The sequence below is a fragment of the Macaca nemestrina genome, chromosome 10, assembly GCF_043159975.1.
Source record: "Macaca nemestrina isolate mMacNem1 chromosome 10, mMacNem.hap1, whole genome shotgun sequence".
Classification (NCBI taxonomy): Eukaryota; Metazoa; Chordata; class Mammalia; order Primates; family Cercopithecidae; genus Macaca; species Macaca nemestrina.
Window position 1 is genome coordinate 81,309,600 of NC_092134.1, and position 69,197 is coordinate 81,378,796.

Sequence of the window (69,197 nt, forward strand, 5' to 3'; positions counted from 1 at the left end):
GCCCAGTTCACATGAATGTGAACTGTCTTATGATCCTCTTCTCTGATTGGAATAGAAAAGAATGCGTCTGCCAAGTCCATGCTTGTATATTAAGTGTCTGAGGCTGTGTTGATCTTCTCTAGCAAAGACACCACATCCAGCATGGCAGTTGCAACTGGGGCTTCTGCTTGGTCAAGTATGTGGTAGTCTACTTCCACCCTCCAGATTCTGCTAAGACCACGTGGGGGAATTAAACGGAGATGTGAAGGGGACCACCACCTCTGCATTTTTTCAATGATTAAGGATAGCACTAATGGCCATTCCCCCAGGATGAAATATTGTTTTGACTTTCACTCTTGGCTGAGGGGTGGTGGGGAGGGGCAGTTTCAGAGGTTTCCACTTGGCCTTTCCCACTCTGATAGCCCTACCCCACAGGCCAAGGACCTAAGGTGGGGGTTGCACTCCCTCTTAATCCCAATTATACATCTCAGGATCAAAGAAATGGCCACTGGGTGTATGTGATTAACTTTAAGCCATTTTAAGTTCAGACCTTGGCTAGGACACCTTATTACCCAGCCCTTACTTGTCCCCTGATATGTCATCTATTGCTGTGTAACAAATAACTCCAAAACTTAGCAGCCTAGAACCAAAAACATTTATCCTCTCATAATTTCTGTGGGTCTGAAATTTAGGCATGGTTTAGCAGCTGGTTCTAGCTCTGGGTCTTTTATGAGGTTGCAGTTAAGCTGCTGGTGAGGCTTGACAGAGGATCCATTTCTGAGATGGCTCATGCACGTGGCTGCAAGCAAAAGGCCTCAGGTCCTGCACCTACCCACGTGAACCTCTCCTCGGACTACTCACTTGACCTCATGATATGGCAGCTGGCTTCCTCCAAAGAGACTGATATAAGAGAGGACAGAAAAGAAGTCAGGATGCCTTTTATGAACCAGTCCAGGAGTTGGCAAACTCCAGCCTGCTGGCCAAATCTGGTCACACCCATTCCTTTACATATTGTTTACAGCTGCTTTCACACTACAATGGCACGGTTGAGTAATCAATTGCAACAGAACCCATATCGCCTACAAAGCCAAGAATATTTACTCTCTGGCCCTTTTCAGCAAAAGTGTGCCAACCCCTCATCTAGCGTTGGAGGTGACAGGCCTTCCCTTCTGCCATAATCTATTCTTGAGAAGTGAGTCACTAGGTCCAACCCACCCTCAAGGGAAGGGTAAGTAAGCTCATCTCTTGAAGGGAGACGCTTCGAAACCCCCACACATCACTCTAACGGTGATGCTTCGTGTTCCTGGGTGTCAAGCTCAACTCAGGCTCCATGTCTAAAAGCCCTTGAATGTTTGGCTACTACCATTTCCCCCATCTACAGTTTCTCCAAGCAAGTGGCCACAGGTCCCTTTGGGAAAGGGCTGGGGAAATCAATCCTGTTAATGCTGTTGTGGTGTGGCAGGTTCCTTCCTCACAGAGACCCAACCTCCTCTTCATTCTCTTCCTCTGCTTCCATGTCCAGAAACCAGACACAGGGTCATAACTGCCCAGTCTTATGGTCATCCATCCTTGGTTTCTCCTGATGGCACGAGTTGGGCAGTTTCTGGATTGGTTCTTCATCTAATTTGCCCCTAGGAACACTGTATTCTCTTAACCATCTCCTAGCTCTGTAGGTTAGGTTTCCTTGGCTGCAGCCCTGTGCTCATTACAATCATCACGAGAGATGATGGACAGTGTCTATGGACAGGGTCCTATCCTCCTTCAGCCCACCCCACCCCTCCCTGTGCAATCACTGAGCCTGGTCTCTAAAAGCCCCTCCTACCACCAGCCTGGCATGAGGAGAGCCTCCCCACATGTTTAGGGGGTTCTGTGCCCCTCTCTCCAGCCCATTTCTTTTGCTTCAGTTGTAAACGATGTGTGCTCTGGTCCTGCCCCAAGAACGTATCAGGATAATCTCCTGGCCATACACACCATATCCCCTCCAGCATGCCACACTCCCAGAGCCTTTTATTCCCCTCCTCTACTCTCTGCCACAGCAAGGCTGGCCTTGCAACTTCACTTCGTGCAGTCTGTCTGCAATCTGTCTCTTCTGGGCTTCTGGGTTCCATCCTAGTAGTAAGTTGACCTCATCTCCCAGAGTCCTTGCCAGGGGGTGAAACCCTGTCTCTCAGGAGTGTGCTGCCAAATCAGTAAGCTCCTCCCCAGCCAGCCTCACTGCACCATGGCTTTTTTTTTTTTTTTTTTTTTTTTTTTTTGCTCACCACCCTCACCTATCACCACCATGCATTCTCAGCACATGCTGTTCCCTGTGCCTAGAATGCTCTTCCATCCCCCACTGACTCTCCAGTTAACTCCTCGAGCCTCAGATCCACTAAGGCCACATATCACTTCCGCACAGACACATTTCCAGTTCCCTGTGCTGCGGACTAAGTCTCAGCCCCTCCCTTGTAGCCTTTGTTGCAGTTTTTCGTCATTTGAGGGATTGGCCGGCTAATGTCCGTAGGACCTTGCCAGACTGTAGGCCCTGTGCGGGCAGGAACTCTTCATCATTGTACTCTCAGTGCCTCACAAAGCATCTGGCACATAATATGTGCTCATAAAAGGTTTGTTAAAAAGAAGAAATGAGAGGCCGGGCGCAGTGGCTCACGCCTGTAATCCCAGCACTTTGGAAGGCCGATGCGGGTGGATCACCAGGTCAGGAGATCGAGACCATCCTGGCGAACATGGTGAAACCCTGTCTCTACTAAAAATACAAAAAAAAATTAGCTGGGCGTGGTGGTGGGCGCCTGTAGTCCCAGCTACTTGGAAGGCTGAGGCCGGAGAATGGCATGAACCCAGGAGGCGGAGCTTGCAGTGAGCCGAGATTGCTCCACTGCACTCCAACCTGGGCAACAGAGCGAGACTCTGTCTCAAAAAAAAAAGAAGAAGAAGAAATGAGGCCGGGTGGGGTGGCTCATGCCTGTAATCCCCCTACTTTGGGAGACCAAGGTGGGAGGTCAGGAGATCGAGACCATCTTGGCTAACATGGTGAAACTCCATCTCTACTAAAAATACAAAAAATTAGCCAGGCGAGGTGGCGGGCGCCTGTAGTCCCAGCTACTTGGGAGGCTGAGGCAGGAGAATGGCGTGAACCCAGGAGGCGGAGCTTGCAGTGAGCCAAGATCACCACTGCACTCCAGCCTGGGCAAGAGAGCAAGACTCCATCTCAATGAAAAAAGAGAAGAAGAAGAAGAGGAAGAGGAAGAAGAAGAAGAAGAAGAGGAAGAAGAAGAAGAAAGAAGAATAATAATCAATGAACCAATCAACAGCTGAATGGCTGTTCTGGCCAAAGCACAGAAGTCACAGCTGGAGGCAGACAGCAAAAGGGAAGCTGACAGGGAGGAGGCCTCGGACTGCCTGGAGTCCTGAGCTCTCTGGGAGAAAGTGGCCTTCTGGGGCTTGTTTGCAGAGAGGCTGGAAGAGACATCTGTGCAGGGCCACCTGAGACTCACAGTAGGGCCAGGGAGGTGATTGCCATGGTGTTGGAACTCGGCAGGTGTGTGAGGAGCACGCCAAGGACTGTGGACTGAGCCCAGCACTTGGATTCAGCTCCTTCCTTCCCAGGACCCCTAGTGGGATGCCAGATGGCGGAGACCCTCCTCCCCAGAAAGAAGTGAGCAACTCCTCTCAGCCTCTCTCTTTTGTGTGTGTGTGTGTGTATGATTTACGTTTAACTTTTTTATTAAGTATAACACACGTACAGAAAATATATACGCACATATATGTGCATTCACAAAAACTAAAAATGCTCAGTAAATCATAATAAAGCAAATACCTGTTTAATCCCCACCCAGGTGAAGAAAGAGAACTGTTACCACCCCACTAACCTCTCTCATGCCTACCCCTCTATCTCCACACTAGAAATTTCTTTTCTTTTCTTTTCTTTTTTTTTTTTTTTTTTTTGAGACAGGGTCTCACTCTGTCACCCAGGCTGGAGTGCAGTGGCAGGATCTCAGCTCACTGCAAACTCCATCCCCTGGGTTCAAGTGATTCTTGTGCCTCAGCCTCCTGAGTAGCTGGATTACAGAAGTGCATCATCACACCTGGCTAATTTTCGTATTTTTAGTAGAGATGGGGTTTTGCCATGTTGGTCAGGCTGGTCTCAAACTCCTGGCCTCAAGTGATCCACCCACCTCAGCCTCCCAAAGTGCTGGGATAACAGGCTTGAGCCACCATGCCTGGCCTTCTACACTGTAAATATCTAATGTTATAGTTTAGTTCTGCCTGATTTTGAACTTAATCTAACTAGAACCATACAGTATTTTTTTCTTTCATGTCTGATTTGTGTTATTCATCTTGTTAAATGTCTCCAAATCCTTATCAACACTGTATTAACGCTTATGGAGCTAGAGGTCTTCATAATACTTGCTCATCCTCCCCGTCCATAACAAGCATAATGCAAGCTCATATTTATTGAGCACTTACTAAGTACCATGCTCTATTCTCTATTCTCACGCTTTGCATGCATTTCTGGTAGTTCATAAATTCTCATTGCTGTGTAGAATTCCATTGTCTACATACACCATAATTTAGGTATACTTTTTTTTTTTTTTGAGACGGAGTCGTGCTCTGTCGCCCAGGCTGGAGGGCAGTGGTGTGATCTCGACTCACTGCAAGCTCCGCTTCCGGGTTCACACCATTCTCCTGCCTCAGCCTACCGAGTAGCTGGGACTACAGGCGTGCGCCACCACATCTGGCTAATTTTTTGTATTTTTAGTAGAGACAGGTTTTCACTGTGTTAGCCAGGATGTTCTCAATCTCCTGACCTCGTAATCCGCCCGCCTCAGCCTCCTAAAGTGCTGGGATTACAGGCGTGATACCGGGCCTGGCCTTATGAATACATTTTACTGTTGATGGGCACTTGGGTTGTTTCCATTCTGCATATTACAAATAAAGTTACTATGAACACCCTTGACCATATCTCTTGGTGCTCATATGCATGCATTGCTATTGGCCATAAGCCTAGGATATAGGATATGAGAATCTTCATATTTGATACTTAATGTCAAAATAGTTTCCAAAGTATCTCTACCAATTTGTGCAACCCTCAACAATGTATGAGAAATTCTGTTTCTCCAACAATTTAGTCTTTTTTTGTTCTAGCCATGCTGATGGAGATGTAGAGCTAGAGCTAGCTGTCTCATTGTGGGGATTTTGTTTGTTCGTTTGTTTGCTGCTTTTGTTTTGAGACAGTGTCGCTCTGTCACCCAAGCTGGAGTGCGGTGGCACAATCTCGGCTCACTGCAGCCTCTGCCTCCCGGGTTCAAGCAATTCTCTGCCTCAGCCTCCCAAGTAGCTGGAATTACAGGCGCCCACCACCATGCCCAGTTAATTTTTGTATTTTTAGTAGATACAGGGTTTCGCCATGTTGGCCAACTCCTGCCCTCAAGTGATTCACCCTCCTCAGCCTCCCAAAGTGCTGGGATTACAGGCATGAGCCACCGCTCCCGGCCTCATTGTGGTTTTATTTTGTATTTCCTTGGTAACTGGTGAGGGTGAACAACTTTTCATCCTTCTTGGTTATTTGGGTATTATCCTTTGTAATGTGCCTGTTCAAATCTCTCAGATTTTCATAGTGGGCTGTCTAACTTTGTCTTACTGATGTATAACAGTTCATTTTTATAGCTTTATTGAGAAATTGATACAGCAAAAAAACCTGCCCATGTTTAACGTATGCAATTTGATGAGTTTGGACATATACATACACTGTGATACCATCACCACAATCAAAATAAACATTCATCACTTCAAATGTTTCCTAGTGTTCCTTCCTCTCAGCTTCTCTTGATCGTCTCCCCACTCTCTTTCTCCCACCTTCCCCCTGTGATCTCAGAGGTCCCAACATCTCTGATCTTCAGAGCTCCTGCTTGCATCTCACGTCCAGATAATAATAGTCCAACAGTCACAGGTGGTTAAGAAGAGATCCGGCCTTTGCCAGGCCCTCCCTAAAATCCTCTGGGACCATTTCTGAAGAAACTGTCCCGTTGCCAGTCTGTCCTCACATAGAAGGGCCAGGCTACCTTCTTATGGGCCTGGGCCCACCCTCAATCAAGGTTGCCCCAGGCTCTCAAAACCAGATAGTCAGTGTATACTCAATTCAGACCTGCCTCAAAAGGAATCAAGAAGGTCCCCAGGCATGCCTCTCTGCCCACAGTGAGGATGACCTCAGACATACCCATGCCAAGCAGCTGAGCCCCCACCCTGAATTCCTCCATTCCAGTGAATCCCAATCTCCACCTTCAGTGAGATAAAACACAGCTGGCAGTTCTACATCAGGGCTTACTACCCCCACCCTCTGCCTTCTAGGTTTTGTTGGGTTTCCAAATCCTTATCAACACTTATGGAGCTAAAGGTCTCCATAATACTCACCCCCTCCCCCTAATCCTTCCTCCATCCATAACAAGCATAATGCAAGCTCACGTGTATTGAGCACTTACTAAGTGCCAACTTCTATTCTCACCCTTTGCATGCATTAATTTAAACATCCAACCGTTCCAACAACCCATCTAGCAGCAACTATTACTACGCTGATGCACAGAGAGGTTAAGTGACTTCTCCAGGGTCACACAGCTTCTGATGGTGGAGCTGCAATCAGTGCCCAGATTCCCGGTCTCCCTGCACCCGGAACTGCTGCAGGGGCCTCTACCGCAAGCTCAGAGCTTGCTGCCTGGCTTCTCTTACAACATCGCTCTGCTTCCTTCTTGCGGAGACAGTCTTGTAAACCCTCCCTTTCTGCCCCGGGTGCTGGGAAACTAGAGACAATGCCGATACTCAAGCACAGCAATGGTACCAGCCCTCATGGCCACCAGGTCTGCTTCTTCCCTCGTTTTCTATTTTATCAGTAATGATAGACTGAGAAGGTAGGAGGCGACATCCTTCAAAGATGTAAAATGCTAGGCTACAGAAAACAGAGATTGTAAAAGGCAGAACTGGGCGGCAACAGATGCCACGATTACAGATGTCTCGAGGCAGCCAAGGCGGAAGAAGAAATCTGATCCATTACTATCTGCAGGAAGCAGACTGTTTGCTCTGCAGGGACAAAGCTTTCCCCTTACAATACTTTCTCATAAAATTTGCTCGCTTGGGCCTTCCTGTAAAGAACGTTGAGTGATGCGATGGATTGGCTATGTCCTGAAAAATCACTTTTGCAGCAAAAGGAAAGCATACTTCATGTGACTGTTGACCAACACAGAGGACACCATGCCAACAACCCTCAGGGATGCAGAGTCCTCCAGAAGAGAGGCCAGCATGGTCCAAGGACACACTCTCCCAGGGCAGAGGGTCTGGTCAGGACCAGAACTCGGAGTACCCAGCAGCCGGCTGGACAGCTCAGCCCTTCAAAGCCCTGCTCTGAACACCCTCTACCCACTTTTGTTTGCCAAGGAACTGGTTGCCCCTTGAGTCCAGAGACTGGTTGTCCCTTGAGAGCAGGGACATATCTTTCTATCTCTGTAACTCAGCCCCTTCTCCACCCTCAACAGCTGAGATGACTGGAAAAGGTAGGTGGGTGGATGATTGAGGTGGGTCCCTCAATCAAAAGAAGTGGCAGACTCTTCTTTTGTCCCCTAGCTTCTGTAGAAGTCATGGAGCCCTAACTGTAATTGGGCACATGGCTTCCCATGTTGCTTTCTGGCACCCCTTGCGATTGGGAGAGTCACACACCTGAGTCCTGAGCAACAAGAGGGGAGTAGAAGTGATAACCTGAACATACCCTCTCCCTGCCTTGTGCCCTCTCTCTGGCTAGAACACAGAGGAGGTGGTGGCTGGCCATCTCAGATCAAACTTGTCCATCAACCTTCAGAGCAACCAGATGAAAGAGCCTGAGGCACTGGCCCTGTGCAGCTGCTGTTCCAGCCCTGAAAGTCTCCTGCCAAGACAGTTATGTGAGAGAAGTCCAAGCTTCCATGTTGTTTAAACCACTGTTGTTTTGAGTCTCTAATGCAACAGACAAGTCTATAGATGAGCTCATGTCCCAGGAGCTACCAATGAAATGCCACTGCCTTCCTCCAGGGCCACCTGGCCGGCACCTGAGCACTGTGTCTAACTGCATGTCTTCCTGGCACAGTCTCCACTACCAACACTCCCAGAGGGAGAATAGCCCCCAACAAGGACTTAACACCATCCCTGTTTTACAGATGGGGAAACCAAAGCTCGGAGGAATGGCCAAATCTGCCTGAGGGCTCAATAGCAATGGTTGGCGGAGCCAGTCCCAAATCCAGGCCTGCCAGCTGCACAGTGTTTGCTCCCCTGAGAGGGCTGGGTCCTGTTGTTCACCTGCTCAACCAAGCAGAGACTGCTTGCCCAGTTTGCGGTAGAGGCCCTATTTGTGGGGAAATGCCTGGATAAGCCTGTCTGGAGGCCAGGCCAGCACCTAAGGTCTGCAGGACAGGCTGTGACCAGGCATCAGAGGGAAGCTCCTTTGCATTATAAAGGGAGAAACAGTGGGGATGGGGTGTTGGGGGCTGGAAGGGAGGGGGAAGGGGGGAAGGGAAGACCGGTGAGAACAATGGCAGGAGGCTGCCTTCCCCACCTCTCAGTGAGGTCCTCTTAAACATCACAAAACACTGCAGTCATGGGATTTCTGCGGAGCCAGGTGAAGACACTGAGCCTTGTGATGGGGTCCACTTGTGACCTGGCTGCCATGTGAGGGTGGCACACACGGTGGAGGGGAAGTGAGCCACACATTTGACAGATTTCAGAAGGTGCATCTGGGAATGTGAATCTAACAGGGGCCGGGCCCCACCACAACCCACTGATGTTGGAGTCAGCAACCAGCCCACAGCAGGGCTCTTGCAGGGACAGTGACCCCACGTTGCACTGAGGTGCTGCTGTGTTTTGAACCACCTCCAACATCATGGCCTACAACGGCCATCACTGTATTATGTTTCAGAGTCTGGGGAGGTCAGGGGTTTGGAACTGGGTGTGGGGTGTGACGGGTTGAAGCCTGGAGCCTCAGCTGGGAGCACTGGAATGGCTGGGGGGTGACTGGGACGGCTGGGTTGGACTCACTGCTCCAGCTTCTTCACTCCCATATCTGGACAGGACCATGGCTCAGGTAGGACTGTCAACTGAAGCACCTCCAGGGCACCTCCCCATGGCTTCTCATAGCTTGGCAGTGAGGTTCTCAGAGGGAGTGTCAGAGTGGGACACCTGAAGAACAGCATTTCGAGACACCCAGGCCAAAGCTGCCTGGCCTTTAATGACCTGCACTTAGAAGTCATGTGGCCTTCCGGTGCGGTGGCTCACGCCTGTAATCCGAGCACTTTGGGAGTCTGAGGTGGGTGGATCACTTGAAGCCAGGAGTTCAAGACCGGCCTGGCCAACATGACAAAACTCCATCTCTACTAAAAATACAAAAATTAGCTGGGCGTGGTGGCAGGCACCTGTAGTCCCAGCTACTTGGGAGGCTGAAGCAGGAGAATCGCTTGAACCTGGGAGGCAGAGGTTGCACTGAGCTGAGATCGCACCACTGCATGCCAACCTGGGTGACAGAGAGAGACTCTGTCTCAAAAAAATGGAAGAAAGGGCCAGGCGTGGTGGCTCACGCCTGTAATTCCAGTACTTTGGGAGGCCGAGACAGGCGGATCACAGCATCAGGAGATCGAGACCATCCTGGCTAACATGGTGAAACCCCGTCTCTACTAAAAATACAAAAACTTAGCCGAGTGTGGCAGCGGGCACCTGTAGTCCCAGCTGCTCGGGAGGCTGAGGCAGGAGGATGGCGTGAACCTGGAAGGTGGAGCTTGCAATGAGCCGAGATTGCGCCACTGCACTCCAGCCTGGGCAACAGAGCGAGACTCTGTTAAAAAAAAAAAAAAAAAAAGGCCGGGTGCGGTGGCTCAAGCCTGTAATCCCAGCACTTTGGGAGGCCGAGACGGGCGGATCACGAGGTCAGGAGATCAAGACCAGCCTGGCTAACACGGTGAAACCCCGTCTCTACCAAAAAAGACAAAAAAAAAAACTAGCCGGGCGTGGTGGCAGGTGCCTGTAGTCCCAGCTACTCAGGAGGCTGAGGCAGGAGAATGGCGGGAACCCGGGAGGCGGAGCTTGCAGTGAGCTGAGATCCGGCCACTGCACTCCAGCCTTGGCGACAGAGGGAGACTCCGTCTCAAAAAAAAAAAAAAAAAAAAAAAACAGAAGTCACGTGGCCTTGCATCCCCTATGCTGTATTGGTGGCAGCAGTCACAAGCCTCCCCAGTTTCAAAGGGTGGGGACATAGACCCCACTTCCGTGGAAGGAGTGTCAAAGAATGCGGGAGCTTGTTTTAAACTGCCATGCTCCATAACGCCGTAAGCGACGCCCTCTTGAGGTCTCCTCAGCCAGTTCAGGTCTATGATTTCAGGGTGTCCTAACATCAAAAAATAACTCCCCTTCCCACAGCTGATGCTTGGAATTCCCAGAGAGAGATCAAAGGCTTCGATCTGGAGGGGACTTTTATTCTAAAGCAGCTCCTCCTAACCCCTCTCCCACCACCCTTGAGAAGTACTGGGCCCTGACGCCCCTTCTGCCTCCATGTCAGTGGGCTCACCAGGCCTCTGCAGGGAGCAACTGTGGCCAAGGGAGGATGGAGCACCTGGGCCATTGTGTTTTTACCAAAAGTCCACCCTAACAGGATCCTGGGAAGAGTGAGGAGAGAAGGAGAGTCTAAGGTCCTGAAGGTCAACTCAGTCAATGTCACCATTTAGCCAGAGGCTGCTCCTCCCAGGAGCTTCTGCTTCACGACCCAACTACACTTTCCCCTCCCGCCTCGCACTGCCTTCCATCACACAGGGCTCCATCCAGCCCTGCACCTCTGGGGTTCCTCCTACTTCCTACCGCCAATCCACTGTGACCCTCCCTTTCACAGCCAATGGTCCCAAAGATCTGTTTAGAAGTAGATTCAACTCCTGTTTTATCCATCCAAGCCAGCTTTTGCTGTGTGCCTACTGCATCAGCAGTGCAGAAACAAACCATTCTAGGTGGAAAAAAAAAGTAGGAGCAAGTGGGGCACAGGAAATCAGGTGCTTGTAAAATCACGGGAGTGGGTGGTGGGTGGCAGCTGGAGAGGCAGGAGGCTCCCAGTGGGGCTGCTGAGCTCAAGGACACACCCACCCACCACCACGTTGCCATCTGTGGATCAATAATTGCTGCACTGCTGCTGCCTCCACAACTGCCGGGACACCCAGGACACTCATGACCAGACACTGGAACACAGAGTCCAAAGGCCACAGCCACTTTCTACAACCCTGCTGGTCAGCAGAAGCAGCGGCAGGAAGATGGCCTTCACCATGCCAAATCCTGCCGAGCACTGTCTATTAGAGGCGCCCAGTGTGCTCTAGCTGCAGGGAGTTTGGGAAGCGCATTTGGCTTTCTCATCTCAGCAGTCCAGAAAGACATGTAGAAGGAGGAAGTACGGATGCTGAGGGCTGGGACACTGTGCCCAGCACACATGAAGGAACCTCATCTGTGCTCCTGGAACTCCTGGGAAGGACCCTGGGAAGCTGGAACCCTCCTTTTCTTCCCAGGGTAGGGTTGTCCGAATTCTCTGTTCTCTGGGCACCATCAGAAGACCTGGTCTCTGTCACCACTGCATATGTCCTCTGGTTTATTTATCCCGCTGCTGTTTCGCCACCTCTAGAACCTTAGATTGCCCCATAAACCTCCTGGCTACTCAGCAGGCTGACACCTTCTCTGCTGCAACGTGGAAGAAATGAGTGCCACGGGCTCCCACTGCCACTGCATCCCTTAAATCTCCCGAGGACACGTTTACCAGTCATGCACATTTCTTTACTGACATGTTTGAGCAATTTCAAGGGGAATTATTCCTCTTCTGAGAGAAAACTGTTAAAGTCCCAACTGACTTGGACTTTCCCTTGAGTTTCACATAAAAATGTACCTAAAGATCCCGGACCTTCCCAAGGAAGTGACTCCCTACCCACAGTATCCCCACTCCAGCTGCTCTCGGGGTCCCCCTATCCCCAGCAACTCCCTCCTTCTCTCCCTGCCCATCAGGAAACCACCCTGCTCCCAGCCTCCTTCCCCTTCACCTTCCTTCATCACCAGCGTCAGATCTGAGTCCTGCGGTCCTAAATAGCACCCTAGGCCTCAGCAAGGGGAGGGTGGAAGAAGAAGAAGAGGCAAGTCCTTGCTGCCAGCCCTCAGCAGCACCGTGGGAGGGGGCTTGGAGGGAGAAGTGGTTGGGGTCCTCGGGCCACAGTGAACTGAATCCTGGCATTTGGTTCCTTCTCAGGACCCCCCACTAGAGGGCGCGACAGTCCCGCCAGTTCCTTCCCAGGTGGCTCCAGCTGTGACGGACATCAGAGCACCTCCCCGGGACTAGAAGTTCAGACTAATGAGATTGAGAAAAGAGCATTTCCACATTTGCAAGGAGCCTGTGCTGCTCCAGAGGTCCCCATTGTTCTGTCCAGAATCCTTTATTGCTTCCTGGTCCCCAGGGCCTGCTGGAACCAGAATGCGAGAAGGGCTCTGCGTGGTTGGCTTTCCTGGACTCACAGCTTCCCTGTGAAGAACCTAGCAGGCTCTGCAACACCCTGGCCACCCTTTCAGAGTGCTTGAGAGCTTATACGGGGTATGTTTAAGCTGAGACAGGTCCCCAGCCACCCACAGCACGGGTAAGGGAGCATGGGCAGGGGACCCTCGGGGGAAGGGTTCCAGGCCATAGGCCCAGCCTCTGCCAGGGCCCTGAGGTTGGTGAGGACAGCATGCTCAGAGGAGATGGAGGCCAGTGCAGCTGGAGCTGGGGGGACAGCAGGTGTGGGGGGATGGTGGGTGGGGACCACCACCTCCCCAAACTTCTCCATTAAGTAGCTGTGGGCAGAGACTGTTCCTCCCTGAGGCTGGAGGAGGGAAAGAATAGGGGTGCCTCTCAGATTTTCACCCACTCCTACATGAGGGGGTTGCTGCTGCCTCCCAGCTAACCACCTCTGGGAAAGTCGACAGATCCTCCCCAGCAACCGGCCACTCCTCCTTTTCTTCCTAGCCAACTGTCAGAGGCGTGTGAACCACAGCAACTCCATCTTGAATAGGGGCTGGGTAAAATGAGGCTGAGAGCTACTGGGCTGCATACCCAGATGGTTAAGGCATTCTGAGTCACAGGATGAGATAGGAGATCAGTACAAGATACAAGTTGTTCAAGATCTTGATTATAAAACAGGTTGCAGTAAAGGAGCTGGTCAAAACCCACCAAAACCACGACATCCTCACAGCTATACTGCCACGAGCTCCATGACGGTTTACAAATGCCATGGCAACAACAGGAATTTACCCTGTATGGTCTAAAAAGGGGAGGCATGAATAATCCACCCCTTGTTTAGCACATAGTCAAGAAATAACCATAAAAATGGGCAACCATCAGCCCTCGGGGCTGCTCTGCCTGTGGAGTAGCCATTTTTTATTCCTTTACTTTCCTAATAAACTTGCCCTCACTTTACTGTATGGATTCACCTTGAATTCTTTCTTGTGCAAGATCCTGGAACCCTCTCTTGGGTTCTGGATTGGTGCAATCTTGGCTCATTGCAACCTCCATCTCCTGGGTTCAAGCTATTCTCCTGCCTCAGTCTCCCGAGTAGCTGGGACTACAGGCACGTGACACCACTCCCGGCTAAATTTTGTATCTTTAGTAGAGACGGGGTTTCACTATGTTGGCCAGGCTAGTTTCAAACTCCTGACCTCAGGTGATCCACCACCTCAGCCTCCCAAAGTGCTGGGATTACAGGTGTGAGCTACCAAGCCTGGTCCCTTTTAATTAATTCAAATGTAAGTAGCTACACCAGTTAGGAGGCTGTGAAGGTGGTCCAGGTGAGGGAGGGTAGGGGCCTGAAGCTGGTGGCAAAGAAATGGGGAGGGCATGGACCCTGGGATTGTCAGGGCACTGGCTTTTTTTTTTTTTTTTTTTTTTAGGCGGAGTCTCGCTCTGTTGCCCAGGCTGGAGTGCAGTGGCCAGATCTCAGCTCACTGCCAGCTCCGCCTCCTGGGTTTACGCCATTCTCCTGCCTCAGCCTCCCGAGTAGCTGGGACTACAGGCGCCCGCCACCTCGCCCGGCTAGTTTTTTGTATTTTTAGTAGAGACGGGGTTTCACCATGTTAGCCAGGATGGTCTCGATCTCCTGACCTCGTGATCCACCCGTCTCGGCCTCCCAAAGTGCTGGGATTACAGGCTTGAGCCACTGCGCCCGGCCGGGCACTGGCTTTTTAATATTTAACTTAACCACTCAGCCGGTACTGAAACAGTTGTTATGGAGGCCTGCGCTCGTGAGAACTGGCATGCCACAAGTGAGCAGAGCCAGGAAATCATGGAGATCCACTGAAAAAGGGAAGGAAGGCTCAGGGCCTCGGAGGTCTCCTGGGGGTCTGGCTGGGGCAACAGGGTGCTTGTGTATCATCACTAAGAACAGGAACCCATGATGAATCAGCTTGGAGATGACAAGTGCAGTTTTGAACACATGGAAACTGAGAGGCCTCAGGACATCCCAGTGGAAGCATCTGATAGGCTGTTCTGTGTATGGCTCTGATACTCAGGAGGGAACTGAAACTGAAGACAGCTCTGTCAGTCATCAGAGGTCAGAAACTGGCAGCCCATAGGCCAGCTTCAGGTCACAGATGGAGGTTTAGACTGGCTGACACTATTGATTTCTTATGGAGCCTATTTTTTTTTTTTTAAGATGAAGCCTCGCTCTATCGTTCAGAGTGGAGTGCAGTGGCACAATCCAGTTCACTGCAACCTCCACCTCCTGGGTTCAAGTGATTCTCCTGCCTCAGCCTCCCGAGGTGCTGGGACTACAGGTGCGTGCCACCATGCACGGCTAATTTTTGTATTTTTTTTAGTAGAGATGGGGTCTCACCATGTTGGCCAGGCTGGTCCTGAACTTCCGACCTCAGGTGATCCACCCGCGTTGGCCTCCCAAAGTGCTGGGATTACAGGCATGAGCCACTGCGCCCAGCCTAATTTTTGTATTTTTAGTAGAGACAGGGTTTCACCATGTTGGCCAGGCTGGTCTCAAACTCCTGACCTCAAGTGATCTGTCCACCTCAACCTCCTAAAGTGCTGGGATTACAGGCGTGAGCCACAGAGCCCGGCCAGAGGCTACATTTTTAGATTAGCAGAATTTATGTAAAAATCTGGATTTCCATCTCCTCTTGAAAACTGAGAAGATCTGACAACATTGGGCCTGAATTTCCTCATGCGACAGTCATCTAGAGTTGCCTAGCAGCCCCTCCTCAGGCCGACACCCAGCCAGCAGACACCACTAGTGGGCAGCGTATTTGCCCACTCCAAGTAGATGTGGCGAAAGAGACTTGCCACCCCTGTAATCCCAGGGCTTTGGGAGGCCAAGGCAGGAGGATGGCTTGAGGCCAGGAGCTTGAGACCAGCATGGACAATACAGCAAGACCCCATCCCTACAAAAACTGTTGTTGCCCAGGCATGTTGGTGTTCATTTCTAGCCCCAGCTATTTGGGAGGCTGAGGCAGGAGGATCACCTGAGCCCAGGAGGTTGAGGCTGGGACAAGCTATGATTGCACTGCTGCACTCTAGCCTGGGCAACATAAAAAAACTCCCATCTCTACAAACAATTTTTTTTTTTTAATAGCTGGGCACGGTAGCATGTACCTGTAGACCCAGGTACTCAAGAGGCTGAGGTGGGAGGCTCACCCAAGCCCAGGTCTCCAAGGTTGCAGTAAGCTATGATTGTGACACTGTACTCCAGCCTGGGTCACAGAGCCAGACTGTCTCTAAAAACAAATTTTAAAAATGTAAAAAAAGACACTTACAACAACCCCCACACACATAGTCACAGGCCCCTTTATGGTGTGACTTTGGGCACTCCTCTCAGCAAAAGGTGCAGTCTACTTAGCATGAAGTACAGCAAATGGAAAAACTTAAAAAAAAAAAAAAAAAAAAAAGGCCGGGAGCGGTGGCTCACACCTGTAATCCCAGCACTTTGGGAGGCCGAGGCGGACGGATCATGAGGTCAGGAGATCGAGACCATCCTGACGAACACCGTGAAACCCCGTCTCTACTAAAAATACAAAAAAATTAGCCGGACGTGGTGGCGGGTGCCTGTAGTCCCAGCTACTCGGGAGGCTGAGGCAGGAGAATGGCGTAAACCCAGGAGGCAGAGCTTGCAGTGAGCCGAGATCGCGCCACTACACTCCAGCCTGGGTGACAGAGCGAGACTCCGTCTCAAAAAAAAAAAAAAAAAAGAAGCGCAGGTGGGAGGAGGCCAAGCGCAGTGGCTCATGCCTATAATCCTAGCACTTTGGGAGACCAAGGAGAGTGGATCATTTGAGCCCAGGAGTTCAAGAACAGCCTGGGCAACATAGTGACACCCCATCTCTACAAAAAAAAATTTAAAATTAGGTGGGTGTGATGGCACATGCCTGTAGTCCCAGCTACTCCAGAGGCTGAGGCAGGAGGATTGCTTGAACCCAGAAGGCGGAGGTTTCAGTGAGCCAAGATCCCCAGCACCATGTGAAGACACTCAAGCTAGACTTTAAAATGAGAGACCCAGAGGAGAGACAGAAGCTCCACTAAGTCCAGAGAACACCTGCACTGACTGACAACAGAGGGTGCAAGGACAGCAAAGAGCGCTACAGAGCCAAGAGGTGAGAGCACTGCAGGAGGGAGGAGCAGTCAACGGTCAGCCGCAAGTGCCTTTGGAGGCCAAGCCATAGCTTGACCAACATCCCAGGGCATACAAAGGCACAGGTTACCTGGATGTGCGTGGAAGAGTTTCCCTCTTTGAGTGAGCCTTAACCCAACAAGAACAAAGCTTTGTGTTGGCTGGGCACGGTGGCTCTGGCCTATAATCCCAGAACTTTGGAAGGCCGAGGCAGGCAGATCACCTGAGGTCAGGAGATCGAGACCAGCCTGGCAAGCATGATGAAACCCTGTCTCTACTAAAAAGACACACCAAAAAAATTAGCTGGCCGTGGCAGTGCACGCCTGTAGTCCTAGCTACTCGGGAGGCTGAAGCAGGAGAATCATTTGAACTTGGGAGGCAGAGGTTTCAGTGAACTGAGATTGTGCCACTGCACTCCAGCCTGGGTGACAGAGCAAGACGCCGTCTCAAAAAAAAAAAAAAAAAAAAAAAAAAAAAAAAAAAAAATTTTCAAAAAGCTTTGTGGGAATTGTTCAAGTTAGATTTTTCTTTCTTTTTTTTTTTTTTTTTTTTTTGGAGATGGAGTCTTGCTCTGTTGCCCAGGCTGGAGTGCAGTGGTGCAATCTCAGCTCACTGCAACTTCTGCCTTCCAAGTTCAAGCAATTCTCGTGCCTCAGCCTCCTGAGTAGCTGGGATTACAGGCGCCCACCACCATGCCCAGCTAATTCTTGTATTTTTAATAGAGACAGGGTTTCACCATGTTGGCCAGGCTGTTCTCGAACTCCTGACCTCAGGTGATCCACCTGCCTCAGTCTCCCAAAGTACTAGGATTACAGGTGTGAGCCACCGCACCCTACCCAGCCAGATTTTTCCAAAAGGGTTGCTTTTGTTGAATGATAATCCAGTTGAATAAAGAATCTGTCCATTTCCATTATGTTAGTCCAGCAATAGAGCCAACATGACAATCTTCAGCCATAACCACAGAAGCCAGCATTACAACTCAGAAGCTAAAGTTCCAAATGTATAACATGATAAAAACATACCAAGACAAGCTTGATTAATTTAATAAAACATTACCAGTCTCTTGGCCAATACAGCCAACTTCCCAGCAGAAACAGCAAGTCAGGCCTTTAGGCTCCCTGGGCTTGGCCCGGAATCCCCATACCTCAGCCAATGGCCCAGGCTACTGACCCCGGCCTCTGGGTCAGTTCATTTTAGACAACAGGGTTGCTGGGCTGCCACAGAGATCAGCAAACAAAATAGTTCACCTGCAAGGAACAGGCCTTCCTTGTGATAACTATGCTGCAGGAAAACCAGCCAAGTTGCTGGAACCACAGACTACAACAAAGTTTGGGTAAGATAGTTGTGGCAAAAATGAAATTCTGGGGCCACATTTCCGTCCTGTGTGAAATTATTGAACATCCTTGGCCATCACTCCCTGTAGAGGTTTGTTTCATGTAAGTTGTAGTTCCAAACTGTGTGGGGTTTTTTGTTTGTTGCTTGTTGTTGTTGTTGTTGTTGAGACGGGGTCTTGCTCTGTCACCAGGCTGGAGTGCAGTGGTGAGATCTCAGCTCACTACAACCTCTGCCTCCTGGGTTCAAGCGAGTCTCCTGCCCTAACCTCTCGAGTAGCTGGGACTACAGGTGTGCTCCACCACGCCCGGCTAATCTTTTTTTGGTTTTTTTTTGTATTTTAGTAGAGACGGGGTTTCACCATTTTGGCCAGGATGGTCTCGATCTTCTGACCTCATGATCTGCCCGCCTCAACATCCCAAAGTGTTGGGATTACAGGCATGAGCCACCATGCCCAGCCCAAAATGTGTATTCTCTAAATCACTCTTTAAAAGAGTTTTTAAAAAACTACTTTACTAAAAAAAATTAAATTTAAGTTTAGTAACATGGCATTACGATCCTTGGAAATAAAATTAATTTTAGACTGTTGTCCTGACAAAGCAAAGGAAATGCATCTGAAGTGGCATGGTTTTGTTTTGTGTGTTTTTTTTGTTTTGTTTTGTTTTGTTTTTTGTTTTCTAAAATTTTTGTACTCTTCCAAAGGGAAGGTTTTAGAATGTTTCCCAAAGCATGTCTGTTGGAATGGTGGTCCCATGAGATGCTCCTTTAAAAAAAAGAAGGAGGTGGCCGGGCGCGGTGGCTCAAGCCTGTAATCCCAGCACTTTGGGAGGCCGAGACGGGCGAATCACGAGTTCAGGAGATCGAGACCATCCTGGCTAACACGGTGAAACCCCGTCTCTACTAAAATACAAAAAAAATTAGCCGGGCGAGGTGGCGGGCGCCTGTACTCCCAGCTACTCGGGAGGCTGAGGCAGGAGAATGGTGTGAACCCGGGAGGCGGGGCTTGCAGTGAGCTGAGATCCGGCCACTGCACTCCAGCCTGGGCAACAGAGCCAGACTCCGTCTCAAAAAAAAAAAAAAAAAAAAGAAGGAGGTAAAAGATTTGGCCAAATCTGCTTTGAAATCCTCTCTCCCTGTTTTAGATTCATCCCGCTACTCTTTAAAGAACTACAATAAAGAAGCCTGTTTATCTTTGCTTAATACAAACTCCTCAAGTTATTAGCCACCCTTTTTTCAAGTAACACCCACAAAAGTCCCTTGGTGCTAGGGGACCTGGGAACCCACTGAAAGAAACACCACCTTGGTCTCTCGGGGAGGAGAAGTGGGACATAACTCCCTGCTTTCTGACAAATGGTTTTGAAATATTCATCATTTCTCTAAAATGACAAAGGATGAAATATTGTTTCTACTTTTAATTCATTTCCCCTACAATTCTTGTAACATTTAGTTTGTAACAAAGACATTTTAAACAAAAAGATACATTCAAAATTGGGAACCAGCGGGCAGCAAAGCTTCCATTCACCAGCCACCTGTGCATTTGAAGTGGTTGAGTCTGCTCCCAATGTGCTCATAGCCTCTGGAACGCCCTCGCAGGTACAAGAGCATGCCGTTCAAATTTTCAACCAGTTACATGGCCATGTCCCTCTCCATCCCGCCTGCACACTGGGAGAAAATGCAAATCCATGAAGAGTGGTATTTAAAGAATTGACAGCCTTGAAAACATTTTGGAATTATTTGATTTCCTCACAAAACTTCATTATTGCTAAATCCAAAAGATGAGCCTGACAATATCTGTAAGTCTACCAACTGTTCTCCTTAAACCTTGCTGTTAACACTTCCCTAAATCTTCTGTTCACGCCAGCAGCATATCATATGACCAACTCTAATGTGCCTCCGTTAGATTCTAGGACATTTCTGGGAGTTTATACATTTTTGTTTGAGAAAGTTAAGGAGCTATCATACATTTACAGTTCCCCCCTCCTCCCCACTCTATGATCAAAGGAAAAATTTAAGGGGCAGTGCCCCTTGTTCCATAACATATTTCTCCATGGTCCTCCATGTGCAGTGCAAAACAGCAGAAATCCCCATCCTAACGGAGTTGGCATTTGAGCAGATGGCTTGGGCAAGGAAGTTCCCAGTTAATATAGTGGCTCTTATCATGCAAACCAGTCCAAGAAGGAGACACAGCCACCTTGAGCCAGATTGTTTTGCAAGGAATGGGTTCAAAGTCAAGAAAAGAGGAGAGTTCACCACATAGACTGTCAACTTCAACAAAGAGTAGCTCTCATAGGGGTGAATGGCAGAGGCTCAGGCTGAGGACAGCTCCCTGAATGGCCACCTGAAACCTGAAACCGTGGAGCAAAAACATCAGGGAACTCTATATGGTGGAAAGGAGATAGCCAGATGTGGCAGCGCACATCTGTAGTCCCAGCTACTGGGGAGGCTGAAATAGGAGGATCACTTGAGCCCAGGAGTTTGAGATTAGAATGAGCTGTGATTGCGCCACTGCACTCCAGCCTGGTGAAAGAGTAATACCCTGTTTTAATAAGAACAAAATAACAAAAATAAAAACAAGAAAGGAGAGAGGTGGCTAAGCTTCATCACCTTTGTGGGTTTGGAACCCTTACTTGATCCTTCACTAAAGTACATCTTGGGCGTCCAGTGAGGTTCTGTGTGTATTGGGAGGATGGTGAGGATGGGAGCCAGGCATGGGACCTGTATTCAAGAAGAAGCTGCCCCACACACTGGCCATCTATGGATTTCCAGCCAACAAGCATTTGCGGCCATCTGTGGATTTCCAACAACAACTGAGAACTCAAGAGACAGGCTGCCCGGTCTTTCCTCTCTCCCAGAGCATGAAGAGGCCTCCATCCTTTCAGGTTGATGCTCTGGTTTGGGTAGAGCACACTCTTTCTGAGTGGCTTCCTAAGAAAATGTGCAAGACAAGTCCATTTTCTGGCTCTCCATGGAAGACCCACTTCACCTGCAGCCTCTCTGTGTTCTCATCGGTGCTCCCTTGCTCACTCACTGCAGCTCCCTGGACTTCCCCGGGGTTCCCCGACCACAGCAGGCATGCTTCTTTCTCTGGGTCTCAGCACTTGTTCCATGACCTGGAGTGCTTCCACCCTGCCCCTCCCCACTCTCCCTATTGCCCACTCTCATTCAGGTCTTCGCGCAAATAACACTTTCTTGGCCGGATGCAGTGGCTCATGCCTGTAATCCCAACACTTTGGGAGGCCAAGGCGGGCAGGTCACTTGAGTTCAGGAGTTTGAGACCAGCCTGACTCAGCCTGACCAACATGGTGAAACCCCGTCTCTACAAGAAATATAAAAAATTAGCCAGGTGTGGTGGTCACACACCTGTAATCCCAGCTACTCAGGAGGCTGAGGCAGGAGAATCACTTGAACCCGGGAGGTGGAGGTTGTCGTGAGCCAAGATCATGCCACCACACTCCAGCCTGGGCAACAGAGCAAGACTCTGTCTCAAAAATAAATAAATAAATACATAAACAAACAAACACTTTCTTGGCGACACTTTCCCTGATAATTCCGTTTAAAATTCCAGCCTTTCCCCTGCTCTCTCCATGCACCGTCCCTGCTTTGCTTTGTTCCATAGGTTGAACTGTGTCCCCCCGCAAAAAGATGTGCTAACGTCCTAACCCTGAGCACTTCAGGATGTGACCTTATCTGGAAGTAGGATCATTGCAGATGTAATTAGTTAAATTAAGATGAGGTCATACTGGACTGGGGTGGGCCCCCAAATCCAAGAGGACTGGTGTCTTCATAAGAAATTTGGAGACAGAGACATGGGAAGAACACCATATGATGGGACAGAGCTGGGCTGTGCAGCTGCAAGCCAAGGGACGCCAGATATTTCCGGCCACCACCAGTGGTCACCACAGGAAGCGAGGCGGAGGCAAGGAAGGATTCTCCTGCAGGTTTTTGTTTGTTTGTTTGTTGATTTTTTTGAAGGCAGGGGTCTTGCTCTGTTGCCCAGGTTGGAGTGCATGGCACAATTATGGCTCACTGCAGCTTCAACCTTCCAGGCTCAAGTGAGTCTCTTGTCTCAGCCTCCAGAGTAGCTGGCATGCACCACCATGCCCGGCTAATTTTTTAATGTTTTTGTAGAGATGGGGGAGGGGGTCTCACTATGTTGCCCAGGTTGGTCTTCAACTCCTGGACTCAAGTGATCCTCCTACCTCAACCTACCAAAGTGCTGGGATTACAGGTGTAAGCCACCATACCCGACCCCCCTACAGGTTTCAGAGGGAGCATGGCCCTGCCAGCACCTGGATTTCCTACTTCTGGCCTCCAGAACTATCAGAGAATAAATGTCTGCTGTTTCAAGCCATCCAATTTGTGGTATTTGTTATGGCAGCCCCAGGAGTTAATACACCATCTGACAGGCTCTATTTTTAAATTGTGTGGTTTATCATCTGTCTCACCTCACAAGAAAGCAGGCAGCACAGGGGCAGGGAATTCCACCAGTTTCGTTCCCTTGGTGCCTAGAGCAGTGCCTGGCACGCAGTACAAGCTTTACAAGCAGTGGCGGCTGGATGAGGGGTGAATGGTTGGAGCCTAGCACTCTTCCACGGCCACTGAAGACTCGGTGCCTGGCAGAAGGGTGGGCACAGCATCCTCAATGGCCCAGAAGACTAGAGATGGTGGAGCATGTGAGGGACAGTAGTGAGAGATGCAGGAGCAGTGACTCAAGAGGGCAGCAGTTTAGGGGCCACAAGAAGACGCCATCCTATGAGCAGTGGACACCACATTGAGAGAGTGTGAAACAGGGATCGGATAGTGTGGCCAGACAGAACGCTCCTCTGCTAAACACGACTCTGACAACAGTGTGGAGGATGGGTGGGCTGAGAAGCCCCAAGGGACACAGGGACCAGGTGCAAGGCGAGGTGGCGGCCGGGGACATGAAACGAAGCTTTCCATCAGGCAGAAGGGACCATATTTGGTGACGCACTGGCTGTGGAGGGGAATCAGGGACAGCTGCTGGGGTGGAGAAACCATCCTCTAAGATGCAGAACCTGCCAGGGAGATGGCTCCCGAGGGAAGAACCTGGCTGTGGGTGTGCTCTGGCACCTTCCACAGTCCTTCTCTGTCCGCACTAGCCTCTTGGTGTCCCCTCAGACACACCAGGCTCATTCCCACCCCGGTAACTTCCCGCCCCTCTGGCAGGAACACTGTGCCCCAGATCTTCCCTGGCTGGAGTCACCTCACGGGTCAGGTCTCAGCTCAAGTGTCACCTCCTTGGAGAGGCTTTCCCTGGCCACCTTCATGAAAGTCCCCCACAGGTCTCCACCCCGTCACCCTGCTGTCTTTCCATTGCAGCACAGTCACTCTCTGCAGGCACCTCATGCATTTGCTCACAGGTGCACGGAAGGGCCCTTCCCACCAGCAAGTACGTGAGCTCTCTCTCCCGTGTACAACACGGTCTCCAGTGCCTGGGACAGTAGCTGCTCAAAAATATCTGTAGAATGGGTGGCAAGATTAACGTGGCCTTCAGGGGCCAGGTTAGGCTGGGGCTGCTGATTTCAGAGCCATGGGCAGAGAGGTGGCAATTTCCATGCAGGGGAAGGGCAGGGAGCCCAGGGGAAGATCTAGGAGACAGCCTGGAGGAACTTGGTTTTGAGAGAGGAAAGAGGAAACCTTGGTACAAGACTCTCAAGGAGAGAGGGTAGATGCCCCAAGGGCAGGCCTAGGAACTGAGGGAGCCTGGATTCAACCTGGCAGGCGCTCCAGAGCCCCAGTGTCCAGACACTAAGCTGCCCTTCATCTTGTTTGAGTGTTGCCAAGTGGGTATGATCACTATCTCATTTTCCTAAGGATGAAGAGGATTTAACTCACACAGCAAGTGGCAGACCCAGGGGGAAGCCCCAGCAGTGTTCTTCTGGAGCCCACAGTCTCATCCTCTCCTGTTGATGGCACCGATCTTCTTCGGGAACTGCCACAGGAGGAGGAGAGCTGCGAGAAGGGGCCAGCCACAGCAGACGTGGCCGGGAGAGCAGCCTCTGGAGCAACCACCCAGGGGATCTGAAGACCTGGCCGTCAGCTTAGCTGGGGTGGAGGCCAGGATGAAGAGGATGGAGACATAAACAGGAGGCAAGGAAGTGGGGACGGCAAGCGTGGGTAACTCTTTGGAGAAGTTTGGCTGTAAAGACAAGTGAGACATAGGATAGTAACCGGAGGCGGCAGTGGGTGCAAAGAGCGCTATTTTAAGGTGGCAGAAACCGGAGTGTGCTTGGACGCGACAGCCAACAGAGGAGCAACTGAAGAATTGAGTTGAGGAGGAAGCAGGGCGGCTCAGCACCGGGGTGGAGGGGCTGCAGAGGCGGAGGCCCAGCCCTCCTCTGCCCACTTATTTTCCGTGGGAAGTAGGAGGAGGAGAGGGCATCTGAGCAGAGTTGGGAGGTGGGAGGGTCAGGTTTGAAAGAGCGGGGAAGGCTTGCAGTCATGCAGCAGGGGAGACAGCTGGCTGCAGCGAGGGCCAGGCAGCGGGACCCAGTGACCATTCTCAGTGCCATCAGTCTGCTCAAGGGTGTGATACTCTTTGGGGGCACCCAGCAGCCTGGGTAAAAGTCCAAAGGATAGAGAGTTGCAGTCATCCAGGGATGAGGTTTCACCGGGACGGTTCTGTGGATGGAGTGAAGTTAGGACATGGGCAAGAGAGTGACTGAGGTAATGCACCAGGCAATCTACACTGGAAGTGGGGCAGCTGGGAAGGGGCTGAGGGTCAGGGAGGAAGCAGAGGTAAAAGAGGTCAAGGGACCAGAGTGACAATGTGGGAGTGAGCAGGTTGAAAGAGTAGAAGGCGTGGCCATAAAGCACAGCCTCTCAAGGAGGGATCTCAGAGGGGCCACAGCTCTGAGCCGGGGCAGGTGAACACCCAGAGGAGTGGTGGGTGTGGGCATGCGGCTGCAGCCTTGGCCTCTTGGCAGGACTCACAGAAGCCTCAAGGAAGTCAGCTGCGGCTGGGAAGGGCAGCCTGGCAGCTGTGGAGCAGGATGAAGATCCTTTTTGTGTGTTTGTTTTATTTTTTTATTGTCTTATTATGCCTAGGTGAGACAAGTGCCTGGGAAAGCATTCACACAGCATGAAGGAGTATATTCTAGTAAGTCTGTTCCTCACCCTGCAGTGGGCTTGCAGACCAGAGGCAACTGCACCACCATCTTCCTCTGTGTGGAGCGTTTTTCAGAGCCTGAGGGGTAGTGCCGGGAGCAGCTCAGCTGGGCGGAAGGCTTCCCCACTTCTTCCTTCCAAGGTTCCAGGCTTCAGGTCCCCTCCCAGCACCCCAGAACTGCTCAGGGTACGGAGGCCCCTGTCCAACCCCTCAGTTTCCGAAATCCTCTCTTCCTCAACTGCCAAGAGAGTCCACTCCTCGAGCTCCCTCCCTTATCCCTGAGCACTCCTTGTCTGCCCCTGCCTTTATGTGGTGGTCCACTAGGGCTGCATCTTCCATCCCCTGCCTCCTCGCCTCATTCTGATGCATTCCTGCAGCTTCACTTTCCACCTCCAGCAGCATCAGGGCTCAGAACTCTCTGCTGAATTCCAGTCCTATACACTCATTGTCCACCTGACAGCTCCCCTCCAACTCAAGGAGCCACAGCTGAGTTCGTCTGCTGCCCGTCTGCCCATGGCCCCATCGGCAGCGGACATGAGTTATCTCATGGCCACCCAGCATCTGTTCACCCCAGGATGGAACAGGCCCAGATTTGGTGCACAGACAGCCCGCTCTGCTTTGGACCCTGCAGTCTGTGGTGTTCCCTCCACCTCTACCCCAACCCAAGTACAGCATGTTACCAAAGTCTAGAACATTCCATACTTTCAGCGTAGTACTGTTTCAGGGTTAGCACAAACAGGCCCAACAGCAGCAAACCCCGGGGTTTGGCCCAAGTGACATGGGAGAAGACCTCCGTTTTTCCTGATAGGTTTGAACCTGAGAGGCTTCAAGCCAACGCCCTGCCTCACGTGGAGGCCGGGAACACACACCATCAACACTCGCAGTGCATTTTCTTGGTGTCAGGTATGTGCCAAGCACCCTACATGTGTGGATCTCACTTTATCCTAACAAAACATGGCACCAGCTAGGCCCTATTTTTTCCCAACCTAAAGAGGAGGGAATTGAGCCACAGAGAGGTTCAGGGCCTTGTCAGGCCATGCAGCTAATAACTACGGTGCCAGAATTCAAATCCAGACCACGTGACTCCAGAGTCCTTGCTTTCAACCACCAGGCTCTACTGCCAGAAGCCGACACAGGCAAGCAGAGCTATAGGAAGAGGGGAAACTGAGGCCTGCTCCCACCATGGAGCCCTGAATCATGCTGGGCCTGCGTCCAGAACCACCCCTAGACTTTTCAGTTACATGGGCCAATATACTCCCTTCTGCCTGAACCAAATATAGTTTGGGTTTTCTATAAATTCAGACCAAAAAAGTTCTAACTGATAACACATCCTCTCAGTGGGTGGCACCATCGCACACACAGTATTCAAGCTAGAAACCAGAACATCGTCCTCCCCTCCTCTCTCTCCCTCATCCCTCACATCCAACCAGTGACCACAGCTGGTGTCCCAGGCCTGTCCCTCTTCTTACCTCTGGTCCAGGCGACTATCATCATTTTTTTCTGGGTTTTGACAACAGCCTCCTTGCCTCCTTTCTACTTCTAGCCACCACAAACTTACCGCCAAGTTCTTTAAGATCCAGATCTTAACATGTCACTTCCCGCATGAAACCCTCCAGACACCTCACTGCTCCTGGGGTAAGCTCCAACTCCTGCCCAGGCTGGCCCTACCCACCACCCTGGTCACACCTCCCTCACCCACCCTGCCCCAGCCCCCCTGCTTCTGAAGCTTGCTGCTTCACACCTCCAAATCTCTGCCTGAAATGCTCTTGCCCCCTTCTTGCCCAGGCGAATGCCCAGTGGTGATGCCACCTCCTCTGTGAGTTGTGCTTTGCTCATCCCAGCAGAGCTCTCACTCTCTGCTCTCGGCTCTGTCACTCTGGGCTCTTTTCATTGTCTATTTTAACTTCAGTTTTGTAAGCACCACTCTTTACTGGACTGTGAGCTCTTCAGGGGCAGGGTTTCTGTCTTGTTTTTTTTGTGTGTGTGTGTGGGTTTTTTTGTTGTTGTTTTGAGATGGAGTCTTGCTCTGTTACCCAGGCTGGAGTTCAGTGGCAGGATCTCAGCTCACTGCAACCTCTGCCTCCTGGATTCAAGCAATTCTCCCCATTATAGGCACGCACCACCACACCCAACTAATTTTTGTATTCTTAGTAGAGATGGGGTTTCACCATGTTGGTCAGGCTGGTCTCAAACTCCTGACCTCATGATCCACCCGCCTCGGCCTCCCACAGTGTTGGGATTACAGGTGTGAGCCATCGCACCCAGCCCTGTCTTGTTTATTTCCTCATCCCCACGTCCCAGAGTATGCCTGGCACGGAGCAGTCACTCAGTAAATACTCATGGAAAAGAGAATAAAATGAGTGTTCCCAGGAATAGAGGGTTGGTTCTATACCTCTTCTCTCCTCTCCTCTTCTCTTCTCTTTTCTCCTCTTCTCTTCTCTCCTCTCTAGGGATGGTCAGGTTCAGGGAAAATAATTATGCCACAGGATGATTACTAGGCAGAAAGACTTTTTTCAATAAATAAGCATGTTACCAATTTGATCAATGACAAACCTATGATATTGTCACCTACATTTTATAAACAAAAAGACTGAGGTTTAGGAAGGTTTTGCAATCTAGAATTCCATGCACATGCTCACGAAACCCACTCTCATCTCAAAGCCAAGGCTCAGGCTGGACTCTGATGAGACAGACCCCAACAGTGACTGGTTGAATGAAGCGGTGCTCTTGCCCACACTGGCCACAGGGCGGCAGCCGAGTGCTGGCGTGAGGGTGGCTTTCTGCCCCACTTCACACCCACCCTGGGAAGATGTGGATCTGAGGGTGCAAGGGGAAAAGCCACCACTGAGGAGAGGCCAGGGGACAGGGGCTGGGGTTGCTATATCTGCTAGAAACAGGTAAAACTGGAGGAGAGTTGGGGAACAAACCATTAATTCCTAGAGTCAAGGGCTGGAGACATAGACTGTAGACCTGAAGCTTGCATTACCAGCATATTTAATAACAGGCCACAGAAAGTGATGCAGCATTCCTGGATTGTGGGGGCACTGCAGGCCTGCAAATGGGAGGCACTGACTTGCAGCAGGGACCGGTCACTGTCAGACCATTGCTGCCTCACACCTGACAGGACAAGTGCTGCACTCATGTCCTCAGAGGCCAGAAGGCAGGGGGCACAGCCAGCACCTGCTGCACCAGGCGTCCAGGATGTGTGACCACTTCAGTGCCCAGGACATGCAGCAGGTCCCAAGTGGGCTGGGAGTGCAAGTCTCCCAAGTCCAGGCCCACACTGAGCACTTCCGGAGGTCCAGTGGAGCAGTTCAGAGGCAGTGGCTGGGTGCAAGGATCCCAGGTTGAGGTCTCACCATAAGCCAGGTATCTCCCAGTCTTTCATCTGCAGCAAGAATGGGCTGAAGGTGGCAGGGGACCCCCAGAGCGGCAGCAGGAGAGCTCTCTGGTTGGCAGATGATGCGGGGCTCAGGAATCTGTAGAGAGAGCCACCCCCGTGTCTTTGTTGGAGAGGGAGCTGCACTATGTGGAGACTGAGGAATGGACTCCATAAACCTCACAGCCTTTCCCAGCTTAGGGAAAATCTCAGGGGCTGGAGGAAGGTTAGGGCAAGATCTGAACCCATCAGCCGCTCCAGCCCTTCCCCTATGGACAGTGCAGGCTAAGTGAGCTGGCTAGGAGTCCAGGTGCCTGGCTTCTCTCCCTGGCACTCAGACCTGCACCCATCCCCCACCTCTCACTCCCAGCTGGAGTCTGATGGGGTAACAGCAGCACCCACTTCCCAATTTTCCACATTCTTTCCTGCCCACTCAGCCTGACAGCCTTGACCAGGGTCAGAGTTCCACGGCAAACATCTCAGTCCTTTCCCGTAGGAACACTGAGGTCCCAGGCACACCCCACACCCTGCCCTCCAAGCACTAGGCTCAGAAACAGCAACAGGAGGAAGTTGGATGAAGAAAGCCTTTGCCCCCACCTCTACACCCCTGCCCCAGCCCTGTCTTGGGTGTGAGCAGACACGATGATGCTGGGGGCACAGCCCTTCCTAACACCAAATCACTCTACACCCTCATACCACGGGAACTTGAGCCCAAAGGCCAAACGGAAGGTCATCAGCCTTCGGCCCTGATCCCTCAGCTCTGACCGCTGGGATTTTTTTTCCACGGATGTTTATTCCAGCTGACCCTCTAAGCCCATCCCCCCTCAGGTTCAGGCCAGGAAAGCTGAGCCCAGCTGGCTGAGGAGCTGCTGCCGGCATCTGGAAGACTGCTCCCCACAGCAAGAAGGTAGGCAGGGCCCCAGGGAAGCGGGATGGGAAGGGGGCAGTGACACAGGGGTTTGGGGGTCCATCCCTGATTCGCAAATGTATGAAGAGAGGCCGTGTTTTGCACCAGCATCTCAAGAGTGATGAGAAAGCAGGGAAGGGAAGAGGACAGAGCAAGAGGGGCCCCCAAGAGCCAGAATGGGGCTTGAACTTGGAATCAGGGCCAGGGTCTGCTTCCAGCTCTGTCATTAATGTGAGCATGTCACTTACTGTTCTCTGAGCTTCCCCACGTATAAAAGGAAGGGATTCCCAGTGATCTGGAGACCCTCTCTCCCAGCTGGGAAAGGAGAGGAGTGTGGGGCCAGAGGGTGACAGGCAAGGCAGCTGGGTGAAACCGGGTATAATCAAGAGAGGAAGTTCCCACCCTCTCCCCCAGCAAAGGGAGGGGGGGAATGTCCCCTGGGCCCAACCCCCTGCTTGTGCCAGGTGCAGTAACAGACACACCACACACACCCCTCAGGGCGCTGGACAACCCTCCCTCCTAGGGGGCAGGGTAGGGGATAGGAGGGGACCCTGAGGTGAGAAGTCCCTGGCTCAGCAAGGCCAGTGTGGCGCCGCTGCCCAGGATTAGCGCCAAATCCTGGGCTGCTGGGCAGGGATCACACGTCGTCGTCAGCTTCGCAGCTGCTTAGCTGCACCTGCCCGCATCCTCCCCCTGCCCCTCACAGGCACCCAGCCTGACTCCTTTCTCGGATAGAAACTGGGACCCTGCCCTACCCCAGATAAGCAGGGCAGGGGCTCCAGAATCGGGGAGGGGGCAAGAGAGGCCAAAGTCACCCCTGACAAACAAACACTTCCACCCACAGAAACCCCCAGGGGCTCCTAGGTGCAAAGCTGAACAGAGGGAAGGAACAGAGAAGGCCTCTCCAGTCCCTGTGGCTGTCCCAGGTGGCTTTCGCCTGTAGTTACCTTGTCCTCAGGCCACCCAGGCCCTTCCCTCCAGATGGCTCCTGTCCTTGGAAAGACAGAGCGAGACACCCAGACAGAGCCCCCACAGCTGGGAGTCCTCAGCCCTACTTCCTGGAGCAGCGCTTCTGAGGCCCCCCAGCTGTCAGGAACCCTGCCATCCACACCCCGCAACACACACCACACAAAGCTCTTTGTCTGGGCTACATCTACTCCCCCACCCCTCACCCCCTCACCCCCGCCCCCACGACCTGAGCAGGGTCCAGAGAAGGGCCTTCCACACACCTCCCCATTCCCCAGGGCCACCCAGGCCCCTGGCTCTGCCCTCAAACATGACCACACTCCTCTCCCTGTCTCAAGAGGGAGGCCAGAAAAGGAATCTCCCACAAGCCCCCTTCCAGGGAAAAGGTTTCAGGCAGCTGAGGCCAAAGGCTGGTGCTGTCTGCCTATCTCCTCAGCCCCGTGGAGTGGGCAGTGCTGGGGCCCGCAGAGTTGGGCCTAGGACCTATAGGGGCCGGGGCAGATGCAGACCGTGGGGTTGAGGGTGGGGGCTAAGGAAGAAGCCCCCAAAGCACACTGTGGCCTCTAGACTCCCTCCTCTGTCATCCTCCTGCCTCCACAACCACCCCACAGTTACACAGCAGCCTCTGTTCCTAGAAAAAAAGCTTAATGCTGGAACATTTAAGATGGGAGGAGGGGGCCGGAGCTGCAGGAGACACAATCCCGGGCGGGGCGGCCTCCTCCTGATTCCGCACACCTGGGTGGCTGCAGCCCCACCGGCCGGCCGTGGACTTACAGAGGTGGGAACCGGAGTCGCTGAAGAGCCCATTCCCCAGACAGGTGCCTTGCTGCGCCCCAAGAAGCCTCCTCAGTAAGGAAGCTACTGTAGCCCCCCGGACCCTCGCGCCCACACTCCCGCTACCTTCCCTCTCACCTGTGCGAGGCGCGCCCCTTCGGGTAAGGGATTGCGACCGCAGCAGCCGTCGGGCATGCTCCGGACCGCTGGGAGTCAGGGGCCGCCTGGAGGCCGCGACCTCCGAGCGCAGCTGGGCGCCTAGGAGTCGTCGTCGTCGTCGCCGTCCTCTCCGCTGGCACTGCCGGGCTCGGGCTCGCGGGACGCGCGCTGCTCGCGGGCCAGCAGCGCTGTCAGGCCCTGGGCGCGGAGGAGGAGGCCGCCGCCCAGGAACAGGACCCCGCAAAGCACCAGCAGGGACAGCACGCCGAGCACCGCCGCCTGCACCGCGAGCGGCCCCTCGGGGGGCTCTGGCGGCGACCCCGACTGGTTACAGCAGGAGCTCAGCCAGGCGGCCTGAGCCGCCGCGCCCGCCTGAGAGCCGTTCATGCTCCAGCGCCGGCTGCCCAGATGTGGCGGGATCGCCAGATGTGCGGGAGCCCAGACTGGCGGGCGGGCCGGAGGCTGCGTCGGGGGGAGGGAACCAAGGGGCGGACCCCAGGCGTCCTACGCCCCTACCCCTTGCACAGAGCGCTCAGGCACTTCCTAGACAAAGAGCTCCAGCCGTTGTGGCTACGGCCCTTTCTCCACAGGCCCAGACTCTGGGCCCATCGTATTTCTTTTCATCCCCAAGGCCCACAGGCACCCCCATGCGAGTCCAGTCAGCCAAAACCAGAAGCCATGTCCCCAAGAGTCCCTCCCCTTCGCAAAGTGGGCCAAGAGGTACACCTAGGCAGAGCCCTGAGAAGATCCTCAGACCCCATCCCAGCTGCAGGCTGGGGTGCTGCCCCTCTAAGCAGGACACAAGACAAAGGTGATTGTCCCCATTCTTGAGTTTTTTGTCCCGAGACCAAAGTTCTATGGTGCTTGGGGGCCCAGGTGGCTGCTGAGCCAGGAGGCACATGGGCAGCCATAAGAGTGAGTCCCACCCTTCCTCGTCCATCATCCCCTTCAGAAGCCTCCTGGAGCTGGACAAGCAGGCCAACGCCTCCTGCACACTCCACAGCAGGGGGACATTCAGGTACAGCAGAGCAGAGCAGAGCATGGGGAATTCAAGGCCCACCTCCACTCCTTTTCTCAGGCCCCATAGGCCAAGGAGAGTCACATTTACAGACCAATGGGAGAGCACAGATTTGATCCACCAGGACTCCAGTCCTGACTCCGGATCAATCAGTCCCCCACTTCAGAAAATCGCAATGCCATAAGGGAGGGGAATATTACTGTCCTGTCTACCAAGGTGGCCCATTGCCAGCTAGGTGTCCCACAGCCAAGCCAGGGTGGGAGAGTGAAGCAGAGTTCAGCTGCAGAAAAGCAGAGAGACTGGAAAAGCGGACAGAGAAGCAAGACCCTCCTGCCAGGTCTGTAGCTGGACCTGTAGCAATTCTTGTACAATTCTGTTGCAAATTCTGTAGCAAGCCTTGAGTCCTCTTTTAAAAAATAAAGTCACTGCCAGCCAACACCTGTACCAGTCCCCTCAGAAGGGATTAGATTAGCTGATGGTCGTCTGGTAGAAAAACAAGAAGAGTCCCCAGACTGCAGCAGGCCAAGTGGGGTGTCATATGCTATCAAGGACTTGCTAGAAATTGGCCTTCTTCAACTATAAACCCCCCTCCTGAGTCCTCCAACTCTCTGATGACCCAGAGATCAAGAGTAGAAACATCACATGGCCAAGGGTAACTTGGAATGGGAAAAGCGCATTCCAAGTGCAAACACTTCCTGGTCATCCTGACTACCTACACTGCTCCAGGACCATGGACGAGATACCCCACTCCCACCCCATTTCTCCCTTAGCATCCCTCCCTACACACACCTCATTTAGTCTGGTTAGAACTGGCCCAGAAGCAGCCAAAAAGCATTGTAAAGCATGGACTGTATCGATGAGAGCATAGCACACAATGGGGGCTTGAGTATGCGGGTGTAGAAATGAATGTGAGTGATGGAGGCAATGACCAGCCCAAGCTGGAAGAAGTGTCACCAGATACCAGACTGTCTCAAGCTGGCCAATCTGTCTCCAGACATGACCCACATCAAATGACCTTTCTGGTGCACATGGGGATCTGTGTGCTCTATGAAGACAGAGAAGGTACTCTCTGGGGCCACGGTGAAGCAAGACCAGACAACATAAAGGCCAGGGATGTCATAGCTTCCTTAGAAAAGGTGGAGATAACACGGGAACAGAAAACCAACATGTTCGCACATGTTACATGTTCTCACTTGTAAGTGGGAGCTACATGACGAGAACACATGGACACACAGAGGGGAACAACGCACACTGGGGCTTTCTGGAGGGTGAGAAGAGGGAGAGGATCAGAAAAATAACTAATGGGTACTAGGCTTAATACCTGGGTGATAAAATAATCTGCAAAACAAAAGTTTACAAAAAAAAAAAAAAAGAGGAAAGTGAGTTTGGAAGTGTTGAAATAGGGAGTCGATTGGTGGGGGGGAAAGGGAGGAGCAGCTCAGTCACATCCAAAAGCAACAGACCCTCACCCTACCATGCACCTTCATTCATGGGATTGGCTATGGCCACATCTGGGTAACACCTGCTTTGTGTGAATAGCCAGTCAAGTGCAAAATCTGTCCATTTTAATACATCTTTAATCCCATCCACCCACCCCTCTCATCTTGGAGCAATGCCCTCCACACACACCTGTGTCCTCAGAGGAATGCCAGAAAGTGTTAACACATCAGGGCAGAAACAAGAAAAGGGAGAGATGGCTCAGCCCAAACTCACGTTCTCAACTTTATTCCCCATCCCAGTGGTGGCTCTTCTGTACAGTGGAGAAAGAAGGGGGACCACACCAGGGCTATGGAGAGACAGTACAGACAGGACTGAACTGTCAGCAAAGATTAAAAGGATGACCAGAGGCTGGCAACCACAAAACCAAGAAGCCAGCGGGGGCTGCCCCTTCCAAGTCTCACCAACAACCCCAAGCAGGCAGCAGAGCCAAAGGCCCAATAGTACAATCCCCAAAAGCCAAGGTCTGGGAGCCATCAAGGAGCTCCCAGGGATCCGGCGAGGCTCAGAGGGCAAGGGTGTCTTTGATGAGCCTGCGCATAGTGGTGGTGACCGAGGTGCCCAGGGCATCAGTGATCTGGAAGGAGATCTTGTAGAGGTAGGGCTGCACGTCCCGCAAGCCTGTGTCAAACACGTTATCCACCTCCGACTGTGTGGGCATCTTGGGCAAGTACTCATGCCGATTCATCACCTCCACGATGTTGATGATCTTCTCGCAGAGTTTCTCACCCACCTTCTCCCGGCAGATCTGCCGCTCCTGCTCCGTGGCCAGGGCTACCACATGTACCTTGACCGTCCACACTTCCCATGGAATGCACTCGTCTGAGAAAGGCCAGCGAGACTTCTTCTTCTGGTAGAACTCCAAGGACATCTGCCCCAGCCCATCACCACCAGAGTTGCGCAGCGCATCCTGGGGAAGAAGGGAACGAATGAGCATGCCAAGGCCTCTGAGTTCCCACCTGTGAGGGCCTGCTTCCCACACCCCAGGGAATTATGCTCTCTTAGCTCTAGTAATCATCCAGGGATGGCAAGGAAACAAGACTGGGAGAGGGTAAACGATTTGGGTGAAGTGACACAGCAAACTGCCAACCTGAAATTATGTAGTTCAAGCAAACCAACAAAATCCGTCTCCAAGCCCAATTCCTCCAGCTTGGTGAAGAACTGATATTACAGGAATAACTACTGGTCTGCAGGCACATATTCTGTGCCAGGAACTTAACATACACAATTCCACTGGCTCCTCCCAACAACCCCATGAGCTTTCACCAAGGCACGATGAGGCTTACAGAAGTAAGGTAACTTGCAAGTCACATGCCTATGGATGGCTGGACCAGGGTTTGAATCTGGATTGTCTGATTTCTAAATCCTTGCTTTTCACCTTTACATTGCATTAAGGGCCTTCTCCTTCCACACCACCCCTTTAGCCCATATCCTTCAAAATGTTCTAATCCCCTCATCAACATCTCCCTCTTCCCCTGTAAACTATTTGTCTTCTCCACTGCCAATTAAACATAATTCTTTCGATATTTTTTAAAGAGACTGGGTCTTACTCTGTCACCCAGGCTGGAGGGCAGTGGAGCAATCATGGCTCACTGCAGCCTCGGAATCCTGGGCTCAAGCGATCCTCCCATGTTAGCCTCCTGAGTAGCTGATACTACAGGCACACTTGGCTAATTTTTAATTTTTTTTTCTTTTGTTAGAGATGGGGTATTGTTACATTATCCAGGCTGGTCTCGAACTCCTGGGCTTAAGCAATCCTCCTGCCTCAGCCTCCCAAAGTGCTGGGATTACAGTTGCAAGCCACTGCGCCCAGTTCACAGTCTCTTTTATGAGCGCAGGAAGAGGGAACTGTAGAGCCCAGTGATCCTTGCTCAAAAAGAGGGAAACCAAGCAACAGAATGGGGAAGGGAAGTTGAAGGACAGACTAGACCTGGTGCTTCTCCCTCTTCTTCCCTGAGAAGCAAACAGGACCATCCAGTCCAATGATTCTGCCCTTGCCACCCCATGGGTGTGGGTGGTCCCATACTCCTCTTCCTAGGGCAGCCAGGACCCTGAAGCTCCTTTCCATCTGAGTTAATGCCAACCCAGAGGGTAAGGATGCCTGAAATCCTGAACCACACTCATCAGGGAAGAGGCTCTCCTTCATTGACAAACCAAGGTCAAGTAACCTTGAATGAGTATCTCTAATGTTTACTGTGTGCCAGGTTCTGTTCCAAACACTGGGCATATCTGACTTATTCAGTCCTTGCAGTGCACACACCCTTTGAGGCAGGTAGGATTACTATTCCAATTTTGAGTGGAACCACTAGCCCAAGGTCACACACTTGCTGGGTGGTAGAGCGCGGCTCCAAAGCCTATGCTCTTCACCACTCTGCTCCACCTGCCTCTTACGGACACCTGGAGGACAGAGAGCTGAGAGCTGCTGCTGCTCTTGAGGGTGACTGGGAAACCGCTGATGAACTTGCCCTTTCTGGGTTTGGCGGGACAATGAGGGACAGCTTTCGCCTGACACTGGGCAATCCCCGGCAACGAGCACACAGTGCTCAACACAGTGAAGGGCTCTGCAAGTACTTATGAAATGAAAGTCAGACACACAGCTCCCCTGTGTTCTAACCCCAGAGCAGATGCCTTTAGGCTCATGCCAGTAGTTCAAGACCAGCCTGGAGTTCAAGATCAGCCTGGGAAACACAGTGACACCCCATCTTTACAAAAAAAAATTCTTTTTTTTTGGAGACAGGGTCTTGCTCTGTCACCCATGCTGGAGTACAGTAGCGTGATCATGGCTCACTGCAGTCTCGAACTCCTAAGCTCAAGCAATCCTCCCGCGTCAGCTGCTCAAGCACCTGGGACTACAGGCATGTGCCACTACGTCCCACTAATTTTTGTATTTTTTGTGGAGACGGAGTTTCGCCATGTTTCCGGGGCTGGTCTTGAGCTCCTGGGCTCAAGCAATCTGGCCACCTTAGCCTCCCAAAGTGCTGAGACCACAGGTGTAGCCACCAGGCCTGGCAAAAAAAAATCGTCGAAAATTAGCCGGGTGTGGTGGTAGTGGTGTACACCTGTGGTCCCAGCTGCTTGGAAGGCTGCAGTGGGAGGACTGCTCAAGCCCAGGAGTTCAAGACTGGGGTGACACAGTGAGATTGTGTCTCAAAAAAAAAAAGGAAAAAAGAAAAATTATCTTCGCTACTTTAAAATTTAAAAGTACCCACTCAGTGAAATGGTCAAACACTGTGACTCTGAACAAAGACCAGAGGAGAAACCACACTACCACTTCCACCTCCTGAGGTGACCAACAGCAGCAGCCAGCCATGTCCCTTCCACATCTTTCTTCCACCCAGGCACACAATGCCACACCGCCAAAACAGATCTGTGGATGGCAGCCACCTGAGCCAAGCAAGCCACCCTCTGGGGGAGTTTCATGTGGGAAAGGAAAAGTGGAAACAGAAGCAGAGAAAGCTGTAGCCAGAGAGAAGGTCAAGACCACAGAAGCAAGGATGGCCCCAGGGGGCCTGGCCACCAACACTTCTCAGCTTCCTGTTCTTCCTTCTCCCCCAAGCACATTTATGAGTGTCTCCCTCCCTCACCACCGTTCGCGCGCGCACACACGCCCTCCCCTGAAGAGGAGCTCTCAACACGCCTGTTTCTCAGAACCTGAAAGAACCCGATTCACACACTCAGGAAGAAGAGGCTGGTTCAACAGCAAGCTGGGGTGGAGGGCACCCTAGGCCCCGCCATCCGCTGTGCCACACCCTTACCTTGAACTCCCCGACAACCTTGCGCAGGGCACGATCCAGTTCCTCAGAAGAGACGCGCACGTAAGTGAAGTCGATGAAGTCACAGTCAACATCCTGGGTGCCCACGGTGCCAATGGAGTAGGTGCCCTCCTTCTTGTAGTGGAACTTGCCCGTGCTGCGGTGCAGGAGCACCGTGTGCAGCACAGCCAGCATGGCTTCCTCCACCTGTCGCCCCTCCACCGACACCTCCAGCACCTCCGAGCGACAGTTCATCCTGCACCCAGTAACCCACACCAAGGTGGGGAACAAGGATAAAGACAAGGGATCTTCACCCTACCCCAGGGCCACCCTGCAAGAGGAGCCCAGGTCAGAATGCTGACAAGAATAGTCCACATGTTATCTGTTCACTTCCTTCTAGGCTCAGCTCGGCCTCTGCCTCCACTGGCCCTTCTCTGCATTTTGGCAGCACAGACTATCAGAGAATCATCAACTCTCAGGATCAGAAAGCGCAAGAGCTTCAAAGTTACCAGTCCAAACGACAGGCCGGGATTCCATTTTACAACCTTCAGTGTAGTTTACAGCAGATGCTCACTGTGCAACCTTTGTCAGGTACTAGACATCAAAGGCAAGCACGGCCCCTGCCCTCAGGCTGACAGAATGAAAAGCAGGCAACTAAACATTATCACCATGGAGAGAGTGCAGGGTGGGAGTAAGAAGTACAGAAAGATGAGTTTGATTTCCTCGGACCTTGAATGAACAGGTTAAGGCATTTGAACTCTGTCCTAAGAGCAGCGCACTGTGCCAAGATCAAATCTGTGCATCAGAAAAGTACCTCTGGGCCAGGCGTGGTGGCTCACATTAATCCCAGCAATTTGGGAGGCTGAGGCAAATCACTTGAGCCAAAAGTTCAAGACCAGCCTGGGCAACATGATAAAACCCCATCTCTACCAAAAATACAAAAAATTAGCTGGGCCTGGTGGCAGGCGCCTGTAGTCCCAGCCACTTGAGGGGCTGAGGCAGGAGGATAACTTAAACATGGGAGGCTGAGGCTGCAGTGAGCTGAGATCATGCCACTGTGCTCCAGCCTGAGTGACAAAGTGAGACCCTGTCTCAAAAATAAATAAATAAATAAATAACAAAGTAATAAACTCAAAAAAAAAGAAAAGTACCTCTGGCTAAAGGGCAAAGAATGGCTCTAAACTGTATTGGGGTCACAAACTACTCAGAGAAGTCAATGAAGCCATGAAGGCTGGGCTTTAAAAACATGACACACACACACATACCAAATCTCACCTATTTCTAGGGACACCCACATCCACAGACTCCAGGGTAAAAACTTGTGGATTTAAGGCACAAAGGCTGGGCAGGGAAGTCAGTTAAAGACCACTACAGTAGATGTAGTTACAGGAGGCAGCATAATCAGGTGTGGGGGTTTTTCATGCCCTAGAGTCCTGGGTTTGAATCTCACCTCATCTACATCTTGTTCTGTGACTTTAAGCAAATCACTCAACCTCTCTGAACTTCTTATCTGTAAACGGGAATAGCAGTGAGAATTAAGGTAACACATGTAAAATACAGTAGAATAGTGGTTAAAAACGATGACTTGAAAGTCATACAACATGGACTGGAACTCCAGGTCTGCCACTTGCTCCATGCTCATGATCTTGGGCAAGTTACTTAACACCTATCTGCCATATATACAAAAGAGATAATAATGGCTACCTTGAAAGGGTTGAGGGCTGAATGAGTTAGCATGTATAAAACACTAAAAGCAGTATCTGACAAGTAGTAAACATCCACTAAGTATTCATTAGTACATTGTTATTGCCAAGAGATGACGCAAGGCTATACAACAGTAGTGGTAGAGAGAGTGGGAAGGAGAGACAAGAGACTTGAGAACCAGAACATAGTAAATAACTAAATACATGCCCAGAGGGAGAGGGAACTTCAAGTTCCTTATAACTCAGAGTATTCAGCTTGCAAACTTCCCCTAACAGGGAATTCACTAGCTCTCACAACAACCACTCAATGTTCAGGAAGTTCTATTCAGTTATTCTGATTTATTTATTTTATTCATGAGATGGGGTCTCACTCCATCACCCAGGCTGGAGTACAGTGGCACAATCTCTGCTCATTGCAACTTCCGCCTCCCAGGCTCCCATCCCAGCCTCTCCAGCAGCTGGGAACACAGGTGCACACCACCACACCTGGCTAATTTTTTGTATTTTTGGTAGAGAAAGGGTTTCGCCATGTTACCCAGGCTGGTCTCGAACTCCTGAGCTCAAGATATCCACCTGCCTCGGCCTCCCAAAGTGCTGGGATTACCGCACCCAGTCCAGTTATTCTTTCTACTGAAGAATCTGTCTCGGCCGGGCGCGGTGGCTCACGCCTGTAATCCCAGCACTTTGGGAGGCCGAGGCGGGCGGATCACAAGGTCAGGAGATCGAGACCACGGTGAAACCCCGTCTCTACTAAAAATACAAAAAACTAGCCGGGCGCGGTTGTGGGCGCCTGTAGTCCCAGCTACTCGGGAGGCTGAGGCAGGAGAATGGCGTGAACCCGGGAGGCGGAGCTTGCAGTGAGCCGAGATCGCGCCACTGCACTCCAGCCTGGGCGACAGAGCGAGACTCCGTCTCAAAAAATAAAAACAAACAAACAAAAAAAAGAATCTGTCTCTTAGTGCTTCAAACTACTTTTAGTTTTAGTTTTGGTACCCAAAGTCACATAAAGTCTCACCTCTTTTCCACAAGTGAGTTTTTATTTAGGGGCAGCTGTTCCACCACCCCCTCACCCTTTCTACAGGCTGAAGGTCCCCAGTCCTCAAAATCATGCCTGTTCCACATCACATCTTATCTGCATGGAATCCTGGCAGCTCTCTTCTAAGTGTATTTCACTCATCTGGTTGACAGACGGTGAAAATAAAAAATATATTTCAGTTTGTGTCTGCCCCCTTTTAAACTGTTGCTCAGCACAGGATACAGGGCAACAGTCTGCGGACTGCGCAGAGATCAGGCCAGCTCTGCCTCTCACCTGGCGATCAGCTCGCGTCTACCTGTACCATCACGTTTTGTTTTTGTTTCTACCACTAGGCAGACAATTCCTATATTCTGCTTATAGGGCAGAGACTATATTCCATTCATCACTATAATGGTAATTCCTAGTACTTTGCACAAAACAACTGCTCAATTCATCCCAACCCAGGAATTCCAGGTCCTTCCAGGGGCTGCTAGATTAGTTTCTTCTACATGCTTGGATCAAGAATGAGAAGGGCTCTCTTGCTCGTTTTGCCCTCCAGTTCCACTCCATCCAGCAGTCTTCTTCCCATCTGGAGACTCCTGGCTGTGGTCTGGCTCCCTTTCTTCCACGACTTCTCCCTCTTGTGTCCCCCTCAATCGTTCATACAAGCCATACATCTCACTTGTGCCCCAAGCCTGGGCTCCTCCCTCACTCTACGTGCTATTTTAGAATCCACTCCTCCAAGAAGTCAGTCCTGACCAACCCCATTCTCCTTCCCACAGCAGCCACATTTGGTCTGTGAAAACCTTGTTGTCCCCTGTACCACACAGTGAGCAGTGAGCAGCAGGGCCCACCAGAGTAGGGTCTGGCAAGTCTCGTCCCTCTGGTCCCCCCGAGTTGCAGAGGTTAACAGCCGCCTTCTCAAGCCTGGTCGGAGCACAGAGTGCGCCAATTCCCACCTTGAGTGTAGAGTTTGGAGCACAGATTCCTCAAGCTCGGCTCATGCCCTTCCTCCTCCTCCTCCTCACGCCCAGGTGCGACCTCCGCAGGTACGCGTCAACCTCCGCGCGGCGCTGAACCACAAGAGGCCGGCTAAAAGCAAAACCAGAAAGCTTACTTGGCTTCATATCAAGAGACTCGGGACGGACGCAGGAAGGAATTCCCGCCCGGGTCCCGTACCCCTGGCCGCCACTACGAGCAAACCTCCACCGTCCACGTAATCAGGGAAGAGCGGACTCCTCGGGTGTCTCGGGGGCGGCGCCCCGCGCCCAGGCTGGCTGGACTCGGAAGCTGGAGGAGGGCCCCCGTTCCGCCGCCCCAGGGGATGCCCACGCCGGCACAGGAGAGGGGGGAGACGGTTAAAACAGCTCCCACCTCCCCCAACCCCCGTCCGCAACCAGCCTCTGAGATGCCAACACTCTCCCGGCAGGCTCCAGACCACCTGGGTCGGAGGCCGAGCCGGGACCGGAAGCTGCACCGCCCCCCGCGCGCCGGGAGGCTCACCGGATCCCGTGGCCCCGGAGGGGGCACGTACCCGGCTAGCCGGGTCCTCGCATGCATATAGCCGCCCACATGATCCGCGTAGTCACAGGAGCACACACAAATAGTTATGTGTTGCTCTCTATCTGGGGGCTGCTCTTTTCGTGGTTATGTCTTGGATTTTAAGATTTGATGGTGATGATGATCCCCCTTATGTGGACGAGTCCATTCAACCCACCACCGAGAACGCTGTGGTGTTTCGGCTGGGACAACTCACTTCCGCCATAGAGACTAGAGAGAAGGAGGAGCCCGATGGGCTCTCGGCCGCCTCCCTAGGCCGAGCGGAGTCATTGGCTGCGAGCCCGGCCCGGGGACGCAGACAGGGTGCCCAACTCAGTCCGGACTGAGAGGCCTGGAAGGAGCACCGATCCCCACAAGATGAGGGGCATACCCCGTAGGGAGAGGTCCTGGAGATGCGCCCACACCGCTGTGCTGCAGGACGCCCAGTGGATGGCAAAACTTGAGTTTGTTCAATGTGTGTAACAGACAGGATCCCTGGCCCTCCACCCACACAGATGCTGGAGAAAGGGGCTTCATCTCTCAGTGTTGCCTTTATGCAGCAGCACTACTTGGTACTCCACGGTGACCAATCTGGTGACAGTCCTTCGGAGGCTAGTAATTCGGCCATTGCTTGTCTGCGTGACCCTTAACATCACTCATCCTTTCTGATGCTCTCTATAAACAGGGGGCTGTTGTGAGGATCACAGGAGATAAGTCATATGAAAGATTTTTGTGACCTGTGAAGTGTAATATGAATGCAAATGTATTTTTAGTGCTGTGTAACTTCCTGGAGCGCATTTGGTTATCCATGTAGATTGTAAGCCCAGAGCAGACAGGGGTTCGAGAGCTCCGTTAATGCACCCACCTCCAATAGCAGGCGCTCTTAAGATGTTACTTGGTGTTTACCATGCTTGTTTTCTGGCCACTGGGGTGCCTCACGCCTGTGATCCCAACACTTTGGGAGGCTGAGGACGGAGCATCACCTGAGGCCGGGAGTTCAAGACCAGCCCTGTCAACATAGTGAGACTCCCATCTTTAAAATAAAAATTTAAAAATTAGCTGGGCATGTTGGCATACCCCTGTAGTCCCAGCTACTTCAGAGGCTGAGGTGGAGGATCACTTGAGCCCAGGAGGTTGAAGCTGCAGTGAGCTATGATCATGCCGCTACACTGCAGGCTGAATGACAAAACAAGATCCTGTCTCAAAAAAAAAAAAAGTTGGGCGTGGTGGTTTATGCCTGTAATCCCTGTACTTTGGGAGGCCGAGGCTGACGGATCACTTGAGGTCAGGAGTTTGAGACCAGCCTGGCCAACATGGTGAAATCTCATCTCTACCAAAAATATAAAAAAAATTAGCCGGGTGTGGTGGCAAGCACCTGTTATCCCAGCTACTTGGGAGGCTGAGGCAGAAGAATTGCTTGAACCTGGGAGGTGGAGGTTGCAATGAGCTGAGATTGCACCATGGCATTCCAGCCTGGGCAACTGAGCGAGACCCTGTCTCAAAAAAAAAAAAAAAAAAGCTCGTTTTTCAAACACATGCTTTTATCTTCCAAAATGATAATAGATAACATTTATTAGGTGGAATGGAAAGGTCATGATTTTAAATACCATATATATGTACATATAAATTTAAACCTGATACTAATCAATCCTGCAATATAGATGAGAAATTGGGCCAGGCATGGTGGCTCATGCTTGTAATCCCAGCACTTTGGGGGGCCGAGGTGGGTGGATCATTTGGGGTCATGAGTTCAAGACCAGCCTAACCAACATGGTGATACCCCGTCTCTACTATAAATAAAAATTAAAATTAAAAAAAGCCAGGCTTGGTGGCACATACCTGTAATGCCCACTACTCTGGAGGCTGAGGCAGGAGAATCGCTTGAACCGAGGAGGCAGAGGTTGCAGTGAGCAGAGATGACACCACTGCACTCCAGCCTGGCGAAAGAGCGAGACTCCGTCTCAAAAAAAAAAAGAAAAAGAAAAAAGAAAAAGAAAGTGATTGGGGGCCGGGTGCGGTGGCTCAAGCCTGTAATCCCAGCACTTTGGGAGGCCGAGATGGGCGGATCACGAGGTCAGGAGATCGAGACCATCCTGGCTAACACGGTGAAACCCCGTCTCTACTAAAAAATACAAAAAACTAGCTGGGCGCGGTGGCGAGCGCCTGTAGTCCCAGCTACTTGGGAGGCTGAGGCAGGAGAATGGCGTGAACCCGGGAGGCGGAGCTTGCAGTGAGCTGAGAGATCCCGCGGCTGCACTCCAGCCCAGGCGACAGAGCAAGACTCCGTCTCAAAAAAAAAAAAGAAAGTGATTGGGGAGAGGTTAAGTAAGTGGCCCAAGGTCACTCAGTAAATAACAGAGCCTTGAATTCAAATCCAAAACTCTTTACCACTATGGGAGCTCTCTTTCTGGCTGACTTCTTTAGCCAACTCTCCCCTATGTACCACTGCTCTCCAATACACCCTCACCCACCAGTGGTGTCCTGATAAATGCTTCACACCTGCTCTCTGGTAGGGGAAATGCCTTGCTTTGTAGCATTTGCCCATTTTCTGCCATAGGTGATTTCAAGCTACAAGACATCAATGAATGCAGAGTCCAGAATGGATGGATGATTGCATGTTGATTGTCAAGGTTAGAATCAGCCCTTGGGGGCCAGTGCCAGCTGGCTCCAGCACACCACTGTCACCACCTCAGCCTTAGGCTTCCTCCTCCCATTCAGGTCTTCCAAACCTGGCTGCACAAGCTCCTCCTCTGGCTGGCCTTTCCTCCATCATCTGTTCCCTATCTTCTTTCCTTCCTCCCCACAGTTCTGCCCTTGTTCAGCCCTTGCCTCGTATCCCAGGTGTAGGTGCCTCTCCTGGGAGAAAGAGAAAGCTGCCTGCCCTGCAGACCAGCAATATTTTCGGGAAGCTGCACAAAACCAGAAAGCAATCAGGAGGAAATATTGAGAGGGAAGGGTCTGTAAGGAGCTGAAAGAGAGGGACCAAGGGAGGTTGGAACCAGTCCTGGAGTGGAGGAGGTACCAGAGCCCATCCCCAGAGACTGCCATTGAATAAGGGGAGAGACTGATCTCTCTGGCCATCCACACACTCCATCTCACAGCCCTTTGCGGCCACTAGCCTGACATCATCATCATCATCATCATCATCACTACCACCAATCATTGAGCCTTACTAGGCACCATGCCAGCACTCACAGACCCTATTGTGCTGATTTTGCCAACTACCATTCAAGGTAGATACAGTTCACCTCCCCAACACCCCACTTTCTGATTTACTAATGTTATAACTGAAGCCCAGTCATACATAGTGATGCATAGTGGTTTGCTGTGATGCTTAATTTTACGTGTCAGCTTGACTGGGACACAGGGTACCTAGACAGTTGGTTAAGTATGATTTTGGGTGTGTCTGTGGGGTGTTCTGATGAGCCTAACATTGGAACTGGCAGACTGAGTGAAGCCAATTTCCCTTCCCCGTGTGGAGGGGCTTCATCCTATCAGTTGAAGGCCTAGTAGAACCAAAAGGTTGACCCTTCAGTGAGTAAGGGGAATTCCTGCCTGACTGTCTTAGAACTGGGACATCAGTCTTTTCCTGCTTTCAGTCTCCAACTGCCTTCAGAGAGCTGCTTCTCCTGCATCTCAAGACTGAAATGACACCATCAGCTTTCCTGACTTCAGATCTTAGAACTTGTCAGCTAGTTACTTATAATAAATCCCTCTCGGCCGGGCGCGGTGGCTCACGCCTGTAATCCCAGCACTTTGGGAGGCCGAGGTAGGCGGATCACCCGAGGTCGGGAGTTTGAGACCAGCCTGACCAACATGGAGAAACCCCGTTTCTACTAAAAATACAAAATTAGCCAGGTGTGGTGGCGCATGTCTGTAATCCCAGCTGCTCAGGAGGCTGAGGCAGGAGAATCACTTGAACCCGGGAGGCAGAGGTTGCGGTGAGCCAAAATCTCACCATTGCACTTCAGCCTGGGCAACAAGAGCGAAACTCTGTCTCAATAAATAAATAAATAAATAAATAAATAAATAAATAAATAAATCCCTCTCTTTCTCCCGCCACATATATATAGGGGAGAAACTCTCACTATATATAGTATGTGTTTGTGTCTATGTCCTACTGCTTCTATTTCTCTGGAGAACCCTGACTAGTACATGCCCAAGGCCATGCAGCTGCTCTTTCCTCCTTCCACCAGTCTTTTCACTCATTTATGTACCTACTCCGGCACTTACCCTTTCCATGGAGCCTTGCCTGCTGGACTGGGGAACATAAGGGAGGCTGAGTCTTCTCACCTCTTTATCTCACATGCTGACCCACACTTGCCTCTTCTTACCTCCCTGAATTCTTACAGGGAAATTCTCATTGCAACCCTGGGTCTCAGCCCCTCTGAGTAGTCCCATCATGGAGGGGAGGGAGTAGTTAAAAAACTGGGACTGTGTGGGATGAATTCTCTCATTCTATGCCTCTACCTCTGATGATCAAGACATAATCGTCTGTTCATTCATTCATGCCACACATGTGGAACTGTCCACATGCCAGGCCCTTGTAATACCTTGTGATGCCAAGGGAGACAAGTCATAGTTCTAGCCCTCTGGGAGCTCAGAGTCTTCAGATGAGGTGGACCAGGAGATACCTGTGGGTAAGAAAACCCAACAAGTGGTATGAAAGAAATGGCAGCAGGTTTTGTGGGGACCCAAGAGGGCCAGGATGGAGAGATGCTTGTTGCCTGGAATAGAAAGTGACACATTCAGGCTGGGCACGGTGACTCACACCTGTAATCCCAGCACTTTGGGAGTCTGAGGCGTTGGATCACCTGAGGTCAGGAGTTCGAGACCAGCCTGGCCAACATGGTGAAACCCCATCTCTACTAAAAATACAAAAAGTAGGTGGGCCTGCTGGCACATGCCTGTAATCCCAGCTACTCAGGAGGCGGAGGCAGGAGAACGACTTGAAACTGGGAGGTGGAGGTTGCAGTGAGCCAAGATCATACCACTGCAGTCCAGTCTGGGCAACAGAGAAAGACTCTGTCTCGAAAAACAAAAAAACAAACAAAAAACAGAAAGCGACGTATTCAGAGTGAAGAGGAATCCCAAGCCCTGCTCTCATCAAGTTGAGAAGTGACCAGGCACCAGGAGAAAACCAGGACAGCCTGAGAGAGCAGCAGGCAGCAACCTGAAGAGATGGCAGGGAAGGGGGCTGATTCCAGGAGGAAGTGGGAATTATTCTAGGAAAGCTCCCTGGAGAAGAGGGAAGAAAAAAGCCAGGGGGCACGGGGGCAGAGAGTGGAAATTGAAGGTTCTGGGGTGAGAGAGGCAAGGATAGAGAGAGCAGACTTTTCAGCCAGAGCCCAGAGCCACAGCCGCCAAGCAGACAGGCAACTGGCTGAGACTCTCCGAGCCATGCCTGCAGCAAAGGCCTGTGGGGAGACCTTGAAGGCCAACCCAAGACCTTGGGAGTAGGCAGCTGGCTTCGCCTGGTGAGTGTGGCCTCAGATGGCCCCAACTCATCCTGGTGTGTGCCCAGGGGAGAGCTGAGCCCCAAAGCTGCCCCTACAAGCCACCCCAGCTGCTCCAGCACTGACCCCAGTGGCGTCACAGGGAGTGACTCAAGCCCCAGCAACAACAATGAGTGGGACTGACGTAGGCCAGGGTTCCTGCTGGGGGCCAGGCTGGCTGGAAAGCCAGCACCCTGCCTGCTGACCCTCTAGCCTGGGCAGACTGCGGGGGTGAGGAGGACCAGCTGTCCCTCTCTGACATCTGCCCTCTGGATCGCGGGCAGCAGCTCTTCCACCTCCCACCCTTTCTGGGATGTCACTTCCAGCCCCCACCCTCCCTGACAGGGAAAATGTCTGAGCGGATGAAAGAGTGGCAGAGAGCGTGAGAAAGGGGCGCCTCCCAGCCCCAACCTGCCAACCTCACCAGGCAGCCTGGAGACCAGGACCAGGCCGGGAGCAGCATGTGTGCTGTCTGTTCTCCTGAGGACCCAGGGATCTGTCCATGCTGGGGAAGGGTTGTGTGGTGTTTTTTTGTTTTTGTTTTTGTTTTTTTTCTTCCAGAAAGGCCTGTGTTTGTCTGGCCAAGTTGGAGTAGGAGCCGGGCTTTATTTCTGTGCCTCCGTCCCTCGGGGGTGCGGGACTGTCTCTCCTTGCTGCAAGGTCTGTTCCTTTGGCAGGCCGTTCTGAGCATCTGTCATTCTTTAAGGAAGAGGATTCTGGACGACCGTGCTTGCGAAAGGTTAGGGGGCTGTTTATCCGCCCCTGATAAGGCAGTCCCTGTATCTGCCTCTGGGGAGCTGTTTTTCCGTCCCTGCTTTCTTGTGGGGCAGGGGGCATCTCTGTATCTGTCCTCATGGTATCCCAGCTACCTGGGGCCCTGGGGTGGAGTCCAGACTTCCCGCTTGGCTATGCCAAGGCTGGGCTCCCTGGTTGGAGGCCTCTTTCCTCTGATGTTCTCCAGGCTAGGAGCGCAGTGACAGTCAGCACCCTGCCCGCCTGGCTTGCGGCTGGGCACTGCTCCCTGCTAACGCAGCATGTACCAGGACAGGCCCCCCCGCACTCCCCTCCCTGTCCCAGCTGCCACCCCCAGCCCCTGTGGCCACGCCAGGCCTGATTTATGGTCCTGAGTTGGGACTGGACAGTGCCAGCGCCTGGGTCAGACCTTGAGGAGACCTCAAGTGGCACCCTTGGCCTGGCAGGGTCAGGGCCCAGGAGGAGATGAGGGGGAGCCAGGGTGCTGGGGAGGATGAACACAGCACGGGCCCAGGAGTGGCAGGCAGGAGGTGGAAACCAAGGCCAGGGCCTCCAGGGACCCATAGGTTTCCCACCGGCTCCGAGTCCAGCCGGGGACCTGGAAATGTGCCTCCTGCCTTCAGAATGTCCCTGGCTTGTGTGGAAAAGGAGACATTGGGGAGTGAAAAGGGCTTTTCCTCTGCTTTGCACTGACTCCTTCATGTACCCACCATTGGAGGCTGGAGGTTTCAAAGTCCCACTGGCCAGCCTAGGCCAAACCAGACAGTCTCCAGCCTAGGGCCCAGGAAGAGGCCTGAGAGCCTGAAGCTGGAGCAGGGATGCAGGCAGAGGTTTGGGGCAGAGACTGCAACCCAGAGCTGAGCACTGGCTGCCCCAGGTAAGACGGTACAGCTGCCCCCTGAACTATAAGGCTGCAAGGCCAGGCCCCTGCAGGGCTGGATGCCAGACAGACAGAGGTCCCCCGCTTCAACCTCATCTTCCAAGGAGGCCCAATGGCCCTGGGGCTCTGCTGCAGTCAGGGACTTGTGAGAGAGGGGCTGGGGCTTGTCCAGATGTCTAAACTAAAGCTCTCTTAGGATCCCAGGTCCAGCTCACACAAGGCTGCCCAGCACTGCCTCACCAGGGCATGACTCTGATGTGCCTGGCACAACTGCCTCATGGCTGCAAAAGGATGTCACTGCTGATTGTCCAGGGACCACACAGCGGCCACCTGCCTCTGATGAGTCTCTCTCAGGCTGCCCTCTGCAGCAGCAGAGCTGCCGCCACACAACTGAACATGCTGGGTGCTCAGAGCGGGCCATGTGGACAGGACACCCCATTACAGCACAGTCACCCATGACCTTCAGGAGCTTCTCACCCCCTGGAGGCTGATCCTTGCCACACCCCTCCATAACCAAGACCAGGTGGCTGGAACCCAGGTGTGGGGCAGCTTCCCCCACACTGGCCTCAGGGAAGGGCTACAGGCAGAGACCCCCCCGCCGGAGTGCAGAGCTCCCCCTCAGTCCCTAGACCTCAAAGCCACCCCTCCACAGTCACAGTGGCACCTCAGGGCTGGGGAGGGGGCCAGGGACCTCTGGGCACTGGGCCCAGCGTGGGTGGGGTGGGGGAGACAGAGAGGCAGGCTTCCTGGGTCTCCGCGTGAGGACAAACAGCAGACTTTGAGGCCTCGGAAAATCCCGCCTGGGATTCCAGGCCCTGCCGGCGTCACTGCCTTTTGACTATTGTCCCCGTCGGAAATGGGCCCAGCCCCCGGCCAGCCTGGACAGAGCAGCCATTGTGAGGCCCCATCAGGCTCAATGCCCCCTTGTTTGCCCTCCCATCCCATAGCAAGAGTTGGAGGCCAGTTCTTCCAGTTGCTGAGTGGAAAGAAAGGGCCTGCCTCCGGGCTCCAGCCCTTGGGCGGGGCAGGGTGGGGCAGGGTGGGGCTGGAGGAACCAGCCCCCAACCCTGTACCCTAATTGCCAGGGTCCTGAAAAGGAACGACCATCAATGGAGCTTCTTATTTTCGAGGCCCTGGGCAGGGATACCTAGTGGCTAAGTAGCCAGACGCACCCGGCTCGGCTACTCACAAGCCAGGTGACCTTGGGAAAGTCATATCCTTTCTCTGAAATGAATTCTCCTCTTTTGTAAAAACAATAGCTAATATTTATTTGGTGCTTGCTGTGTGCCAGGCACTGTAAAAAACACTTTGTATGTATTCACTTCTGTAATCCTTATAGCAACTTTGTAAAATAGATTCAATTTGTTTTCTTATTTCTAGGTGAAAACACTGAGGCACAGAAAGGTTAACAAACTTGCCCCAAATCACACAGCTAGTAAGAGCTGGAGCCAAGATGTAAACCCAGGCCTCGGGCTCCAGGGTCCTTGCTTTCGCCACTCTCCCATGGTGCCCCTATGAAGTGGGAATAGCCAGGCTGTCCTCATGGGATGGCAGCTAGGGCTGGAAATCACAAGCATCTGATGAAAAGAATCTGCCAGCGTGGACCCTAATACCTGCTAACCTCATCCATAGATATGGAGATGCTCCCTCGGCCCCACTCCACCCCCAGCCCTGGCCCCTCCCTAAGCATCTGAGCAGCACTCTTGCCTTCCCCAGCGGCCTGTCCTGTCCTGTCCCTACATCTGTCTGTGCTAAAGGCAGGGAGCTGGAGTCAAGTGACACAAAGGAGGACTTGGTCCAGCCGGCCGGTGGGAGATTTCCCAGCAAGCTCTGCTCCTAACCAGCCTCACCTCCCCACTGAACAGATGGGAAACCGAGGCTCGGTGAGGAGGAGGGCCTTCTCAGAGAGCAGCATGGAGTTGGAGGCAGGCTGCAAACAGAAGCCTACCTACTGATAGCCTCGTGTCATCAGGTGCGGGCGCAGCTGACAAAGCCTCGCTCAAGGGTCTGGGGCTGGGTGGGGCGATGCCAGGGATACATGTTTGGAAGTCCACAGCACTGCTGGGAGCATGTCCCAGGGTCGGGGCCATGGTCTCCCTACCCCAGCCTCATGTGGACTCTTCAGCAGGCCTGAGGCTGGACTGTGCTCCCAGAACCCGAGTGAGGGCATGTGGATGGGCGCTCCACGCAAGCTGTGGCTGGAGCACTGGGGAAGGCCCTTCTCACCCCTATCCAGTCGAGAGCCCTATTCTGTCTGGCCCCATCCAGTAGGAACTGCCCCTCAGCCAGCCAGTTCCCAGGGGCCATGGAGGTGGAGACTTGGGGGTCCTGGGCCAAGGGCTATGAGGAACATGTGTGAGGGCACTGCCTTCAGGCCTCCTACTGGGTCCTAGAGAAGGAAAGTGAGGCTGGGCGAGCACTGAGCACAGGAAGGGTGCCATGCCCTGCATGGTGACCAACTCCCGTGGGCCTCAGGTTAGGTCCGTCTGGGTCTGTTTCTTAAAAGGGTGGCCCCAGGCTACCTGCATTACAAGCACCTGGGTACTTCCTAAGACTGAAGTTTCTGGCCGGGCGTGGTGGCTCAAGCCTGTAATCCCAGCACTTTGGGAGGCCGAGACGGGCGGATCACAAGGTCAGGAGATCGAGACCATCCTGGCTAACACGGCGAAACCCCGTCTCTACTAAAAACACAAAAAATTAGCCGGGCGAGGTGGCGGCGCCTGTGGTCCCAGCTACTCGGGAGGCTGAGGTAGGAGAATGGCGGGAACCCGGGAGGCGGAGCTTGCAGTGAGCTGAGATCTGGCCACTGCACTCCAGCCTGGGCGACAGAGCGAGACTCCGTCTCAAAAAAAAAAAAAAAAAAAAAAAGACTGAAGTTTCGTGGGCCCCCTCGCCTCCCCAAATCTGAGTCTTTGGGGGTAGATCCCAGGAATCTGCATTTTAAGCCAGCTGACTAAACAACTGATGAGCCTGGGGGGTTGGAGGGCCTACGTGGGGACACGGGCACAGGTAGGAACTTCTTGCCAAGAAGGTGAGGGCCACCAGATCCCTGGATCCTCTTGCTGGGGTGGCAGGAGAGTGGGGAGGAATGTTGAGAATGTTGAGAATGTTAAAACACTGAATACAGGCCAGTCCGGTGGCTCACGCCTGTAACCCCAGCACTTTGGGAGGCCGAGGCAGGCGGATCATGAGGTCGGGAGATCGAGACCATCCTGGCTAACACGGTGAAACCCCCTCTCTATTAAAAATACAAAAAATTAGCCGGGCGCGGTGGCGGGCGCCTGTGGTCCCAGCTACTCCAGAGGCTGAGGCAGGAGAATGGCGTGAACCTGGGAGGTGGAGCTTGCAGTGAGCCGAGATCACACCACTGCACTCCAGCCTGGGTGACAGAGCAAGACTCCGTCTCAAAAAAAAAACAAAAAACAACACTGAATACAACAGCTACTACCAATTTGGGCTTACTTAAACCCAGCCCATGCTAAACATTACACACACACTCCTCTGATCCTAAAAGCTCTGTGAGGCTGGGTCTATTCCTGTTTTATGGATGTGGAAATCAATAATCAGAGAATAATGTGTCCAGATTAGGAACTGTGACAACCCTGAGATCTGCGGCTAAGTATATTGCTAGGGTCCTGCAGTAACCCCTGGGCTAGTCGGCCACTGCAGGCCCCTGCAATGAGCCAGGCATGTCTAGTGGAGGCTTCCCATGTGTTAGAAATTAGTCTAAGTGCTTTGCATAACAACCTCGTGGAGCAGGTGTCATTATTATCCACCTTTTACAAATAAGTACACTGAGGCCTGACAGCTCAGACTGGTAACATCCAAGTTTCATCTTGAGTGACCCATCTCTTATGTAATGATGAGGTGTGTCTGGTGGGGGAGTGGGGAGCGGGCATCAGAGACAGACTGAATCCCAGTTCCAGCTACATGTCTATTTTTTATTCAATATATTAAATATATTAATCAGAAAAGTCACATACTATAAATCCAGGAAAATACACAAATATAAATGTCAGAATCTGTCATTTGTCTTCTTCCTAGAGTGACAGTTTATGTACATGTGGAAGGAGGGTAGGAAGAGAGAGCCAGCAAGAGGCTGGAAAGGCTGCCCAGGTGGGTGGGGCCCATCCCTTCCTCCCAACCCCACTCCCACCTCAAGCTCTTTCTTCCTGTATTTACAGCAGCACTGGGCTTATTTACAGCACGGCGCTATGTGTTAAAAACGGTTTATCTTACAAAAAACATAAAGGCCAGGGCCAGGCTGGGGGAATAAGACAAATCATGGGGTCACCCCCATGAATGCATCCCCTCCCCAAGGGCTTGAGCTCCCTGCCAACCTCCTGGAGCAGGTGAGAAGGTGGAGTCATTCTGCAGCGCAGGCCCAGGCTTGGGGGTGCTCTGGGGGTCCGTGGACTAAAGGCACGTGGGGTGGCGTATGAGAGTGCACATGTGCACACGTGTTCCCAGGCGGGGGTCAGAAGGGCAGCGTGTCCATGAAGATCTTGTCGATGATGGGTGGAGGGGGCACCAAGTCCTCCAACTTGAGGTAGAATATACGCTGCAGGCCCTGGGTGCACAGGGTCCGGAGCTCGGGCAGTTTGCCCAACAGACGTGACAGGCAGCTGGCCGGCTGGGGCTCGCCCGCCACAGCTGCCACGTGCTCCTTCAAGCAGCTGGCGATGCGGTTCTGCAGCTCCTCCACCCGCCGCGGCTCCTGCAGCCCATGCCGGTCTGCGGGGAGTGTACAGGATTAGCCGCACATCTGACAACCAGGCCCCCAAAGCCCCAGCCTCCCCAGGCCCCTAAAACTGCTGCCCCGACCACCCCTCAGGCTCTGCTGGCACTTCACAAAAGCGCGTTCACATGTTGGCCATTAGTAAGCATCATCACAAGTCTGAGAGGCAGTAACCCTCATTATCCTCATACTCCAAGTGAGAACCCAAGGCCCAGGAGGCTAATGACTTGCCCAGGGTCACAAATGGGAAATAAAATCCTAACCGAGGTTTTCCGGCTAGATCATTGGGTTTTTAAAATCTAGACTGTTCTGAGAAACTCAGCCTCAGAACTCAACACCCCTCAGCCCAGAGTACCTCTGATTGTGTTCTATATAGTGGGGTCCCCTGTGCAATTTAAGTGAAAAAAGGAACGAGGGTGGATTCTTTCCTTTAAAAAACAGAGATTTGAAAACCTCTGCATTCAACACCAGATTCCATCCTGCAGAACTACATTTACATAAAGTCCAAAACAGGCACAGCCAATCTGATCTGCACTGTCAGAAGTCACAGTGAAGGGCTGGGCGTGGTGGCTTATGCCTGTAATCCCAGCACTTTAGGAGGCTGAGGCAGGAGAATAACTTGAGCCCAGGAGTTTGAGACCAACCTGGGCAACATAGTGAGGTACCATCTTATTTTTTAAAATTTTTAAATAAAAAGTAGTGGTTACCCTTGGGGAAGGCAAATGACTGGAAGGGGCATAATAATGGGTTCTGGGGGGCAGTTATGTGCTCTTTCTTGACCAAGGCGCTGGTTGGGTAAGTGTGGTTTATAAAAATTTACCATTTGTGTACTTTTCTATATGCAGCAAAATTGACAGGAAGGTTTTCAAAACAAGCCAATACCCTTGGCCGGGCGTGGTGGCTTACAACTGTAATCCCAGCACCTTGGGAGGCAGAGGTGGGAGGATCATGAGGTCAGGAGATCGAGACCATCCTGGCCAATATGGTGAAACCCCATCTCTACTAAAAATACAAAAAACTAGCCGGGCGAGGTGGCGGGCGCCTGTAGTCTCACCTACTCGGGAGGCTGAGGCAGGAGAATGGTGTGAACCTGGGAGGCGGAGCTTGCAGTGAGCCAAGATCACGCCACTGCACTCCAGCCTGGGCGACAGAGTGAGACTCCATCTCAAAACAACAACAACAACAACAAAAAAAACAAGCCAATACCCTAGGCCACATACATGACACCTGCAGTCTAGATCCTGGCAGTCTGGGACCAAAGGCTGTCTTGGGCTTTAGAGCTGGATGCAGCTGAGCCCATCTCCAATTCCTATGGTCCCTACTTTACTGTTGGTATGAGCCCGGGGCAGTGCAGGGGCCCAGAAAGTGCTAGATCCCAGCTCACCAAACTCCCTGGGACAGTGCCCTCCTGAGAACCAGTCAACTCCCTGACACCCACTCCCTTGGACCTGGTGTGGTGCTGGTCACTCACCGGTGATGAGGACAAGAGCAGAGAGGCAGGCGAAGGCAGGGACATCGACAACCAAGCTGTGCAGGGACCTTGAGAAGGCCAGGATGCTGTCAATCCAGTCGCCGAAGCCACGGGCACACTGCAGCCGGTGTAGCACCAGGCCTGAGCAGAAGATGAGCTTGCCCTCTCCTGGCTTAGACCTGGCAGGCAGATGGGCACGAAGAGCGATCAGGGTGGTTCACAGGCAGGCGTATCAGGGAAAGGGGCTGGGCAGACAGTCGGCAGCTCTCACCTGTATGCCAGGCGGAGGATGAAGAGCTCCAGGAAGGCTGACTCCAGCAACAGGTCCTGGTCAGCTGGTGACAGCTCAGCAAAGCCAGGGATCTTCTCCGCCCACTTGCGGATGACCTCCAGAGAACCGGAGAGCAAGTCGTAGAACTGCTGTACATCCCCAGCATCTTCCTTCCCAAAGCGGGGCAGCACCAGCTCCTGAAACTAGGAGGATGGTCCAGTGGGGTCAGCACCCCAGGCAGGGTCCTGCACCCACTGCCACACACGGCTGTGTCGGACACTTGGATGCCAGATCCTGGGGGTGGGAGTGGATGTGAGATCCTGCCCAGGCTCTCGCTTGCCAAGTCTCACATATTAACCCAGGGCTGCAGCTGCCAACAGGACACATTTTTCTAATTGGCCACCTGCCTGAGGGGTTGCATTTTCCCATCTGGTCAGCCCAGAGGGGGCTCCTCTCTTTGATCTATCAAACCGGAGGGGGTAGCTTTTCTTTCTTTCTTTTTTAAACTTCCTTTCTCATTCTATCCTTCTGGAGGGGACAGCTCTCCTAACATGCACAAAGGCACTGCATGTGCTCATAGCCCTCCCCGAGGCAGGCACGGGGTGGGACCTCACCTTGGAGTAGTCCAGTTTGGCAGTGCTGGGCCCTGAGTCCAGGTGTGCACGGACCAGGGAAGTGAGGAGATTGGCAGGGGAGGCATCTGGAGGCTGCTTGGGTTTTGAAGGTAGCCGGCCCCGCCGCCCCTTCAGGCTGTCTGTTCGGACAACTGCAAAGGAACGGGTAGGGGTGAGGAAGGAAGGGATCTGAGGAAGGGCCTCTCAGCCCAAGCCGCGCACACCACTGCTGAGATGCGCCCCACCGAGTCCCTAGGACCCAAAGCCCCTGAGATCCAAGGTACCCTACAGGGACCTCCCCCTGCCACCACCCTCACAATCCAGGCAGGTGTAGACTGCCTCCCTCCAAGGCCTGGGGTTCAGAGATGGGGTGGAAATAAGACGTGCCCTCCCCTGGGTCATCCAGGGCAGAAGCCTGGGGAGCCTGCTGGTCCCACTCCAATCAAGCCTACCCTTGCCCCGCTGGGCTGCACCCCAGCCACATACCTTCCTTCACCATGCCCACCGCCAGGCACTTCTGGAAGCGGCAGAACTGGCAGCGGTTTCGCCGCCTCTTGTCCACAGGGCAGTCCTTGTTAGCCAGGCAGATGTACTTGGCGTTTTTCTGCACTGTGCGCTGGGTGGGGGGGCAACACGGAACAGGCTGTCAAGAGTGTGGGGTGGGGAGGGGGGAGCCTAGGGGAGAGGACCGTCCAGATCCTGCTGCCATTGCAGACAAAAGCACTCTCTGTTCACAGCTATTTTTCTAACATTTGGATGGCAAGGGAGGGAGAGCTAGGGGGTTGGGGGGGAGAGAAAAGTCTTGAAGACATTGGGGGAGGTTTCTCCCTCTGAGGAAGACCCCAGGACACAATATCGGGGACCAGGGTCTCTCTGGCAGTCCAGACACCTGTATTTTTTCATGGGCTCTTGTCCGCCTGCCCTCTCCCTAGGGCAGATAGGAGAGGGCCAAAGGGCTGGGGGTGGGGATGGGAAGTTAAGCAGGCACCATCACTGGGACAAACACACAGCCTGTTCCCAAGTCCACCCCTAGTCCTCAGGAACCAAACCCTCCGCCGGGATCCTTTCATCTCACGCCAGGAACATGAGAGCGTGAGGGCACCCCTTCCCACTAGAACCTTGAGTTGGGGGAGGACAAGCAGAGAAAAACCAGAGGCTGGCCAGGCACCCCTGCAGCCCATATCTGCCCATATCTCACCCCTCCCTCCAGCTCTGTGCAATCCCATGGGCCCCTGAGTGTCCTGTCGAATGAAAGCTTCCAGCCCTGGCATCTATGGGTCTCCAGGAAGGCGGCCCACCTGGCAGGGCTGACCCCATCCTGCAGGACAGAACTTAGCTGGGAGGAGAATCCAGGGGGTGACCACAGGTCCCAATGGGATGAGAGGCCAGCCTCTCTTCATTTCCAACAAAAAGCCCCACCCGGGGCCGCGCAGTACCTTGAAGAAGCCCTTGCAGCCCTCGCAGGTGCGGACACCATAATGCTGGCATGACGCGTTGTCCCCACACACAGCACAGCGGCCTTCAGTTCCACCTGGGGCCCCGCTCCGGGTCTTGGTTGAGGTCACGGGTGCATCCAGTATCCCCGAGCCCTCAAGGTGTGGAGAAGTGGGTGCCAAACCTGGGAAGGCGGTTGGCATGGAATAGCTCTCTCCCTCCCCCAGCTGGTGGGTGGCCTGTGAGGGGAACAACTTCAGGGGGCTCTGGGCCAGGCTGGGGCTGGGACCGGTGGGAGGACTGAAGGAAAAGAAGGCTGGAGGCTGTGGGGGCCCAGACGCTTTGGGCAGCTGCTCTGTCCATGCCCGCAGGCCTTCGTAAGTCTGGCTGGGCGAGAAGTGGCCGAATGAGCCATCCCAGGGAGAGAGCTGGGGCGGCTGGAAGCTGGGCGTGGACGGTGATGGGGCCGAGCAGGGGCTGCCATAGTAGTCAGAGCCACTGGAGGACAGGGCCTCATCCACTGGGCCGCTCAGGGGGCCGGGGTAGCAGCCGTACACCTGGAAGTCCTCGAATTTGAAGGAGGCAGAGGCAGGGGAGGTGGCTGAGGACGAGGATGTGGAGGAGGCTGAGGAGGAGGCTGAGGAGCATGGCTGGACTGTTCCCGGCAGCTGGTAGAGGAAGGTGTCAAACTCTCCTGTGTAGCCGTCCATGAAGGTGCTGAAGCTGGGCAGGGCAGTGGGGGCAGCGGGGGCCGCCTCAGGGCTGGCCAGGTCCATGGTGGGCTTGATGAACTCAGGGGTCAGGGGGTCGCTTGCCAGGTGGTCACGGGGTCCTGGACTCGGTGCTGGTGTCCCATATTGGGCTTGGATACAGGGCATCTCTGGAGAGAGAGGAGACCCCAGGGAGGGAAAGGAGAGTCAGTGAGAGAAGCCTATAGCCTGGTCTCAAAGTATTTGGGCCCCAGAGCAGCAAGGTGGCAGGAATCCCAGCCTAAAGATGGGACAGAGACATCAAGACCAGAGCACCCAGGAATCCTGACCCCTGGCCTGAGTACCGTCTCGACTTAGATGACACAAAGCCCCTGGGCAGCGGCCCAGCATGAGTGGGCTCCGTCAGAAGGCCAGCCACACCCTAGTCAGCCTGGGAACCCTAGGGGAGGCATCCAGCCAGCATTTCTCTGCTGGAACAGGGGGAAGCTGTGTTCCTCTAGCCCCCTGACCCTCCCGCCCCCCCGCCCGGGGAAGGCGTGGTGGGGGCTGGGAAAAGGGTGAGTGGGAGAGGCAGCTCAGCAAAGCCTCAGCCCAGCTCCCAGCAGCAGCTCCCTGGGTTGTTTCGCCAACCAGGCACTTCCTGGGAATACTCCCAGGCACATCCCAGCCTCTGCAAAGCCCCTTTTCTCCTCCCCTCGCAGTGCCTAGGAAGAAAGACATCGTGGAAATGGAAGAGGAGCTGGGAGTGAAAGCCCAGCTGCCTAAGAAGGGAAGCCACTCTGCACTGCCCAAGATGCTCCAGAAGCAAAGAGGAAGGCAGCCTAGGCCTCCTCATCGGTAACCTGGCTCCAGACCTTTAAAGGCCATTTGCTGGGGACAGGGGAAGGGGGAGGAAGGAGACCACAGCCCCCTGGACTCCCAGGAGAATGGACAACAGTACCTAAAAAGAATGTTCTGCTGCCCTCAGTTATTTTAATAAGAGAACTGTGAGAGTCCAGCAGAAGACTTAAGGTGGCTATGCAGGAAGGAGAAGCCTGCTGGTGGGTGGGTGGAAGACATTCTGCCACTCCACTAAATCGGGGTCTGTGCCCTGAAGAATCCAGGGGCTCAGGCGAAGGGGGTTACACACCCCCAGTCCCAAGGAGCCTGAAGAGAGCCTGAACAGAGATAGCATCATTCAGGTAGATCCTCATATTCACAGAATGGTCAAAAAATAATGCAAAGGAGGCTCCAGGACAGTCTCCCTCCCAACCTCCATGTCTGGGGTCTGCATAACTCTGGCCTCACCAGTCAAGGAGGGAAGCTGGAGAAGAAATCAAGCAGGAACAGAGAGTACCATAATCAAGGGGTGCAGGGATGGGGGTAAAGCCTGTCACCACCTCCTGGCCAAGAACCCAGGAAGTCCTCTCTGGTTCTAGCCTTTCTTCTAACTCCACGGGCCCTGAACAGGGAACCTCCACCCCTAGCCTGACATTCACATAACCAACCAAGACAACAGAGACCCTCGTAACTCGGGCCCCATCCACCCAGTGGCACCAGTCCACAGGCATGCAGCACCCTGCAAGAGGTGAGGGTGGCCACATCTGCCTGCACTAGGACAGCCTGGGCAGGGATGGGCTGGGGGTGAAGGAGGAAAGACAGCAGTTGGGCAGAACTGGGCGTTCGTTCCTGCCTTATTCAAATCCTGTTTCTCCACCTGGACGTCCCACATCCGGATCAACCCCCATCAATCCCTCCCCCTTCATGCAGGTTCTTAACAACACAAGATACGACCTATATCTAGCCTCATGGAAAGGGGGAGTAGTCCCACAGGAGGAGGAAGAGGCGGGGTTGAAGGAGGGAGTGGGGAGAATCCGGCTTCAGGCAGGTCCTGGCAACAATGTGGCTTGCACCTGTTCTGCTGAACAAGCCTCAGGCTGCACCCTACCTATAAGATCCAACAGGGACTACTGAGGGAGGGGGCATAGCGATGATCCGCATCTGGAGCTGGAATGGTTGGGAGGTATCCTCTAGGCAGCACCGCCCCAAGACTCCAACACTGGCAACTTCTATTCAGGATCCCCAAGGACAAGGGTTTCCACCTCTGTCTGTCTCTTACACACACACACACACACACACACACACACACACACGATCCAAGCCCCAGCGAAATCAATCCTCCCTGTGCTTCCAGAGACCCTGCCCCTGATCCCAAGAAGTCTCCTTTATTCAATACAGAGCAAGCAGCCCTCCACAGCTCAGTCACCAAGCCAGTCACTTCCTTCAGTGATCCGGAGGCTTCCTAACGCACCTCAGACAGAAAGTTCAGGGTGGGGAACCCCTGCCAACTCAGCCACAGCTGAAAACAACTGGGGCACTGGGAGGGGGCTGACAGGCTGGGAGGAAGAAGAGCCTTTTGGAAACCCAATCCCAGTTGGAGTCGTATGGATCCCCAGCAGCACCAAAGCTCTGTGTACCTGTTCCCCCACGGTGTTGTGATCCCCATCCACACCCACCCAAGTTCAGAGCACCGTGCGCCCAGTTGGGCACCCTAGGAGACTGAACTAAGGCCAGCCGCCTGCTGGACAAGTCCCTACTCCCGGCGCCAACCCCAACTCCCTGTGGCTTCCACCTTGCAGGAAGTCAACCTCCCCTACCTCCTACTCCGCACCCCGTAGTTTCCAGTTTGACCTGGGTTCTTATCCCGTTGCACTAGAGCTGCACACTACACCCGCCCTCCTGCATGCTGGCCCTACAACATCCTTTCTGCCCGCGTGTACACCCATCTCCCTCATGCACCACCCCTAAAAACAGATGCACATTCCCCGAAGGGAACCTACCCGGCCGGCTCCCGCTGCCCCTGCCCGGACCGGCGCCCCGAGTCGCAGCCTGGTCCCTGGTCCCGTGTGCGCTCCCGAAGTTCTTCTGTGCACTCCCCCAACTTTCGCAGCCTCAGCCACTGGGACTCCCCGGGCGAGCCCGACCCTCCTCTTAAGCGCTCCGTGACGCACGGGGAGGGGCGGGGGCGCCACTGACGCAGGCCGCCCGTCGAGCTTTGGCCATACAAGGGCGCGGGGGGCGGTGCGGTTCCGGCGGGAGGCGGCCAGGGGGAGGCGCGGCCCGGGGAGCCCGAGGGGGCGGGGCGAGGAGGGGGGGCCTGGAATGTCTGCGCGCGTGACGCACGCGGGGTTCCATTGACGCAGGGAGCGCGGATTGTTTGATCTATAAATAGGCTCCTCGCGCCCGCCGCGCCCGCTAAAAATAGCAACTCCTAGGCCCACTAGGCTCCCCGCACCGGACCCGGGTCCCAGCTGGGGGCCCCCAGGTCCAAAATAACCAGCGGGAGGGCCAGCGCCCGAGAAGGGGCGCTGTAGAGACGCGGCCGTGGGGCTTCCCCGGACGAGGATCTCCTCACCCTCCAGCTGCTCCTGGGAGCCAACCGCGCCCGGTCCCTCTGGCTCCCTCCGAGCCCAGCCCCGCCTTTGCACCTTTCTGGAGCCCTAGGGTGTCGCTGCTGCCGCTGCTGGTCAGGACAGGCCGTGGGCTGGGACAGGCAACTTGGACACACCCTGGGGAGTCTGCGCCCTCACCTCAGCCCTAGGCGCAGCTAGTGCACAGGACGCGGCTTCCCCAGCAGGATCTCAGGCTGAGAGGCTGCCCCTGAGACGTCAGAGCCCCCTCTTAGTCCCCCCAGGCAGTCTCCCTACACAGGACCTTCCGGAGGGCACTGGTTGGCCAGGCCCAAGCTCGGGCCAACAGCTCCGGCTCCACTCCACAAGCTGAACTTGGTTTCGCACCGTCCCTTCCCCAGCCCCTTACAGGGGGAGTGCACCCTACTTGGGAAATTACCGAATTTCAGAACCGGGTGGAGCCTGAGAAATCTTTTCAAACTTGTGCGAACTCTTCCCCATTTTATAAACAAACAGGCTCAGAGAAATAATGGCACTTGCTGAAGGTCACACAGCCAAGTGGTGGCACACGGGTGGAACCCAGGGCCACAGACTGCATCTCTAGGGATCTCTCCACGCCTCTTATCAATCCCCCTCCCCCTGTCCACATCAGAGAGCACCGGCAGCTCTGACCAGTCATCACCTGCCCGGTGGAGTGCGGAACAGCCTGCCAGGGCCCTGCTGGGACAGACCAGGCTTCAGTCACCTGGAGCTTTCCCTGGTTTGGCCGTCACCCGTCCACCCTGATCTCTCCTGAGCCTGGGGAGCCCTCATGGCAAGGTAAGAGAGGGAAGGGAATAAAAAAAAAAACAAACAAAAAAAAAAACAAAAAAAACCCCACAAGGAAAAGAGAGCCCTGCCACCCCACTGCGACCCCCAACCATTCCCCTTCTTCCCATGTAAGTCAATATCCAAGAGTTTCTGCTTCCACTGAGCCTGCACCCACCCACCCTGTTCTCACCTCATCTGGTCACCCCATAGGACTTCCTCTGCCCCGGAGGCTCTGCCTGCTCCTGATTTCCGCCCTCAACCCCCATCACAGGTTTCCCACACCCTCGTCTCCAGCCCCCGCTTCTGCCCACTCAAAGGTCCCACAAGCACCTCAAAATTAAGCTGTTCCAGACAGAGCCTGTCATTTCTGCACCCCCTGCCTGCCACCTAATCTCTGCTCCTGATGCCCCATTTGCAACTCTTCATTGTTTCCTGAAATTCTTTTTTGGAACATCTCTTGGGTCCTTTCCTCTCCCCATTTTTGTTTTGTTGTTTTTGAGATAAGGTCTTGTTCTGTCGCCCAGCCTGGAGTGCAGTGGCACGATTATGGCTTACTGCAGCCTCGACCTCCCAGGCTCAAGCCTCTTGCCTTGGCTTCCCAAAGTGCTGGGATTACAGGCATAAACCACTGCACTCAGCCTCTCCCACTTTCCTACTGCCAGCCACAGCCCATGCCTCACTGGTCCCACAGACCAACTGCCTGCGCGCAGTGACCACTCCTTGCCCACACCCATGAAGACTATCCAGTAGCCTGCCTATCTTCTCTTTCTAAAGCCTCACTGTCCACCACAGATGGAGCAGTCTTCATACAGCTGACCCTTGAACAACACGTTTGAATTGTGTAGGTCCACTTATATGGGGATTTGGGGATTTTTTCAATCCAACATGGATCCAAAAACCCACATATACAGAGGGCCGACTTTTAGTATCTGCAGGTTCCACAGGGCCAACAGTGGGACTTGAGTATTCACAGTACAAGTTGGGGTCCTGGAGCCAACTCCCTTCATATACTGAGGGGTGACTGTAATGCTGATGGCCAGTGATCTGGTCAGAACCTGCCAGAACCCTCCATCCCAGCATACAGTCTCAACGTGAATGTGTCTGCAGAGAGCTCTGGGTTGCCCCAAACCATCTTCCTTCAAGGCCACTGGTTGAGCGTGAAGTGTGGGCAGGATGCTGCCAATTGGACCCATCCAGGATCCCTACCTCATTTCAGCCAAAGTTTTGCTTTTCTTTCTCTTAGGCTTTTCCATAAGATTTTGCTTGGATTTTACGGAATCCTTTTGTGGAAAATGACTCCACAGCTTTAAAAAAAAAAAAAAAAAAAAGGTTTAAAACCACGTATAGAATTCAAGTCCTCCCATTTTGCAGATTAGGAGACAAGGGTTCCAAGAGGAGCTGCACCTTGCTCAGGAGCACACAGCGTCTTGCTGGGTGGAACCGATCCCAGCTGTGTCACAGGCTGGCTTCCTCACCTAGCACCTGCTTTGCCCCAGGATGTCTCCCTCCACCCCAGCAGGGCCTTCCCTAGAAAATAAAACTAACTTTTTTTTTTGAGACAGAGTCTCGCTCTATCGCCCAGGTTGGAGTGCAGTGGCACAATCTCAGTTCACTGCAAGCTCTGCCTCCCGGGTTCACACCATTCTCCTGCCTCAGCCTCCCAAGTAGCTAGGACTACAGGTGCCCGCCACCATGCCGGCTAATTTTTTTGTATTTTTAGTAGAGATGGGGTTTCACTGTGTTAGCCAGGATGGTCTTGATCTGACCTCGTGATCCGCCTGCCTCGGCCTCACAAAGTGCTGGGATTACAGGCATGAGCCACTGCGCCTGGCCAAAATAAAACCAATTTTAATAGGTAGCAAAAGATAATCAGTCAAGCCAATGTTCTTTCTGCTAACCAGCAAGAACAGGTGTGTTGTCTATGGCTTGACCAGTCTGTGCTCAATCTCTACCCTTGCTAGCTCTTGTTTTGTTTTGTTTTGTTTTTTTGAGATGGAGTCTCCCTCTGCTGCCCAAGCTGGAGTGCAGTGGCGCGATCTCGGCTCACTGCAAGCTCCGCCTCCCGGGTTCCTGCCATTCTCCTGCCTCAGCCTCCCGAGTAGCTAGGACTACAGGTGCCCGCCCCCGACCAAGCCCAGCTAATTTTTTGTAATTTTAATAGAGACGGTGTTTCACTGTGTTAACCAGGATGGTCTCAATCTCCTGACCTCGTGATCCGCCTGCCTCAGCCTCCCAAAGTGCTGGGATTACAGGCGTGAGCCACCACCCCCCACCCAGCCTTGCTAGCTCTTTGAGAGTTGAACCAGCCTCAAGCTCAGGCACCCTCCTCTCCTCCTAACAACTTGGCATTTGTAAAAAGTGGCACAGACCATCCTGTGAGGTAGGCCCACCCATAAGCCTAAGGAAAACTGAGTGTGGTGAGGAGCTGTCCAGGTCCCTGGTCTGAATCTCAGCATCTAGCCTCCAGATCTGGGCCTGCAGCCCAGGCCCCACCTCCCCAAGCCACTGCAGGTCATGAAGGCTGCAGTCCTGCTGCCCCAAAGCCAGGAGGAGGATAAGAAACTACAGCTGCCACCTGGCCATGCTTGCAGGGGTGGGGAATGGTGGGGGTGCTCAACACACCACATTCTGAAAATAAGTAAATAAGGAGAAAAAGGCAAAGTCCCTCTGTGGAAACACAGCTGGGCCCACCAATGCAGGTTCCCGTGTGGAGCACCTAGCCTAAGATAAAGGTGAGAGAGGTGAAAGGGGCTTGGGGATCCCAGGCCTTGTGGGCCCTCCAGGGAGGATGGCCTGGGCCTCTGAGAGAGTGGAGTCCAGCTAGTGGAACTTTGGAGAAAGGCACAATTGATGTGGACTTTGGGAGGCCTAAAGCAAATGCTGGTCCCAGACTGGCCAGAGACTCCCAGCAGACACCCCCCCAAGTCAACCTTCAAGAACAAGGTCAGAGTGAACAGCTAATTGTCAGGGAGATGGGGTAGGAGGGAACAGGTAATAATGAGAGAGGTATCCAAAACTAGAGACAGGGACCTGAAGGTAAGGCAAGGCCATGACAACACAGAAGGGTAGGTAGAGAAGATGTCATGCTGGAAACAAGAGACAGCCCCACCCAGTAGTCAGGCCCCCGCACCACAGCCCAGCCTATCCATCTGCCCTCATCACCCCAGTTCCCCACCGACCCCATATAAGGACCTTGAGCTAAACCTTCCCATCACCCACTTTGCACATACTGTTTGACCCACTGGGCACACTGTTTCCCTTCCTCCTTTCTATTATAATCCTGCTGATCCTCCAAGACCTCAGCTTAGAGTCTGGACCAGCCCAACTCTTTTTTTTTTTTCCTAAGTCACTATATCCAACTAACTCATTTATAATAAGCTCCTTCTCACTGGGAGTGGGTCAGACCTTGGCCAGGGCACTTCACATGGATTCTTCCATTTAACCCTCTCCCCAACCCTTCCAGGTTTGGAATTACAATCTGCATTGTGTAAAGACAAAAACAGAGGCTCAGGGGCAGGATTGAAACTCAGGTCCCCTAACTCCCAGTTTTGTGCAGGACCCATTGGCCCTAGACTCTAACCTCCAGAGGCTGTGGCTTCTGGCCCCATGGGCCTTGAGTCTTGTAAGTGAACCATAAAACCAGGTACACACACAACCTATAAACTGAAAATGGAGGTGCCTACAATGGGGGCCTTTGTGGAAATGGACACATTCTAGTTCCCCATCTGGACGATAATCACCCAAGCATGTTCACTCTGGAAAAGTCATCAAATTGTACTTTTTTTTTTTTTTTTTGAGACAGAGTCTTGCTCTGTCACCCAGGCTGGAGTGCAATGGCACAATCTCAGCTCACTCCAACCTCTGCCTCCTGCGTTCAAGCAATTCTCTGCCTCAGCCTCCCGAGTAGCTGGGATTACAGGTGCCCACCAACACGCCCAGCTAATTTTTGTATTTTTAGTAGAGACGGGGTTTCACCATGTTGGCCGGGCTGGTCTTGAACTCCTGACCTCGTGATTTACCTGCCTTGGCCTCCCAAAGTGCTGGGATTACGAGCCACCACGCCTGGCCAACCTATACTCTTAAGACTGTACTGAAGGCTGGGCACGGTGGCTCAAGCCTGTAATCCCAGCACTTTGGGAGGCCGAGGCGGGTGGATCACGAGGTCAGGAGATCGAGACCATCCTGGCTTACATGGTGAAACCCCGTCTCTACTAAAAATACAAAAAACTAGCCGGGCGTGGTGGCGGGCGCCTGTAGTCCCAGCTACTCGGAGGCTGAGGCGGGAGAATGGCGTGAACCTGGGAGGCGGAGTTTGCAGTGAGCCGAGATCGTGCCACTGCAGTCCAGCCTGGGCGACACAGTGAGATTCTGTCTCAAAAAAAAAAAAAAAAAAAAAAAAAGACTGTACTCCAGGCACTGTGGCTCATGCCTGAAATCCCAGCACTTTGGGAGGCCGAGGCTAGAGGACTGCTTGAGCCCAGAGTTTGAAACCAGCCTGAGCAACACAGTGAGACCCGTTCCTTACAATAAAATTTTAAAAATTAGCCAGGATGTGGTGGTGCACACTTGTAGTCCCAGCTACTTGGGAGACTGAGGTGGGAAGATTGCTTGAGCCCAGGAGTCTGACGCTGCAATGAGCCATAATCATGCCATTATACTCCAGTCTGGGCAACAGAGTGAGACCTTGTCTCAAAAAAAAAAAAAAAAAATTGTACACCTATGATGTGTGCACTTTTCTGTATTATTTATATTCCCCCCAAAGTTTTTTGTTTGTTTTTGAGATGGTGTCTGTCGCCCAGGCTGGAGTGCAGTGGTGTGATCTCGGCTCATTGCAAGCTCCACCTCCCGGGTTCACGCCATTCTCCTGCCTCAGTCTCCCGAGTAGCTGGGACTACATGTGCCTGCTGCCACGCCCAGTTAATTTTTTGCATTTTTCATAGAGACGGGGTTTCACGGTGTTAGCCAGGATGGTCTCGATCTCCTGACCTTGTGATCTGCCCGCCTTGGCCTCCCAAAGTGCTGGGATTACAGGCGTGAGCCACCGCGCCCTGCCCAAATTTTATTTTTAAATAGCCACGCCTGAATGAGAGAGACATATTTCTTCATATGGATCCAGATGCAGATGGAATTTATTGAGAACAATTCTTTCAAGTGTGTGCTTCTGAAACCACAGTGGCTGTTTCTTATTATGTATTATTTCTATCAATAGATAGAGTACAAGTACGGTTAGCAGGGAATGCAGCATCTCATAGTAGAAAGGGGTCCTCCTGCTGACAACACAGTTTATTTTCTGAGCAGTTCACCAGGCCCTTACCCCTCCTAGTCAAATTTTATGGGGCCCAGGGATTTATCATGTACTTAGACCCATCTCTCACCCACCAGATGTGAACACCATGAGGACAAGGGCACTGTCTGCTACCCCATGCTGGGAAGATCCTTTATACATCCTCAGTGGTAAGTAGCCCAGGGCAGGCCCCAGATGAGCAGCCAATGTCCATCACCATTCCCCAGCCCAGAGGGTGGGGGTAGAGATGGGTAAACAGGAGATGAAGGAAGTGGAATTACACAGCCCTTTTCCCACGCTACCCCTCCACCTTGGGCTGGGCCCCGCCCCTACTAAGTAGAGGTCAAGAACTTGCCCTACTTTCACTGAGACTGTCCCCACCCATGGGCCTCCACACCCTTCCCCTGGGGTGGGCAAAAGGAGTGAGCTTCGCCTTCTCCAGCTCAGAAGTGGCCCTGGGAGCTTCCCCTCGGCCCCAGGGTCTATCGCCAGCCCTGACCTGGCCACTTCCTCTTCCTGCTCTGGCAGTGGGCAGGGGGATTTGCACTGTGGGCAGGGAAGCACTGCCTACTGCCCCGGGGGCTTCCCATGGGCAGCTCTGGGAACCAGGGGGGAAGGGTAAGGCCCAGACCCCTGGCTCTGCTCTCCTGGCCCTTGCCCAAGCCCTACCATGAGCACATGTATCATTATCTCCCCAAAACCAGCCTCCCAGGGACCCAGGCAGGCCTGCACCCCTCCCCTCAGCTCTCAGCAGGGGCCAAAGATGGAAGAGCTTTCAGAGGCATCTTTGTCCAGGAGCTAGCAAGCCTGATGTGTGACCTGAGGCCAGTCCCTTGTCCTCTCCAAGACTGCTTCCTCATCTGCCTAATGCAGACATCACCAGTCCCAGTGCTGGTAGAATTCAGTTCACAATGGAGGGAGAGGTTCAACATCCAAATGTAGCACTGCCTGGGGCCTGGGCTCCCCCACTGTCGTGGGAAACTTGTAATGGCAAGTGAGGGTGGAAGTCGGGAGGCAGGCAGTACCTCCAAGTCACAGGGAAGTGCTACAGGGGGGTGGGTTCCAGGACCCCGACATATACCAAAATCCACGCATACTCAAGTCCCGCACTCGGCCCCGTGGAACTCGTGTCTGCAGTGGGACAACCACAGCGGCCTGCAGCAGAATCCTGGGACTGGCAGGGGCAGGAGATAGCAAGGTCCTCAGCTGGACGGGGGAGCCAGCAGCCCTCCTGCTCCAGGAACTACAAACAGTAACCCCATCTCTACTTCTCCCATTCCTGGGCTGAGTGAGAGGAAATGAGAGTGTGCCCAGCGATGTGGCTCTACCCGGCACTGGGAGAATTCCAGACTCTGTATGCAGCAAGTGGTCAATTAATACTCTGGAGAGAGCCAGTTAATTAAGGAGGTCAGGGTATGGCCACAGAGGCTATCTTCAGTCCAGTGATTTCTCTACCCCTTCCTCCCTCTCAGGCCAGAAGAAATTAACATACAGCACAAAAGAATTGAGATCAGGCTTCAGGAACAACAGCCAGACGGGGC

At 53.0% G+C, this 69,197-nt stretch overlaps 3 protein-coding genes and 2 long non-coding RNA genes across 11 annotated transcripts in view; 1 reads left to right on the forward strand and 4 right to left on the reverse strand.

Annotated features, from left to right (window-relative positions):
* Window positions 1-19,366: 19,366 nt before the first annotated feature.
* Window positions 19,367-26,740, reverse strand: LOC139356557 (uncharacterized). The gene is made up of 3 exons (XR_011608561.1): window positions 26,657-26,740; window positions 23,826-23,922; window positions 19,367-19,631 (listed from the first exon to the last, which is right to left on the reverse strand). It is a non-coding gene; the product is annotated as an uncharacterized lncRNA (long non-coding RNA).
* A 635-nt stretch (window positions 26,741-27,375) lies between these two features.
* LOC139356758 (small integral membrane protein 41) lies at window positions 27,376-31,951 on the reverse strand. Its single transcript, XM_071071686.1, has 2 exons — window positions 31,263-31,951; window positions 27,376-28,577 (listed from the first exon to the last, which is right to left on the reverse strand). The coding sequence occupies exon 1, from the start codon at window positions 31,668-31,670 to the stop codon at window positions 31,383-31,385; it is 288 nt and encodes a 95-aa protein (XP_070927787.1). The 5' UTR covers window positions 31,671-31,951; the 3' UTR covers window positions 27,376-28,577; window positions 31,263-31,382.
* A 2,059-nt stretch (window positions 31,952-34,010) lies between these two features.
* Window positions 34,011-41,737, reverse strand: LOC105474328 (autophagy related 101). Of its 4 annotated transcripts, none has more exons than XM_011728905.3 (4): window positions 41,643-41,737; window positions 41,228-41,360; window positions 37,554-37,881; window positions 34,011-34,708 (listed from the first exon to the last, which is right to left on the reverse strand). In XM_011728905.3, the coding sequence occupies exons 3-4, from the start codon at window positions 37,803-37,805 to the stop codon at window positions 34,304-34,306; spliced, it is 657 nt and encodes a 218-aa protein (XP_011727207.1). In that variant the 5' UTR covers window positions 37,806-37,881; window positions 41,228-41,360; window positions 41,643-41,737; the 3' UTR covers window positions 34,011-34,303. The 4 variants fall into 4 exon arrangements, with proteins under 4 accessions (XP_011727207.1, XP_011727205.1, XP_070927786.1 ...); XM_011728903.3 differs by having other exon boundaries at window positions 41,472-41,737; XM_071071685.1 differs by having other exon boundaries at window positions 37,554-37,806; window positions 41,472-41,729.
* An 11,118-nt stretch (window positions 41,738-52,855) lies between these two features.
* Window positions 52,856-69,197, reverse strand: part of LOC105474331 (nuclear receptor subfamily 4 group A member 1) — a 24,236-nt gene continuing 7,894 nt past the window's right edge. For 3 of the 4 annotated variants that reach the window (XM_011728906.2, XM_011728909.2, XM_071071687.1), the window contains 6 exons: window positions 57,466-58,343; window positions 56,516-56,645; window positions 56,030-56,181; window positions 55,416-55,618; window positions 55,145-55,323; window positions 52,856-53,669 (listed from right to left, as the gene is read on the reverse strand). In XM_011728906.2, the coding sequence (XP_011727208.1) occupies window positions 53,413-53,669; window positions 55,145-55,323; window positions 55,416-55,618; window positions 56,030-56,181; window positions 56,516-56,645; window positions 57,466-58,343 (1,799 nt within the window). In that variant the 3' untranslated portion in view covers window positions 52,856-53,412. Of the gene's footprint in view, window positions 53,670-55,144; window positions 55,324-55,415; window positions 55,619-56,029; window positions 56,182-56,515; window positions 56,646-57,465; window positions 58,344-60,992; window positions 61,143-69,197 lie in introns of those variants that run through there. The other variant, XM_011728907.2, reaches the window with a different exon arrangement.
* The window catches only part of LOC105474330 (uncharacterized), an 8,005-nt gene continuing 246 nt past the window's right edge, over window positions 61,439-69,197 (forward strand). Inside the window, exons 1-3 of the long non-coding RNA XR_982750.3 lie at window positions 61,439-62,381; window positions 67,755-67,826; window positions 69,129-69,197. The exon at window positions 69,129-69,197 is cut by the window's right edge and continues 246 nt beyond it. This is a non-coding gene — a long non-coding RNA (uncharacterized lncRNA). The remainder of the gene's footprint in view (window positions 62,382-67,754; window positions 67,827-69,128) is intronic.

Excerpts from the sequence above, each read along its gene's own strand:
- LOC105474328 (XM_011728905.3), bottom strand. The coding sequence starts at position 37,805 with ATGAACTGTCGCTCGGAGGTGCTGGAGGTGTCGGTGGAGGGGCGACAG. Across the intron at positions 34,709-37,553 it reads AGGTTGTCGGGGAGTTCAAG|GATGCGCTGCGCAACTCTGG; the intron begins GTAAGGGTGTGG and ends CTTCTTCCCCAG.
- LOC139356758 (XM_071071686.1), bottom strand. The coding sequence starts at position 31,670 with ATGAACGGCTCTCAGGCGGGCGCGGCGGCTCAGGCCGCCTGGCTGAGC.